The following is a 72,089-nucleotide window of genomic DNA, read 5'->3' as shown; positions in this document are numbered from 1 at the left end:
TTTAAGAATCACTGAGCTGAGCTTCCTCATCTGGAAAATGGGGACAAGGATGATGAGTATAATAACTAATAATCATAAACCAGGCATTGTGCAAAGGCTTTACATGCATTATTCACTTAATCTTCAGAAATTAAGGTGGTATTAATTATAATTATTACAAGTATAATCCCCCTTTACAGTGAAGAAATTGCAGTTCTGCGAGGAGTTAACTTACCCAACGTTACCCTTCATGCTATTGTAAGAATACCTGCCTAAACAAGGTATTGAAAGGGTTGACGTTAATGTATATAGACACATCAATTAATGCTATTGTCATTACTTTTGATGCTATTGCAGGTGAGCGTGATACTGACTTTGTTGCTTTTCTGTCTTCCCAGATGTTGGGAGTTCAGGGATCTAATAAGCACAGATCATCAACCCATTTATTGGCAAGTCTAAATCATAGTCTTGAGGACATTTTTGAGCACCTAATAACAAAACTGATATACCTTTTAAATACTGAATCATTAAAATATCTGTTGAGGATGAAAGAGAAATCAAGAAAAAAGGGCAAAGGGATTCAGTTCTACCTGAAGTGGTCCCCCTGGCTTATGTTTTTAAAAATTCACATGACAAAATGTAAGGTACACACTGTTCTTACATGTTTCACTTAGATTTTCTAAGTTAAAATAATGTATCATATGCTAACTTTTGACTATTCAAACTGCACTTTTGCTTCATTCTTATCTTTTAACTCATTTTTCATTGCAATGAAATAACTATGACAAATGTTTAAACCTCTGCCATTCTAAGATACCAATCAAATTAAAAAAATAGCAAACATTGGGCGTACACCTGGAGACTCTCCTAAATAAAATACAATTATTATTACATTTCATCACTTCCTTCCCTATTGCCAACTAATATCCCCGTGTCTGAAAGGGTCATTTTCATGCTACACATCTATTTATAATAGTGTGTTCACGATCTTCCTTCCTCCGGCACATTGTCTGTGACCTTGACTTGTTTCTGGGCAGATAAAATAGTGCCATAAACATATGTTTATGAAGCTTCAGACATCTTGTAAGAGATTTTGTAGTTATGAAAAGCAGTAAAGAATGACAAGGACAGTTTATACTATAATACTGCCTGTCAGGAGAAAAATGTCACCCTTACCATAAAGTACCCAGAGGCATAGTTATGAGGTGGCAAAGGGAGTGAATTCCCAGGCACAGTCACGGGAGGGCTGAGGTCAAACGGAGCAGCAGTGGGAAGCGCCTTCTCTCCCCACGGCCGAGTGGAGCCCCGTCCACTCCAGAGCGTCCATGTGATAATCGCATGTCCAAAATGTGGAGCACCAGGGAACGCCCAGGATCGCGGCATTCTTGAAGAGGTGCCAGCAAGAATTTGTGAGGAAATGAGAGATTTTTATGTTTCTGACTTTTCCTAATAGCATCATTATGAAAACTGAAATAATGAATCCTCCTGGGCATCTACTAAGAACATTAAAGGAACTGAAACTTCACAGTTCCCCCATGTTCCTTACCTATAAACATAGACCCATGCAGTCCCCACAGAGCTCCAAATAACTCCTGCCTGAAGGTCTCCTTCCTGTTCACGTGTTTCTCCATAAGATTTGCTAGGATCTCTTTCCTTTTATCTTAACTTTCATCCTTGTGATTCCTGTCTGTCAAGGACAGGAGGTACAAATAAATGGGGCTCCCGATGCCTGCTCAGTTAACCTTGCCCTCCCCCCACTGAAAAGGTCTCCTTTCCCAGGACCAAAAAACAAGTCCCTGTGACCCAGCACTATGTGCTGCTGCAGGGCCCTCTCCATGCAATGGGAGGTTCAGTGTATCCCTAGGCATCCTTCCAGCTCAAACATTCTGCAAGGCTGTAGATGAGAAGAGTCTCAGGAGCAGCCCCAAAGGGCCCTCGTCCTAGTCGTGGGCCCCTTCACGTAGCAACGGGCCTGGCCCGGGCAGCAGCAAGGCCTGGGGCCCGGAGCTTGCCCTCAGCCCTCCTTGGGGCTAACAGTGGCTCCAGAGATGGAGCAGCTTTTTCCCAGGTAATTTTTCTCACCTTACAGAAAAATCATATCTTCCTCACTTTCACTCTCAGTATCATTCACCTGTCAGCACCAACTCCGATCCCAGCTTCTCCACTGTCAATGACCTCTCTGGGCCTCAGTTTCCTCCTCTATAAAAGAAGCTTAGTAGTAATACTGATGGCTGTTGCGAGGACTATAATTAATTAATGTACGGAAGGTGCTTAGAATAGTCCCTGAAACATAGTAGATACCAGGTAACTGCTAACCATCGTGTGTATTATCATTACTGTTAGTAATAGTAGTATTCTCTGTCACCAACACAAGGGATCCCAACACTATTATCTTTTCTTCCTTTATACCAAGTTTGGAGTGACTAGCTCAGATCCGCACTGTAAGAGTCTGTGCTAGGGGTTGGGCTTAACAAAGCCTACTGCCAGTGCTCTGGGACTTTGCCAGAAGGTTGGCATTTTCTCTTGATAGGAGGCACTGTATGGAAAGTGTCCTTGACACCTCTATTGTGTTAATAACTACCAAATGTGACTTAGAATCATAAACGTGTTGGTGACTTGATCCCATGGATTGATGTCATGATTGAAATAGTCAAGGTCATACACAGTGAGATAAAGGCAAACAGCACCAGCACACCAGTCCTGAATCTTCTCCGACTCTTCTGTCATGTGGATGTTGTCAGCATTGCAGAGTCCTACAGAGTGCCTGGATTTGATGAATTAATTCTTCTCTGATAACATTTGTATTTTGAATAACACCCCAGTTTACAGATTGAATCGGGGTGACAACAGTAAATGGCAGAAAAATAACAGTCTAAAAAAATTCCCAAACCAACCCTCTTCCCTCATAAAGAAGTCCAGAGCTGTGGCAAGTAGACTACCACGTCGTTCATCTCTTCCACCCCCTGGGATCCAGCAACGCTAAAAGGCTGTGGTTTTGAAATAATATTTTACCTAAGGTTTTAAAAAAATATAATAGGTCCAATCATTTAAATTCTTTGTGGCCCACAATATCTGACACCGTTACAAGCTCTAAAATGACGGTATAAATTACTGAAGGTTTTATTTTACGGAATTCTATAATTTCAACACATATTATAAACTAATTTATCCTTGTTCACCTCAAATCTAGAAGGACATCCTGGCACTAACGCAAGCAAATGTGGTTGGAATCACTGAAATAGACTGATTTACTTAACACTGTAAAGGAAATCTTCAGGGGGCTGGGGGGCAGATAGGTTCAGAAATGAGTAACTGGAAGATCAGAATAATATTATAACATACAATTTCCTTGGAAATTGATTATACCCTTACTTTGGTGTGTGTGGAGTGGAATAGTCAGAGGACAAAGTCTCCCCAGTGCTAGATTGGTCCAGGGGCAACTCTGTTCTCACCCTATCTTCTCCACCGGAGGGGTCCAGCCATGTGTGTGCGAGTGGGTGGTGAGGGAAGATTGTGTCTTACCACTACCTCAAGTCGGCACACCCAAAACCCAGGAGATTGTACAATCAGTTCAGGTTCATGATGTAATCCCTCCCATACAGTGATGCAATCCATCCTGTACAACATCCAAAGTATGGTGAGGAATTGAGAGTGGCATCCCCAGACTAGTTAACTCATTCCTAGGTACTAACTAGCTGAGTGGGGGCTCAATCTCAGGCTTTCAGGAGCCACATACATCCATGCCAACAGTGGTCAGTGAGTGACTTACTCCCTGCCATTCTCTTCCATACTTTCTCTCCTCTTGTCTCTAGTTCCTCTCTCCCTGAAGTTTCCACTCATCGGGGGTCCTGGCCACCAGAATGCATTTTTTTACTTACACTCATCATCTTCCCCACATGGTTCTTCTGCTAGATAGGGAAGATTCAGATGTCTGTGGGTGGAGGAGGTAGGGGAAGAGTTCCTCACAATGATCTGGTCTCTGGGGGACACCACCTTAGATTGCAAAGGTTAATCTCTGGCTAGTATAGTTGTCCTACCTTATCAATCTAAAAGAGGGTCAGCCTCTTTCCCAGCTAGGAGTTATATTTCAAAAAGCTGCCTTCAATTTCTATACTACTCTAGATAAAGCAGCTGCCCCAGCCTCCTCTGTTCTATTAATTAGATCTACTTTATTCTTGGCATTGAACAGTGGGTAAAATTTGTATTAACTTTTTTACATACTAATTGTCTCTCCCCCTTACCCCCCTGACAACCACACTAGAATGTAAGTTCTCCTAGGATAGTCCCAGTTGTGTATCCAGTTCCTATGAAGGTGCCTGTCATAAGGAAATCAAGTTCCAAACCTGCATTTCCAAATGCGTACTGGTGTATCACGTGGGCATCTCAATTACAGCTTGGACAAAACTGAATTCTGGAAAGATGTTCCCAGAAAACCCACTCTTCCTCCCATATTTTCTGCCATCTAGAAAATTCAGTCCTCATTGAATTAACTTCTCCCTGATTCCCCTGTCTCCAATTCCCCACATTCCTATTCTCCTCCACCATTCCCCCTTCCTTCCCCTATGCCCATCTCACCTCCCCACATCTAAACAGCTTCCAACTCACTCCAATCTTCTCCTCGATCATCCTCTTTCCCACCTGTAAGGGTTACCTCTCCTGTGAAGCCTTTTCCTTGCCACTAAAATTAATAGCTTTGATTTCTGTGCTTCATGTCTTTGGGCTCCTCAGTGCTTTTAGGTCCTTTTAGGGTTTCACACTTTTTTGAGATCTGTTAAAAATCATGGGCCCAAGAAAATCCATAAGTACTCAAACTTTTATATAAAATGTCAGCACTCTATATTTTAAAACCTTTACTGTAACATGCATAATGATTATTATGTTATGCTTACATACCTACCTGTCTCCCTCACTAGAATGTAAAAAGTCCTAAGACAAGTTTGTATCATGTGTTTTTAAACCCCGTTATGTGTATCATTGTGCTTAGTACATACAGGCACTAAAAAAACATCAACTGACTGTCTACTGAGATATTTAGGTGTCAGGTTAACACAGCATCTTCCAAACATCAGTCATTTGAATAATACCCTCACAATTTTTGCCATATCTGCTGCAACCTGTCCTTTTATTTACTTACCATTTGTGTAGACAGTATGTAAAATCTTTACCGAAGATTCCTCCCATCCCTGAACACATGTGCCATTCACCTCCCAAAAAGATGTGGAGTCTATTTCTCTCCCCTTGAATCTGGACTTGTCCTGTCACTTGCTGTGACCAATAAAATGTGGCAGAAGTGATGCTTTGTGACTTCCAGATCTAGGCCCTAACAGACTTTGCAGTTTTCTTTTTTTACTCTCTTGGGATCCAGCCATGATGGTTTAACAACAACAAAACCTACGCCAGACTACTGAGCGATGAGAGACCACGGCGGGAGAGACACTTAGCCAGCTGCAGCCACTCTGGCCACCCAAGCTGGGTTGCCAAGTAGATGAATATCTTAGCTCATTCATGCTGCTGTAACAAAATATCTTAGATTGAGTAATTTGTTAATAACAAGAGAAATTTATTTCTCACAGTTCTGAAGGCTGGGAAGCCCAAGATCAAGGTGCCAGCAGATTCCGTGCCTGGTGAGGGCTTGCTCTGCTTCATAGATGGTGATTCTTGCGGCATCCTCACATGCAGGAGGGCAAACAGCTCAAACCTCTTTTATAAGGACACTAATACCACTCATGAAGACAGAGTCTTCATGAACTAATCAACTCCTAAAGATTCCACCTCTTGATATTATCACATGGGGTCTTAGGTTCCAAAATACGAATTTTGGAGGTTACCAACATTCAGACCACAGCAACAAGTAAAATTACCTTGGTCCTGTCAGCCCTGGCCAAACTCTCAAGGCACAGGAAAGACCCCAGCAGACATCACGTAGGGAAGCAGAATTGCCTGGCTGAGCCCAGCCAACCCACAGAATCCTAGTAAATCGTTGTTTTCTAAGCCACTGTGTTTGGGGGATATTTGTTACACAGCAATAGGTAACCAATGTGCTGCTTTTCTGTAAGTCAATTGTTTATTTTTTACTTGAGTCTATGTTAGAAGAAAATTTTTGTTCCCTCCATGAATAGGAAATTATTATCACTAGTCAGAAAACTAAACACAATGAAAGAAGAAACAAAGCAACGTTATTCATTTCTAGCCAGATACTGCTGCCTGCAGAAGCCTTTCTCTTAGTTCCAAAGGAAGATCTCCAAATGTCAGAGAGGTATTAACCACATACCAGAACTAAACTGGTACTCTCTCCTTGGGTACAAGCTGAGCTGAAAGAAAATGGAACAGAAATAACGTGCTCACTCTGAAATTTAATAGTATTTAATGCTGTCTATCACCAAAAATCATTATCTTGTATAATAATACAGGAAGTAAACAGCTGTGGCAAAAATTGTGAGGGTGGTACTCAAATAACTGACATTTGGAAGATCCTGCCTTAAACCAACACCTGAACACTGAGGCTACCAACATTTTTACTACCTTCTATGCATCAGTCACAATGTTAAATAGAAAGGGGTTTGGATAAAAGACAAAACATAATGCAATCCTGTCCTAGAAGTGCTTATATTCTAGTGAAGGAGACAAGAATATAAATAAAAAGTTATAACACATTAACCACGGTAAATGTAACTGTACAAGGTTTGAAACACAAAGCCCATGGAGTCAGATACCAAATCCCTGATATTCTGTTCAAAAGTTTGAGGATACACAGATATTTCTGAGCCTGTAACTTTCATCACATTCTCAAACGATTCCATTGGAACACATACCAGAACTTAGGAGACAATACATTGATTAATGTATAGTATTGTTCTTGGATTATTTCTTTTTTAATTAATTTTTTTATATATTTTTAGAGACAAGGCCTTGCTCTGGCACAATCATAGTGCACTGAAGCCTCAAACTCCTGGGCTCAAGCGATCCTCCTGCCTTAGACTCTACTAGCTGGGACTATAGGTGTGTACCACCACATCTGGCTAATTTTTCTTATTTTTTATATAGACATGGTCTTGCTATGTTGCCCAGGCTTGTCTCAAACTCCTGCCCTCAAGCGATCCTCCTGCCTCCTCCTCCCAAAGTGCTGGGATTACAAGCACAAGCCACTGTGGCCAGCGTTATTTCTCTCTCAAGACTTTTCTAGATTTCCTGAACATTCTTTTTCAGTTTTTCACTTTGGAATCACAACTCTGGCCTCTTCTTTCCTCTTTATGGTTTTATAATTTTCTCACATAGCTATATGAAAGTTCTCTTACATTCCCTGATAGCCAAACTCTCCTAAATATCTCTACCACATTTTAACCTCTTTGAAGCTAGAGAAATGTCATCTAGCTTCCTGCCTTCTATTATCAATAAACATCTGTTAAATGAAGAAAAAAACCTTCCGGAATTCATACAGGAAGTTTTTCTGCTGTCTAGGACTGATTAAAAATGTTTTCCATTGCTCAGACCGAACACTGAATGTGTATTTCATCTGAAATAATGAAATATTTGGAAAAAGGCACCAAGTTCTCCCTGCAATGTGTTCTATGTGTATATTCATAAATGTCTGTCTGGACTGGCATTTTATGCCTATGCCTGTTTAGGTCAATGCTGAATATTTTAAATGGCATGGGGACTGTGTTTATTTACATACTGCATAAAGCAGCCATTGCGGTATTATTCACACATGGGGCCCCTGGGCCTCTCCTGAGCATGCAAGTGCTGCTGTTGACATTTATGCTCTTCTCAGTGTTTCTCCTTTTATCCTGTGCCTCCAACATAGCAATTTTATTTCTCTCTGGAACTTAAATTCAGTGAAAAATACAGGCCTCTAAAATTTGAGTACTTGCATCAGAATTTTTTTTTTTTTATTTTTTAGCTATGCTGTGAACTGAATGAGCTGAAGCCTCCTCTGTTCAAAGTTCTTGAAGTTTCAACATTTAAATTTATTCTAAAATAGTTTTTGCATGAAAAACCAAGAAAGGGAGGATTGTGGTTTGTACCTTGGCATGGGATTTTATATGAGTGGGATAGAAACAGAGTGGTGTTGAAGCTGTCTGCAGGATTTACTGGCACTGACTGGGGCAGGAGTGGCCCAGGATCCAAACAAGCCCATAATTCATATGACTAATTCTAGCTTTTGCCTAATCCTCCACCCCACCCCCACCCCACCCCACACACAATCAACATATATGGAAATGTTAATAAAGTCATCATCTCGTTCTTTTCCAAATGACTGACTCTCCTCACACCCATGCCTGAGCACTTCCAGAAAGGAAGGGGGCCTCGGGGATGAGTGAGAACCCCTGCAAAACTTTCTGGAAGGTGATAGAACTAAACATCTCTCATTTTGAGGTATTTTCTAGTAGGTGTGCTTCTGAGCCATGGGAGCATCAGTGTGACAGCTCTGAAAATATTTTATGTATACACACTCAAACACTCTAAAACTTCATTTTTTCTAAATACTTTTTAACCTAAACTTTAGTTTTTAAGGCATGTTTAAGTATCATCTAAATATCCTCCCTGGTTAAATAAGTCCTATTTCAATACTTGAAATACTCTTTTCATCCATCTATACCTCTGGATCTTTTTAATAACACCTCATTATAATTAGGAATTCAGACCAATGAACCATGACATGACATGATAGTCTACAAAGACTTAATACACACTATGTATGTGTAATAGAAAACATCTGCCACTTGGAATGTACAGCTCACCTAAGATAAAGTAGTAGATTTTGAGAAAAATGCATCAGAATAGAGTAACTGCCCAACGCATGCCAAAGCTACCTCCAGTGGCCCACGTAATGATTGTAGTAACAGCCCATGGAGTAGCAGGGAGAGTTGTTTTCAGGCAAAACTTCACACCTTTAATCTGAGAGCTCCTTCCAAAAGAAAACAAAGCAGTTGTGTGTGTGCCACACATGTGTGTTTTCCTGTTTTGAGGGTAGAAAATTCTAGAAGTAGATGGTAGATGGTGCCTGAGATACCAACATAGACAACTGAAGAAGGTGGAGTGGATATGGAGAGGGTTAGACTAGAGATCCTAGAATGACCTTCTTCCAAGTTCAAAGTCTCTGATTAGGGGCAATTGAATGAGCACATAAACCCTGCTTCTTCCCAGATCTACAGAGCAAAAGGGGAAAATGGAGTGTTAACTGGAAGGTAGTCGGAGGATGCAGGGAGGAAAGTGCCATCAGAGTGCAGTCCCTCAAAGGCTGTGGCAAGAGGAGGAGGCTCCCTTATGCTCTAAGCCCCTACTTGAGCATATGGGGCTCATATGCTCATACTTGAGCATAATGGGGCAACAAGGCCATCTGCATCTTGCACATACCTGGAGCTTCCCTCCATCTGGTAAAGGCACCCCTGCACACCTGAATGGACTGTGCATTCACACAGTCATCCCCAAGGTAGGGGGGGTTCCAGTGTAGACAAGATCAGGAGAAACACACTGAATTTCAGAGGCTTTGGAAGTAAAATGTCCCTTCCCTGCCTCCTTGGTCCAACCTGGTAACAGTATGGAAAAACTCAGAAACAGTCATAACATCTGGGTTCAGTTCCCTGTTCTATCATTTATCAGTGTGTGGCCTTATGTTAATGATCAAACCGGTTTGAGCCCAAGGTTTCTTTCTTTTTTTTTTTTTTTATTTCATCTTATTATTATGGGGGATACAGAATTTCAGGTTACATACGTTGCCCATGTACCACCTGTCCCCCCAAGTCAGAGCTCCAGGCGTGTCTGTTCCCCAGATAGTGCGCGTTGCACCCATCAGGTAGGTATATATCCCTCCCTTCCCCACCCCCCCTTCCCGAGTCAGCACCTTCAAGCGTGACCATTCCCCAAACAGTGCGCAATGCACTCATTATGTAGGCATACCCCCATCCCCTCCCCCCACCCCCCACCTCAGTCTGATATCCGATTGGTATCGTTCCCAGATGTGTATTTAGGTGATGATCAGGGAAACCAATTTTCTGGTGAGTACATGTGATGCTTGTTTTTCCATTCTTGGGATACTTCACTTAATATAATGGGCTCCAACTCTCTCCAGGAGAACCATAGAGATGTCGTATCTTCATTATTTCTTATAGCTGAGTAATATTCCACGGTATACATATACCACAGCTTACTAATCCAATCATGTATTGATGGGCATTTGGGTTGTTTCCACATCTTTGCTATTGTGAATTGTGCTGCTATAAACATTCGGGTACATGTGTCTTTGTTATAGAATGACCTTTTTTCCTTTGGGTATATGCCCAGTAATGGGATTGCTGGGTCAAATGGCAGGTCTACTTGAATCTGTTTAAGATACCTCCATAATGCTTTCCACAGGGGTTGCACTAGTTTGCAGTCCCACCAGCAGTGTATGAGTGTTCCTGTCTCTCCACATCCACGCCAACATGTGTTGTTTTGGGATTTTTTGATAAAGGCCATTCTCACTGGGGTTAAGTGATATCTCATTGTGGTTTTGATTTGCATTTCTCTGATGATTAGGGATGTTGAGCATTTTTTCATATGTTTGTTAGCCATTCTTATATCTTCTTTTGAGAAATTTCTATTCATGTCATTTGCCCACTTTTTGATAGGGTTGTTTGATTTTTTCTTGCTGATTTTCCTGAGTTCTAAATAGATTCTTGTTATCAGTCCTTTATCTGATGTGTAGTATGCAAAAATTTTTTCCCATTCTGTAGGTGGTCTGTTTATTCTCGTGACTGTTTCTTTGGCTGTGCAGAAGCTTTTTAATTTAATCAGGTCCCATTCATTTATTTTTGTTGCTGCTGTGATTGCCTTAGGGGTCTTCTTCATAAATTCTTTGCCTAGGCCAATGTCTGTAAGAGTCTTTCCTACATTTTCTTCTAAAATTCTAATTGTATCACACCTAAGGTTTAAGTCTGTTATACACCGTGATTTGATTTTTGTGAGAGGTGAAAGCTGTGGGTCCTGTTTCAGTCTTCTACAAGTGGCTAACCAATTCTCCCAGCAGCATTTATTGAATAGGGATTCTTGTCCCCAGAGTATATTCTTTCCTGCTTTGCCAAAAATTAGGTGTCTATATGAGGATGGTTCTATATTTGGATTTTCTGTTGGGTTCCACTGGTCTGTGTCCCTGTACTTGTGCCAGTACCAGGCTGTTTTAAGAACCACAGCCTTGTAGTATAGTTTGAGGGCTGGCAAATTAATACCTCCCATTTTGTTTTTATTGCTTAAAATTGAATGCAATGCTTACTTTACCAAAAGAAAGTGGTGAGGACAAGAACAGGACTGGGAAGAGTGCGTGTCTCTCGCCCCCACAGGGGCAAGGCAGAGGGTTGGCCTTTCCCACAGTGCTCCGGTGCACAGGGCACAAGAACGGCAGTCTGCACCTTCACTCGTCAGATGTACTGCCAGTGAGAGGCCAGCTGAACCACCTGGCTCACTGCCTGAGCTCCTGTGCTTCCACCCAGGTACGTGTCTCTGTGCCCAAACACCCAACCTCTCTCCTACAGCCATGGCTGGACAGCTCAGGCTCCTAAGACCCAGCCTGCTACTTGTTGCCCCAGCAATCAAGCACTCACTCTTGCATCATCAAGTTGTTATTTTCTACTGGACCATTCCCAACACACAAATGTGCTATCATAATTTATTCCATTTAAAAGGAAAAAAAATCTATCTTGGTCCCTCCTCCAGCTATCACTCCATTTCTCTTCCTTTTTAGAGTAAAACTCCTCTAAAGAGTAGCCTCTACTCTGCCTCTAGTCCAGCTCCTCCCACTCCTTCTGGAATCCTTTTCAAACAGCTTTCACCCTCATGACTTCATCAAAATAGTTCTTGTGGAAGCCACCACTGACCTCCACAGAGCTACATCTGAGAGTCAGTTCTTGCCTTCCTCTTCCTCACCCTGTCAGCAGCACTCGGCACACTTGATCACTCCCTCTTTCTTAAAATACTTGATTCACGTCAGACTGTTCACAACCTGAGAATGGTGTCCCATCTCACTCGGAAAAAAAGCCAAAGCCTTAGAATGGCTTAAAAGGCTTTCTTTGATTCTTCTTCTAGGAATGCTCTTCCTCCAGATAACCACAGCACTCTCTCAACTCTATGAACTCAAATATTACCTTATCAGTCTGTGGGTCTTTCCTCGACATCCAATATAAAGTAACTACCTCCCTAGGTTCCTGTGTCCCTTACCAAGAGCTTCATACTATAATCTACATTATGAGATTACAGGTTACTTGTTTTATATAAGCTGGGTTTGTTCAGTGCCATATCCCCAGCACCTATCTGGCACATAGTAGGGATTTAGGTATTTATGGAGTGATCGAGTGAACCCTAAGCCCTGGGAACTGAACAGAGACTGTGCACATAACCAGCCTTCAATGTTTGGTCCAGAGAGGCAGACTTTGTCAGAATGCAAGTGGAGCTGGGGACATGCTGTACACCCTGTTTATACTGGGCTGGAAAGACCTATCCTTGTTCAAGGGTGAGGGAGAACAAAACCAACATGATACCTCTGAAAAGGTTCCACAGTACCAAAGAAATTTTTTTTTTTTTTTTTTTTTTTTTTTTGAGACAGAGTCTCACTCTGTTGCCCAGGCTAGAGTGAGTGCTGTGGCGTCAGCCTAGCTCACAGCAACTTCAAACTCCTGAGCTCAAGCGATCCTCCTGTCTCAGCCTCTCAAGTAGCTGGGACTACAGGCATGCACCACAATGCCCGGCTAATTTTTTCTATATATTTTAGCTGTCCATATAATTTCTTTCTATTTTTAGTAGAGACGGGGTCTCGCTCTTGCTCAGGCTGGTCTCGAACTCCTGAGCTCAAACTATCCGCCCACCTCGGCCTCCCAGAGTGCTAGGATTACAGGCGTGAGCCACCACGCCCAGCCCAAGAAATTTTTGAATAACATTTGTTTGGTGTCCTAAACAGAGATGTATGAAAACACAATCTCTATGAAATAAGATGAAGGAAATTCAAGAATGAATAGGCTAGGTTCTACTGCAGTCCCCAACCCCAGGACCATGGGCTGGTACCAGTCTGTGGCCTATTAGGAAAACACGGCCCTTCATCACTGCCTGAGCTCCGCCTCCCCACCCCACCTCCCCACCTCCCAACCCCATGCCGTCTGTGGAAAAACTGTCTTCCATGAAACCGGTCCTTGGTGCCAAAAAGGTTGGGGACCACTGTAAGATCAAAGGAGGAAGAACACAAAGCCACTGGAATAAGAAAAAAAAAAATGCAAAGAAACACAACATGCCATAGCAGAATTAAAGTACTCCTTTAAAACAATAAAGATCACAGTTAGTACTACAGAAAATCAATTATGATGCAGATAGATAACTTGAGTAGCTCCTCTACAATGTAGCATACATATGAAAGAAATGCATAAGCAAGACTAAAAGAAATGTTCCAATATATTAACAATGTTAGCCCGTGATTTTTCTCTTGTTCCTATATATTTTTTCTACTTTTAAACTCTTAGTAATATATATGAATGATAATAATACGGAAAAAAGGAAAGTAAAAACTTTAAATATATATCTTAAACTGGGTGTTCATAGTCTTTTTTTTCCCCCCCAGAGGACAGGAAATAGTCCATTGTTCCCCTACAGCCCAGCAATGCTACTCCTCCCCTCAGCAATCAACTACCTAATTCAGAAGTTTCCACAAAACTTACTCTATCAGAAATAATTGCAGGATTTGGCTTTTTTAATATGACTAGATCTAAGGAAGTTCCCAAAATGTTGGGTAAAATTAGGAGCACTGAGAAACAAGCATGAAACCAAGAACACCGTTTTCTTCACATTTCTCTACCTTGCACAGTGATGGGGGCACAATCATTTTGTTTAAATGCTTGTTAGGATGGAGAGTGTCAATGTCCACCTAAAAGTATACATTTAGAGTAAGGGATACAAAAATGTTCTTAGGCTACTGAGCCTACAGTTCTGATGGGAAATCTGCCTCACGATGCTACAGCCCTAATGTGGTGGCCTTGGCTGCTTTGGGCATGCTTCCAAGACTGCAGTTAGGGATTTTAAACCTCAATTGGCTCTGCTAGTATGCAATATTATTTCTTTCCCTCCTCCCCCAAATTTGCAAGCTCATTTCTTCTTAAATTCTCCATGACATGATGCATGAATGCATTTTATTTCCTCAATGGAAATGTAGATGCTGTATAGCTGTGAGACTTGAAATCACCAGGTGGTACTTGGAAGCAGGAACTAAGATGTTGTTACCAGGGTAACCACACATTCTACCAGCTACGGGAAGAGCTGCCATGTTTTCTATGCTCTAGGGAATATATGTTATTTTAAAAATGGCTTAGTGCATAGGAATATTTACTATTTAAAAAGAATACCCATTTCTTCACAAACCAGTGAAATATTTTTTGATTACTCATATGCCTGAAAAAGACATTTAATCTTTTCAGGGCATTAGGTCTCATCTTTCTTTGCCAACAGAATTGTAAAGATCCAGCAATAACTAATATTTTATGTGACCCACAATATAGTGATACATTTCATTTTACACATTAGTTAGATTCACTTTAAATATGCAATTAGAGCTTACTATTTAAAGAAGATTCATTTTGAATTCTGTAAGGAAATACACTTACAGAATGTATTCAATTCATTGGTTATGAAAATCCTTATTTCTGTTTGCAGTAGAATTTGAGATACAAAGGCTAATCATCTGAGATCCCCAAAGTTCCACTGGAGTTAGGGTGGTTTGGGATCACACTGGCATGAAAGAAGCAGTCTCACAACACCCAGAACAAAGCAAAAAGAAGCCTATGACACCAATACCTTTCTTTCCATCTTTCCTTCCTTCCTTCCTTTCTTCCTACCTTCCTTCCTTCCTTCTTTTAACATCTATTTGCTGAGCTCTTACTTGGCCCTAGGAACTGTGGCAGATGCTGTGAGAGTTTCTGTAGGGATTAGACCCAGCAATAGAGGTGCAGGTAATGTGATAGGCTCAAAATCTATGTACTAGATTTTATTTAATTGTCTTGCAAAGTGGTAGTACCAGTGAAATTCTCCCATGAGCAGTGTGTAAGATTTCTCTTTGCTCTACTTCTTCTCTAATACTTGGTCTCTGGTGGATGTAAAATCCCACTTTCTGATGGTTTTAATTTTGCATTTCCCTGATCACTATGTTCACATAGTTATTGGCCATTCAGTTTTCTTTTCTGTCCACTGCTTGTTCATATATCCTTTACCCATTTTTCTACTGGGTTGTCTTTTTTCCATTGATTTATAAGGATTCTTTATATACCTCGTGTATACAAAATTTTATATGTTTAAACCTCTTTCTCACTCACTTGTCTTTTCACTTGTTTAGGTGTCTTTTAATTACAGAAATTTCTAAATTTAACATAGTCAAGTTTATTTATGTTTTTCTATATACTTTATATTTTTTGTACATTAAGAAATCCTTCCATGTCCCAAAGTCAGAAAATATTTCCTTATAGATGTTTAAAAATTTTTCTTTTCACATTTAGGCCTTCAGTCTACCTGTGATTGATTTTTGTGTGTGGTGTGATATAGGTATATAATTTTATTTTTTCCTGTATGAATAATCAGTTATACCAGAATCCTTACTGAGTAATCAAACTCTTCCCCTGTATTGCCTCTCACATATGTGTGTATATATATCAGGTTTCCATATAGGTATGTCTGTTTCCTAACTGTTCCTTTTCTTCTACCAGGAAGGCATATGTCTATGCCTTTGTCATCACTGCCCTGCCTTGATGACTATGGCTTCTTAAGTCTTGACATCTATTAAGGTAAAAAATCTCTACCTTGTTCTTCCTCAAAATTATCTCAACTATTTTTGGCCCTTTGCTCTTCTGTGTAAAATTTAGACTAGGTTTATTGAACTGCTACTATTATCATGTCTCTTTTATGCTATAGATTATGCAGCTGGATTTTTACACACAAAGGTTAATCAGAAAATACATAATCTGTTCACTGGGAGCTTAGCTGCTAAGTTGCATACACAAATAAATTCCAAAAATGCCATATCCTCAAATCATATCCAAAAAATGACTGCTGTATGACTTTGGCTGATTATGAATATTGACAGACTTTGGGTATTTCCTTGGTAAGAGACTTGTCCATTGCATTCTGCCTTGTATAATCCCACCATCAGCAATCAGTGGTTAATAATTCTTACCCCTCCTGATCAGTGTCAGTAGCTGACAGCAGCTTTGAAAGTTTCTGAAGACACAGGAGGAAGCCCACCACTGGCTGGCTGGCTGGTGAGATTAAAAAATGTCCTGCCTCATCTACACTGTTCCCCTGGTACCTCCAAGCTGTCTGCCCCTCAGAGCCCTCAACATTAACCACACTTTTGGGATATGATAGGAATTACATTAGTCTTTGCACATCTTCAGGCCTGTCACTGCCATAATAGCAAAGGTAGGATTCTTGCAGAGCTAGGACAATGTTATATGGATCTTCATATTCCTCTCATAGGTCTACTACATAACAGCATTCAGAAATAACCTTTCAAAATTACAACAATTTAGAGCCACAATAGCTATTTCTATCTTCATCAAATTCTAGGTATAAATTTTGAACATATTTTATGTATCTAACATAAAGTGCAGGGTACTTTGCATATATTATTTCAGATGATACACAACATAGATAATATAATCTCAAATTTACAGGTGAGGAGACTGAAAATCGGAGAAGTTATGTGGATTGCCTAAGAAAGGCATAGTAACTAGCAATAATGGTAGGGTGAAGATTCAATTCCAGATCTTTTCAGATTCCAATGTCCTTGCTCCTTCTATAATACCACTTCAGACTATGTCAACACCTTTCCAGTTTAAAACAATAAACATAATGTGACTATTTATTGCATTTATGGATTCTGCATTTAGGGATACTTTACAGCCATTTGCCCATATGGTGAACAATTCAGTCATTTCTTGGAAATGTATTAAATGCCTATGATATGCTAGGCACTATTCTTAAAGGTGCCTCAAAATTAAGCTGAGTGTCAACACACCCTGAAAAAAAGTTAGAAAAAGTGCTCTTCTGTGTAAAATTTGTATGAACATATGATAAGCAAAACAAAACAAAAATTTAAGGTTTTCTGACTGATTACTTTGAAAGGCTGCAGATATGCTAACTACTGTTAATTTTACTTAAGCATTGTTAATTCTTTTTTTTTTTTTTTTTTTGTCTAGCCTGAGTTGAAAACGCTAAGAAGTTTTAACTATTTCAAAAGATTCTCTAAATAAGTTGGGAAAAATTCACAGGTACCTACTAACGTAGATATTTTCCAATTTAAGCCACACCACGGGTACTATGCTACACATAATTAAGCAAACAAAGGATGTTTAAAAATTTGGGTATTGGCTAATCCCGTGGAAGGGGAAGGGGTAAGTCTTTTTTTTAATCAATAAGAGGTAAAATGTCTGGTTCTCTTCCTATATCCTTTGGGTAGCACAGTGTAAGGATCTCTGAGCTTTAGTTTTCTAGTTTGTAAAAACGGAGTAAATCATAATAGTTATCTCAACAGATCATGATGATTAAATGTGTAATCCATTTGAAAAGTGTTTTAAAGACAGCAATGTGTTGAGTGCATGTTACTTATTATTAGATAAAATTTTGATAATCAAAACAACTAGAGCTATATGTTTCTAGAGCTATTTGTATACCACGAATGAGCTAAAAAGCAGAGTTCCTACTCATTTCAGATTGGAAAAGACTCAGGGACGGATACAGAAATGGAAATGAAAGATTTCTAAGCAAAAAGAAATAAGAACAGAACAACAGAAGTTATTTGAAGTCTCCCTAAGAATGAGAATAAATATACTTCAGGCAATAAAACTTCTTAGTGCCTTCTTACAGGTGGCATTCTCTTTGTAGGGACCAGTAGAGTTATTATTTAATACTTGATCTGCATCTTCCAAAGTTTAGGACCACTGAAACTATAACAGAAGAATCAGGGGAGGTAATGTCAGGGAATCAAGACTTTTTTGCTGTGTTTGGTTGAAGTCCAAATTTTAATGTGATTTTAATCTATTGCATGTCCAATGAGGAATTTAACTGTGATAATACCAAAAAGAAATATCGGACGAGAAACAAGAGAAGCCAAAACCCACAAATCTCATGAGGCCACTACTGACATGATTCTATATCAATAGACTCTGATTGGTTTTCAGCCAGGGCCTTTTCCCAGCACTCTGTCTTTCAGTTATTGCTTGCAAACCATTGGAAATAAAATGTATCATCTTAAACTGTAAGAGCATGTCCAAAAAAAGTAGCAATGGCATTGCAGAAATATGATTTATAGCCAAAAGGATCTGATATTCTGGTGCCTTTCTCCTTGTTTTTAGACTCCTCTAAAATTCAGCAGGACTTTAACCCTAAATTAAGTGGCTTAATAAAACCTCTGATAAAAAACATTCTTGGACTGTCAGCAAGATGTTTGTGGATTATCCTAAGTACTAATTTGCAATCAACCATTGGATTCAATGACAAAAAAATACCAAACCATCTCTTTCCCTGATCCAACTATTTAAGTAAACTAAGACTGAATAGAATGAACAATATATCTCCTGAGCTAAAGCTTAGGACATAAAATTCAAAGACTTGTCTTCACCACTACCACATTCAATGAGCAGTTGGCGTACTGCACCAAGTCCTGGTGGAAAGGGCAGTGAGGAATGAAATCGATACTGCACTTCACTTATCAAGCCCTGCACCCTGGGATGGAGCTGTGTCAGCTGGAACAAGAGACATTCTAAGTGAAAGGCTCTATAAGGCCAAAAGGCTGTAATAGCGCAAGGCTAATTGTCACAAAAACTGTTGTATAGACTAGTGGGCCCAGCTTGGCTGGCTTAGTAGTGACTCTCTCAATGACTTAGGAAAATCACAACTTTTTAATTTCCTCCAAAGAAGGCCCTTCACATTGTTAAACCACAAATGCTTGTCAATCCACACATAGACTATAGTCCACCTCCTGGTGATGGGTGACACCAAGGGTCCTTATCTCCAATTGGAAATAATATAAACCAATTGTTATGGAATAAGGCCCAGGCCTGAGTCTTTAATCAATGGCATGCATACTCTGCTATACTCTCCTCACCTTCTTGTCCTCCAGCTTTAGCCCCAGTTGGATGGAAGCACTGGAAGACTTTTCACAACAGAGGATTAATCCCTAAGATAATTTTTCTTTCAACTTTAACTAGTTATATGCTGCTTAAGTTGTCACTGGATGTCAGCATCCCTGACATGGCAAAGACAAATTTGAGATTTTTTTTGTTTATTTAAGCTAACATTTGCATGGTGCTTAACTCACGCCAGGCATGGTTCTAAGTGCTTTCTTTACAAGCGCAGACTTGTTAAATCTTCACAAGTTATTACTCATCTTACATTTGTGAAACTGAAGCACACAACTAGTAATAAGCAGAACCAGAAATCAAGCTAAGCAGTCTGGATCCAGAGTCCATCATATATAGACCGCTTTGCTATAGGTGCTACCCCAGTTGCAAAAAAATATATCCCTCTGAAGAATATGTTTTCCAACATTCCCCTCCAATGACTAATGCCTGAGGTTACAGCCTTTGACAAATAAATGCTGTGGTCCTTGAAGCCAGATATAATACCTAAATTTTTAAAAATCTATTTTAGTATCATAGCAAAAGATCATACTTGGATGCAATATTCTCAATTAAATTAAGTAAAGACCAGCTATGAAGGTCTCCATTGTATTCATCAGAAAACATTGCTGCAGACAAATCTGAAATATTTGAAAGCAAAATGAAATGCTCACCCTCAGTTCCCCACCTTCCAGAGCCAAGTGATGCAAAAATCTCATACTCTTAATAATAATCTGAATTATCAGAGAAGGCATTCATCACCTTTTCTCTTCAACTCTTTTTCAAAAATTTTATGTTTACCTTACAAAGCATATGAAGTGAAAAATTTCAAATCTTGTTTTTCTAAAAAAGGGGGGGCAGCTAGGACTTACCCAAGAAGTCTACTCTTTAGAATCACAATGATTATCATTGCAGCTTGATCAATTAGAGGAAGGAAACTGTAGTATTACTTTGTAGATACATGTTCTCCTAACTTTCCTAAATGAAATTTCCAGGACAAAGGAACTTAATGATCATTAAACCAGTGCTCCAAATGAACTTCATTGATGAATGAATCTTTATCAAAGGGGTGTATATGTGTGTGTGGTGTGTGTGTGCATGTGTGCGAGACGGCAAGAACAAGAGAGAATCCATGTGTGTATGTATATTTATGTTTTATATGGTTAAAATAAGTATCCTCTAAATTTAAACATGCTATGAATTATATTCAACTTAGAATCAACTTTATGAAGTAACTAGAAATGACTAATTAACTTCTGGCTTCCCCAAATTTCCGAAAGTAGATTTTAGCCTAATGGGTTAAAAACATAAGTACTAGGTACTTGCTGAGAGCACATCTGGAATCACTTTATTCTAGAACTGTTGTATAATGAGGTGCTAACATAGCCAACTATGGCTCGCCCCCCACTGAATTGTGTGTGTGTGTCCTGGACTTAACCCTCTTGCAGTAGCAAGTTCAAATTCCAGAACAGCTTGTCCAGGGATCATGTTGGCAGGAATGTGCTTGTCTTGGAAACCTATGTACCAAAATATGCTCATCCTTAAGAAAGGCAGATCCTGCAGATAACAGGGACTGACCAATCCGTGTTCTCACTTGTCACAGCACTGCTGGTTCTCATATTCTTACCCTCTTCCCAATATCAAGCCCATATTCTCTTCATCACTGCTTGTGAAACAAAAGGCAATAAGCGGGAAGTTGTAATAAATCCTAACAAAACAGCAAACAGACTAAGACTTTTTGGGAGAGGCTATTTGGGAAGGAGAGGGGCAATTTCACAAGGACATTGAGGAAGAATGTGAATTTACCACAAATTTTATGGTTGTCAATTCACAAGTTTTCCAGTGGGAATAGATTTCTCTAATGGATGAACAATTAGATTTAACAATTTCCATGATATGACATGAGTGGAATGAAGGAGCCCCAGGTTTACCCCCAGTCCTACCACTAACTAGCAGTTCAACTAGCAATAAGTCATTTTCTTTTCTAGCCTCAGATGCATCCATTCATAATATAGAAGTTTAGCCAGATAATCTCTAAAATCCCTTCCAATTTAGAATCTATCTTATGACTCAAAGTTTTTTACTGAACCTCAAATATATACACGAGGTCTGTTTGGAAAGTATCCAGCCATTGTTAATATAATGAGAATGGTTTGTGCGACATCGATGTAACCTGGCAGCCGAGGAGTGGACTGTAATGCACATGTGTGAATGGTGACCTCAGTGTACCAGTCAGTGGGGCACTAGACGCTGTTGAGTGAGCACGTGCACAGCGTGGCCATCACATTCAAAATGACTGAGCAAGTAGAGCAACAAATCTGCAACAAATTTTGCATTAAGCTTGAACATTCCTCCCTGGAAACTATTTGGATGATTCAGAAGGCTTTCAGGGACGAGTGCCCCACAAATAAAAGCATGGCACAAATGCTTCAAAGATGGTCGAGAATTTGTTGAAAGTGATCCACGTTCTGGAAGGCCTACAACAAGCAGAACACCTGAGAATATGGAACATGTATGATTTAGGTTAAGAGACGGTGGGAGAACTGGGTGAGGTCCCTAAGTGTCTACTTTGAAGGGGACTGAGGAGCCATTGTCCTATAAGCAATGTTTCTTGTATCTTTTTCAATCAATGTCTCTATTTTTCATATCACATGGCTGGATACTTTCCGGACAGTCCTTGTATTTGTGTGTATGCATATGCAGAGAGAGAGAGACTGAATCCAGACAACCTGTTGAGGATAAAACTAGGCATGAAAATCCAGATGCTGCCCTATAGTCTTCAGAAAGGATTCTTCTGTTATCATTTCTCCCTCATAAGGCCACATGGGGCGATCACTGAGACAGGCCTTGAGTTCCCACCACCATACCCGCTAGTCTCTCTCATTTCCTTTCTCCTTTACCACTGTCACGCCAAAAGTAGTATAGTGCAGACATTTGCAAAACTATAAAACGATGTCATTCTTTCATTCTTCATTCTTTGATGCAATTCTCAAACTTTTTTATTTTGAGAAATATAGCTATTTTCATTTTAAAATGTGACTTAAGTTAGCATATTATGAGATTAGTGTTATTTTTTAAATTATCTTCTTAGATTTCTCAGTCTTAACTGGTAACATGGTAGATATCAATAGCTATCACCCACCTACACAAAACTCTTTGTGGTCCTCAACAATTTTTAAGAGTGCAGGTGGGGTTCTGAGACCATAAAGTTCGGGAACTGCTAGGGTAGTGGTTAAGGGAACAGATTCCAGAGCCAGCTGCCTGAATTCAAACCTCACTTCTATCACTTAGGAGTTGTGTGACATTGGGTACAGTCGCTCAGTCACACAGTCGTTCTGTGCCTCAGTTGGGGACAATAAGGATAATGGTACTCACCTCATAGGGTCACCATGAGGCTTAAATGAGCTGATACATGTACCATGCTTAGAACCATCCATGTCATCCATCATTCTCTGGTGTTCTTCACCCACTTGACTACCCTCTCTCTCTCCTTCTCTCTCTCTGTATGTTTCTGCTTGGTTTGCATTGATTTGGTCTGTTCTAACTACTGCTGCCTCTGTCTTAAACCAGCCTGTAGCTGTGATGGGCTGTGATGGGCTGTGACAGGCATTGCCGCTTCAGGGGCTAATGGCAAAGCAGTCCCGGCTCCCCCATAACCACAACCACCACTTTCCTATCCCTGCACTGCAGCACCCAGCTGTACTTTGACTATGCCCTTCACAGACGCTCCATCAGCAAAAAAAAAACTGGAAAACCAAAGTAACGCTAAGTTTTTCAAAAACACGCTACGTCAGATGAATTAGAATATAAAGTAGAAATTTTAGCCTTAGGAGTAATCAATGAAACAGAAGAAGGAAGCAGAGAGAAAATGCAAGCAATGACATCCATTCCTTAAAGGAAAAGGTGACATTTGCCCAACTCCTTCCAAGTTGAACTATGTTCTTTGACAGCCTTCCATCTCCTTTTTCAACTCTCTCTCTCTCTCTCTCTGATCTCCCAGAGAACCCTTTCCCCCACCTAGCAAAGAACCTCAGGCCATCAACCTGCTTTAAAAATTTGACGGGCCAGATTCCCATCATGTGCACATAACCGATGGCCATTTAATCTTCCAGGGGACTCTTGGAGTTTTATAAATATTTATAGTCATAATTCCTTGCATTTATATTAGTTACTAAAACTAGTGGTCTAATCTACATATTCACGTAAATTTTTCTTTAATTCTTGACACTCAGCATGTTGTTATTCCTATTTTACAGTTTAGGAAACTGAGGCTCAGAGAAGCTAGCACACTTGCCCAAAGTCACAAAACTTTGAACTGACAGAACTGAAACTGGAGCACAAATGAAATTGGAAAATTTTAAAAGACTGGAGGAGTGGTGAGAATGCACAGCAGGGAGGGCGGGGCATGGTGAGGGGAGGTGGAACTAGACTATTTTTGTCAGGGGGTTACCATTTAAGCAAATCTGCCCTACTGCGGAAATAACCCCCAACAACTCCCCCAGAGTTTTTTACAGCCTCTTTATTGCCTCCACAACCTAAGCTATGCATTTCCTATGAATTCCAACACTTATTTTTATTTTTCTTTTATATACTAATTTGTTTATACAACAGTTTATACTGTTCTAAGGAGGGTTTTAAAGAAGGTATATCCAGTATGTTTTATATTTAACCTTAAGGCTGCTTCTGAATAAAGTGTTTGTAAATTGAGAACTATCTGTATTGCATACGTGATGTCATTAAATATATATTTGGTCTGTCCAAAACTATCTGGCATTTGTCCTTTACCAACATCACTGAGTATTTTAGTTTCTCAATCATGCGAGCTTAAAAAAGCACAGCCAAATCTAATGAATGTCAAACTTGTGCAGTGACTCAAGTTGATTACAGTACTTCTAAACGTTAAAAAAATTAAGATAAAGGATCAATGGGGGTGAGTATTCACTTTAAAGGAACAAAAAGAGGATTCCTTTTGAAACTTTTGAAACATCAGTGCTCCTGAATATGTTTAAAGGTGCATTGATTTAAACATAACTGTTAAGAAATTTTTTTTCTTTCTTTTTTTCTTTCTTTATAGCCCCGGGAGGAACCTGGGGCCACAAGTGCATTTGAAGTGTCGATGATCAATGTGTCCTGCAAGAAATTTTTATCCTATATGAAATAATAGACACTTGAATATGAATGTGATGTTCTTTTTATGTAAGGAGCTACTGCTATGCAATCTGCAATATTTGTTAGTAATAGTGATACGTTTAAGCTAATAAAACTATACCCTTTTACCTGTTTCTTATAACCTATCAGCTCTGTCCAATAGTACTTTTTGCAATAATGGAAATATCTATGTGAGGCCATGTGACTGGCCAAATATCTATGAAATATCTACTGAGGCCATGTGACTGGCCTCAGTTGTCCACTAGTCACATGTAGCTACTGAGCACTTAAAATGTATCTAATGCTATTGAAGAACTTAATTTTTAATTTTATATAATTTTAATTCACTTAAATAGCCACATGACTAATGGTTACATATTAGACAGAGCAGCTATAAGGTCTCTTTCAGCAATAAGAAAAAATCCTATGATTCTATCATTCTAAAGACCACAAATTGTGAGGCTAGGAGTAAAGCTATACAAAATTAAACCTCTGACCATTAATTGGATGCTGAAATAAAGTTAGCTAACTGGAGGTTGTTTTTGTTCTTACTTAATAAACATCAAAAACTATTATGTGCAAAACACTGTCAGACGGTGGGGTCCCACAGACTCAAATAAAATATATACTGTATCCCTGACCTCTTGCAGTTTGTATCTAGTTGTAAAGAGATATATATACAAAGAATACAAGGAAATGCCAGAAAGGAGGGAATTGGGGGGTAGGGAAGAGTTGTTCAGCATGGACCAAGACTGAACAGAGACTAGTTCTTGATGGGTACATTGGTCTCACAGTTTCTGTTAAATCCCAGTTCAGTACATACTAATAAGACAAGGCTGACCAATCCGGTAAACTCATCCCATTAACAAGTATTGTTTAACTCCATAACTCCCATAACTCTAGGACTAACAATGGTACTGAGCCCTGTGTACACACTGTGGAGCAGGACAGAATGCCTGCCCTGGAGGGAGCTTACTCTCCCCGGAAGCACAGGTAGGTGAACAAGCCATGAGAATATAGTGTGGCCGGCACCACCACAGGGGTAGACCCTGGGCTCCACACAAACACACAGAAGAGGCTTCAAACCCAGTCTTGGCTGGTCAGGGAAAGTTTCAAGTGCAGAAAAAAGGTTCCAGAAAGAAAACAAAAACAAAAGAAAACCAGTAGTTTCCTGTTATTGAATCTATCCAATATTTATGCTTCTTTTGGAAATTTCCTTTTCATTTGGCATTATGTCATTGACTCTTTCAAGGGTGTTCACTTCTTGAGTACATTTCAATCAATATATATTTATCAAACATTGACGATTGAAAAGCCTCATCGTCATTTTCCTGGAGGGTTCACCATGTGCTAGGGGCTAAAAGGTGTATGAAGACAAACATTTCTCCTGAGAAAAATAAGTTCCTAGGTCAAAGATTTCAATAATCTTCCACGTAAGAAAAATGTAAAACTACCTTGGAATGCATGATTTCTTCATTAAGAGTGCCTTTTTTAAATTGTGTGTGGGTTTCTACCCAAACTACATTTAAACATTTCTCCAAAATAAACTTCAGGGTGGCTAAATAAATAAAACCAAAGAAAAAAACCCCACCAAGATGTAAGCTTCTATTTCAATACAATTAAACTTATTAATAGGGAATTCCAATAGCACATAGCCTGGGATTTACCTGACAGTCTGGGTTCAAATTCCAGCTTCTCTACTTACAGGCTGAATGGCCTTGGGCAAGTTATCTAGCTTCTCCATGCCTCAATGTCCTCATCCAAAAGATGGATCACGGGATAAGAATAAGTATTTTTTTTGGGGGGGTGGGGGTCAGGGTCTCACTCTATCACCCAGAATGGATTTCAGTGGCACAACCACATTTCACTGCAACCTCCAACTCCCAGACTCAAACAATCCTCCTGGCTTAGCCTCCCTAGTAGCTAAGACTACAAGCTTGTGCCACCATGTGCCTAACTTTTTTTTTTCTTTTTTTTTTAGAGACTGGCCTCAGTTGTCCCAGCTGTTTTCCAACTCCTGGCCTCAAGAGATCCTCCTGCTGTGCCTTGGCCTCCCAAAGTGCTGCGGATTACAGACATGAGCCTCCAAGCCTACCCTAAGCACTATATGAGGATTAGCTATTCTTAGCAATTACAATAATTCTAATTACAGAAACCGATAAGGAAACAATAAACACAGTTCTCACAGTTCTGAAGGAAAAGTTAAAACAAATGTGGAAAATAAGAGGCCTCCAGCAACTTCAGCAGCTTTCTCCACTCTGTCCTTTGCTTCAAGGTGCCAAGAGAGAGGGAAAAAGACCCCAGGAGAGGGTGTGAGGAAACCTGAACAGAGCAAGCCCACAAACAAACGCTGTCTTCCCAGGAAAGGCAGTTGGTACACACAGATCTTAACTTTCTGATTCAGGCTAGTATTTTTTTCATTTGTTTACAAAACTTTGATGAGATGACTTGACAGGGAAAGTTCACAATTACTAGAAAGAACCTAAAAGGACATGAGAGATGAAACGGTTGCAGTATTTTTGTAATAAATGTTTCCTTATAAGAGTAGAGTCATGGGCGGGGTGTCTGTGTAATGTCTACTCAACATAGCGGAAGGATAAGAGGAAATCTTTGGTATGCCGATTTCCAAAAGTCTCAATGGGGAACCATCTGGAACCAGCTGCACGCCAAATCCCACATTCACTGAAGCCTCATTAACTTCCTTGTGGATCTGGTGCTGTAATCAGACAACTACTACTGCCTTCGGGAATTCCAGGACACAGATAGTGGGCCAGGGCTGCACCCCTTCGTCCCTCCCTCGGGTGCACGCTTTCCACAGCTGCAGTTCTCCACGTCAGGAGCCACATACACAAGCCCGGACAGATGCCAACAGGGCGTGATCGTTGCCCTGACTGCAGCCTCCCAAGCAGGGCATCCCTACACTGGCCAGCGCGTTAGCGAACACATGGCCAGGACTGGAGGCCCCTGTGCGGCTTTCCTCAAAGCACCCCAGGATCAGCCCTGACGTCTTAGGGCTCTCTAGGTTTTCCACGACGCAGGCGAGCATGGCTGGCGCGCACCTGGCTGCCTGCCAGCTTGCCCAGGCGAGACGGGAGGGGGGACCCTGTGGGGCCCAGCTACCTGCTCGTGCCTCTGCACCTCCGCGTCTCCCCTCACGCCTCCTCCTCCTCCTCCTCCTCGCTGCGTACCCTCTCCCCTGTCGCCCATACCTCCCCCCCTTCCCTCCCTCCTGGCCCCTCCTTTCCTTCCTCCTTCCTCACCCTCCCCTACCTCTTCCCTCCCCGCCGCCTCCCGCCTCCCTCCTCCCTCCGCCTCAGAGTGCCCGCGCGCTGCTCGGGAGGCGGCGCCTGATGAATCACCATCACTTGGGCCCCAGGCGCGCAGGGGCGGGCTGCGCCGCGGCGGCCCTGGCGCTCTGAGCCTTAGTGGAAAATTTCCGGAGACCTACTGAGGCTGCGCGGTAGAGGCCCCGCCCGCCGCTTCCCCCCACCCTCCTCCCCTGCCCTTCCCCCCGCCTTCCGGCCGGGCGGCCAGACACTGCAGAGGTTCCTTTCTCCCGCGGGAGCTGCGGTGCGCTCACCGCCCCCCCCGCCCGCTGCAGCCCCCAAGGCTGGCGCCGCGCGCCCTGGGGCCGCCAGCCCTCGCTTCCTTCGCGCCCCTCCTCGCAGCGCGGAGCCACGGCGCGGCCTTGCCCCCGACCTTGCGTGTGGCCGGCTGGCATCCTGAGAGGCGAGGAGCGGCGTCCTGGCGCCTCCGCCTTCGCCTCTGGGGCGCCGTGCCCCCACCCCAGCCCGGCCACCTCAGATCCGCATTGTGCGGCGGGTCCCCCCACACCTTCAGGGTGGAATGTAGGACAAAGGGAGAAGACGGCCCAGATGGGCGTCTTGTCTCCTCACTTGAGAGTTAATGCGTCGTCGTTTAAACAAAGCACCTACATGGCCCAATTGTATTTCACCCACCCCCGCTTGACCACCAGGAAAATACACAAACTGTTTTCCCTGTCCTGTAACATTCCCCACTTAGTTTTCCTAACCACGAACAAAATTTATTCCTGAGACAGCAACTTTGAGGAGTTTGTTGACCTCATCTATGTAAGGGTGACAAATGGCTACACAACGAAATTATTTCACTCAAAAGGGGTGTGTTGTGTGCGTGGTCCACTTCAAAAAAAGCACACACATTTAACTGTTTCAGCAACTGGTTGTTTCGGGTGGGAATCGCTGAATGGGGAAGGAGGTTGAAAAGTGGAAGGCCAGGTGTCCCAAGGAGAGGCTGTTTGGCACCTGATGCAGTCGTCTTAATCAGACACAAAGTGCCAAAGATTTCAGCCAGAACAGTGAGAGCTTTACTTAAGTAAAGACTTCAGAACCAAGCCCATATATGTAATGCTTTCCATCTAAGAACCAGAATTAGAATTGCAAGTATGGTAATTTCAATAAATTCTTATTTTAATATTTTAGCCCTGGGCAAAGAAAGATCTGAAAACTGACTGAAGGCCAGGAATGTAGGTCCATTGTGGCCTATGAGTGGGGCAGAACACTTTCATTTGGTCGCTGTTATTTCTCTTTAGACTAGAAGATGGACTTTTTAAATCATCCTATTGGAAAACTGTAAGAGTCTGAAATTTTTAATTATTCAAAACGATGGCGCATAGTATACTATTCAATAAAACATATAAATCTTTTCTTTACTAAGAATACACACACCTTTTCTCACTTAATTCTTGATTCTTGCTATAACCTTGGCACATTCTGGATAACCTGTAAGCATGTATATGAGAACTCACATCTGTGATTTTGCTTTCGCAATTCACTTTCCAAGCCACTTATTGCTAATTAGCACGTGTCAGTTTACCTAGTGAAAGAACCATTGTCAATAAATCCTTCATTTTTCTGCTGCTATTTTCTTCATTCATTAGTATATAATACTACACCTAGCAAAAAGGACCATTCCAGGGTCACACAAAAAGGCCAACAGGTAAGAATCACAAAAAGGTCATTGGTCAGCCATTCCTTCCCTTCTTTTATTTGGGGAGGAGATGAGAGAAACAGAGTACTGATAATAGTTCCCTGGAAAGTTCCTTACTGTTGACAGAATTGACTATGTTTATATTAAAATATCTGTAAAACTATCTAAACATTTCTAAATATAATTTTAAGGTTGAGTTTCTGTGGGAACCATAATTTTTTTTCTTTCTGAAAAATGAGACATGTGTTTACAAAACACTGATGCTTGCAAATATATGGATTCACAATATAATGTATTTTTTAGGCATTACTATTAATATGCTACCCAATCATGGCCAGTAGGAGCTAAGACATCAACAATAGCACTTCCAGGAAATGTTAGCTCTCATGATGAAATTGACTCACAGAAGTAACATTCCTCATTTTTCAATGGATGTGGTCCTGTCTGCCTATGACCCCCTGAAACCACTGCAGCCAACATGTGACCACTGAAGGTCACATGTTGCTAGTCAAGGGGACTAGCATCTCCTTGAAGATGTCAGAGTGAAAAGATGATGAGCTCTTAGTCTTGGAGGTGATTATCAAGGCCAAGAATTAACCCCAGAACTGCCCTATCTACAGAGTTCCTATTATGCGAGATAGTAATTGTGATTATTTAAGCTACTTTTAATTGTATATTGTGTTTATTACAATAGAAAGTTTCCTGCTGCTGACAACCTTTCTGTGGTAGCCAGTCTCCAGGATGGCCCTCAATGATTTGCAACTTTATGTACACTTCTATATTGAATCAGGGCTTGCCTGTGACTAATAGAATATGGCATAAGTGATACAGTGTGACTTCCAAGTCTAGTTCACAAAGGCATTGCAGCTTCTGCCTTGGTCTTTTGGATCACTTGCTCTGGTACAAACCTGCTGCCATGTCATGAATGTGCTCAGTCAGGCTTGTGGAGATGCCTTCTTGGAGAGGAACCTGGCCAGCACCAACTTGCCAACATGTGAATGAGTCACCTTGGAAGCAGATCTTCCAGCCCCAGTCAAGCCATCAGATGACTATAGTACCCTGACAGATGACTGCAACCTTATAAAAGACTCCAAGCCAGAACACCCAACTGAGCTGCTCTTAAATTCCTGATTCCTAGGAACTTTGAGAGATAAATTATTGTTGTTTTCAGACACTAAGTTCTGAAATAATTTGTTACACAGCAATTGGTATCTAATAGAGTACCCTTCAACACCAGAAAAACATGCCAAAGTCAGCAAAGTGCTTAAGGAGTCAATACTGTTGCTTTAGGCTTGGGAGCTAGCTTACAAAGATTAAAAACAACCTTTCATTTATTGAGCACCTTCTAAATATTATCCCAAGAATAAAATATGCAAAATGACAAGAAGGAAAAAAAAGTTAAGAGAAGAATTTGCTAAGGGATTTGGGGAGATTAATACCAAGAAAATATGGAACACAACAACATGGATGAACCTGGAGGTCATTATGCCAAGTGAAATAAGTCAGGCACAGAAAGACACATACCATACAATCTCATTTATATGTAGACTCTAAAACAGTGGAACTCGTAGAAGTAGAGAGTAGAATGGTGGTTACCAGGGGTTGTAGGAGAGAGGCAGAGGGTTGGGGAGATGTTGGTCAAAGGATACAAAATTTCAGTTTGGAGGGACAAGTTCAAGAGATCTATTGTGCAACATGGTGACTATAGTTAATAACAATGTATTGTATTTTGAAAATTGCTAAGAGAGTAGATTTTAAGTGTTCTCACCACAAAAAAATGAGTATGTGAGGTAATACATATGGTGATTAGCTCTATTTAAGCATTCCACAGTGAATACATATTTCAAAACATCATGCTGTACATGATAAATATATATAATTTTTATTGTTATAGGTAGTTTAAAAAATGCAATTCAGTTTAATTCAAAAGAAAATATAGAAGTCATTAGAATAAGGGAAAGGGTGTGGTTTGAAGGGAGATGGAAAGGAGGAAAAGTAATTTCACTCTCTCTCTCCATAATGCCAGTGTTCTTACTTGAGTTTTGAATAACACTGTCCTGGAACAAGGGAGTCAGGCTGTGTACATAGCAAAGGATCATTTAATTAGGGGAAACAAAGCCATTAGAAAGCAAGTCTTGAAATTCATCATTATGCTTGTGGCTTACAGAAGACTAGGTCTGAGAAAAAAGTGTCCTTTTCCACCATCAAGCCATTACAACAAATATTTATTCAGAGTTTATTTTGTGCCAGGCACTAAGTGATAAAGTTAAATGCATTAATTCAACAAACACTTATTGAACTCTTTCTATGTATCAGGCACTGTTCTAGGCACTGAAGATTTATTTGGCTCATTAATGATGAGCCAAACAAAAGTCTTTTCCTCAGTGAATTAACATTCCAGACAGGGATTTGGAAGGGAAGATCATAAGAAAAGGTGAGATCATAAGAAAATAAATAATGTTTTCATATTATGAAAAAATACAATAAAAAGTAAAAGAAGACAATGGGGGAATGGAATTTGAGTGTAAGGGTCTACTTTTAGTGAAACAGTCAAAGAAGATTTTTTTGAGGCAGTGATGTTTAAGGGGGACCTAAATGATGAGATGGCAGCCACACAAAGATCCAGTAGTCCCTTATCAACTGGGGAGACGTTCCAAGACCCTTGGAGGATGCCTGAAACTGCGGATATTACCAAACCGTATATATACTATGTTTCTTCAAGCTGATAACCAAGAATGCTGCTAAGTGACTAATGAGTGGAGAATGGACTGTGAGCACCAAGCATGGAAACCCAGACATGAGTCAGGCTGTGATCTAGGACATAGGTGACAGGAATGCTAGGGCCAAAATAGTGTAGACAGTGAGAAGTGGCAGAATTCTGAACATTTGGAGGCAGACGCATAGAGACTTGCTGATGGACTGGATATTTGAGGAAAAGGAGGATTTAAGATAGCCCCTTGGTTTGGGGCCTGATATAAATGCTGGTGTTTTTCTAAATTGGAAAGATTTAGAAGAGGAACAATTGTAATAGGGAAATCAAGAGTTCTATTTTAGCCAGTAAAGGATAAATGCCCCTTAGACTTATTAGACAATAGGTTTCTCCCAGTTCTAGAGAAACTGAAAGCTATCTACTTCTGCATTTATTCATTCAGCACAAATGTGTTGTCAGGCACTGTTCTAGGTGCTGGAGCTAGCAGTGACCAAAACAGATTCAATCCCTGCCCTTGTGGGCTTACTCTAACAAAAGAGGTAAACAATAAACAAGTAAATAAATACACATATTTAATGTAATTTCAGGTGGTGATCAGTACTATAAAGAGAATAAACGTATTTAACTCATCCATATACGCAAAAAGTACCTTCTCTTTACAAAAAAGGTAAAAAGTCTAGGCTGGGTGTCTAGTGATTAGCCAGCAACTAATCACTAAAAGACACTAACATAAAATCTAGTACAAAGATGACACAAAAAGAAGTGTCACAAAAAGATATTTATAAAGCACTAAGATGAAAGTAGAGTGAGATCACTTTCAAATGGGATCATCAAACAAAGAAGAGCTAATGTTGTGATATCTAAGTTGGGCCTCAAAGGAGACAGAATTTAGCTATATAGTAATGGCAGAGAAAAGTAGGTAGGAAGAACATTCCAAGTAGTAAGAATGGTTTAAATGGAAAATGGTTTACACTGAGAACACTGAGACATGCATTTTGGCAAAAGCATTGCATATATGAAGGGAAATGTATTAGTTATCTATTGCTAAGTAATAAACTGTGCCAAAACTTAGTGGCTTAAAATGATAAACATTTATTATCACTTATCTCTGTGGGTCAGGAATCAGGCTGGGCTTACCTGGTCCTCTTGCAAAGGTATTAGCTGGGATTACAGTCATTTCACGGTTCAACCAGGCAGGATTTGCTTCCAAGCTTACTCATGTGACTATTGGCAGCCTCCGGTCCAGCCAGGTTGTTGCCAGAGATATCAGTTCCTTGGGCCTCTACACAGGACAGTTCGTAACATGGCAGCTGGTTGCCCCCAAAGCAAATGAGGGAGAGTGTGAGCAACAGAGAAGATGGAAGCCACAGTCTTTTTGTAACCTAATCTCAGAAAGGATGTGCCATCACCTTTGCCAAATAGAATTGCATCACTAGGCCTAGCCCGTATTCAAGGAGAGGGGGTTACAAATAGGCATGAATACTAGGAGGTGGGAAGTATTGGGGATCATCTCAGAAGCTGCTTTCCACAAGGAATAATGGGAGATAAGAGTGGAAATACAGGCCGGGCGCGGTGGCTCACGCCTGTAATCCTAGCACTCTGGGAGGCCGAGGTGGGCGGATCGTTTGAGCTCAGGAGTTCGAGACCAGCCTGAGCAAGAGCGAGACCCCACCTCTACTAAAAATAGAAAGAAATTATATGGACAGCTAAAAATATATATAGAAAAAATTAGCTGGGCATGGTGGCGCATGCCTGTAGTCCCAGCTACTCGGGAGGCTGAGACAGGAGGATCGCTTGAGCTCAGGAGTTTGAGGTTGCTGTGAGCTAGGCTGACGCCACGGCACTCACTCTAGCCTGGGCAACAGAGTGAGACTCTGTCTCAAAAAAAAAAAAAAAAAAAAAAAAAAAAGAAAAAATTAGCTGGGCATGGTGGCGCATGCCTGTAGTCCCAGCTACTCGGGAGGCTGTGACAGGAGGATCGCTTGAGCTCAGGAGTTTGAGGTTGCTGTGAGCTAGGCTGACGCCACGGCACTCACTGTAGCCTGGGCAACAGAGTGAGACTCTGCCTCAAAAAAAAGAGTGGAAATACAGGCTGTGCCAGACCAAAGAAAGCCCTGGAAGCCTACCTGAGAATTAAACTATTTCATTGGGAATGGAAGGTTGGGAGAAGCAAATTTAATGTTTAATGTTTAATGTTTAAGCCCACTTTTGGCAAATTGAAGTGTTGGAGAAATAGACTTGTGAGGGTCATCCTAAAGACCAGCTGTTTAAGGAGTTGAGAGGGTTAACTACTTACAGCCTGAAGGAAACAAAACCACTCATTTTATCAGGAAATAATGGTCAAACAATTGTACAGAAGATAGTTATCTACCCTCACTAAAAACTTCTAACAACCTAAGTTGACAATGCATTCCTAAAATTCCAGACTTGACAACTGATATTGGTGACTGTTTTTCTGTGGGATAGGCTATAAGGTTTGCTTTCAGTAGCTTTTAAATTCTTTGACTCCTCCCACCCCACAGCAAGAAATACATTTCACATCACAACTCAGAATACACACATATTTATAGATAATCAAAATAAAAGATTTACAGAATAATACTTAGTATTACTATATGTGGCATACTGAGTTTTTTGTGTGTGTGCTATTCTGTTCTATTGCATTAAAGAAAATAAAAAGCTGGTAGTATTTCAGTGAATTCATCACTATCCACCACTTGGTCCCATTTTGCAGTTTGAAAAATGCTGCTCTTCTAGAACATTAGATTAGCAATCAAACAGTCATAGCACTCTAACCAACAGACATTTGGTGAAACAGTTTCCCAGAAATTGGGTGAGGACACCATATCCCACAAATTCTAGCCCAAAGCAAAATTAACAATAGCCCAAAGCACATCAGGTCTCAGTTGGAAGCCACTTGAGTTAGCAGATGTGCTGCAGATTGGCCCTTGAAAAGAAGAATTAAAAAGTCAATAGAAAAATGGAATTTTAAACCCCTCTCCTCCTTTTCTGTCATTTACTGTTCAAGTTCTGATCATAAAGAGATCAGATCAAAATTACATCCTCCCAACACAGACACACACACACACACCCCCCCCCCTCAATTTTACAGGTATTGTGCTTTTCCTAAATATATGTTGCAATACAAACCACCAGAAAGTCCGGAGGACAAAAGATCCAGTTGCCACTGCAACCGGACAGCCATAACTACCAACCCTGAGGGCTTCCTTAGCACCTCTTACTGGGCAGAAGAATGGCTGGAGATACATCTGGAATGAAAAGGTGGTTTTAAGACCTTTTGATTTTTATCAGCTGAAACCCGATATAAAGAAACTTCCTGGAACTCTTCTCTAACCCACCACTAGGAAGATTGTTCCGACAAGAAGAGTTGATTGGTGTTACTTGGCAATGTCTGTGAAAAGAAGATAACCAAGTTTTTTCCGCCCTATTTGTGAGTCAACTTCCAAACCTGCCCTCGGGGAGTGCACAATCTCCTTGGGTAGCCAATATTACAGAAAGACTTAAACAATTTCGAGAGCAAGACAGCACAGGTTTTTGAAGATCCTGCACCATATGGTCTAGAAAATAGTACCTGCAAAAAGAAGTCTGAGAAGGGAGAGATTAAGGCCTACGGAGCGAGGCTTTCCTGAGGCTCAATGACTAAGCCTTGAGTGATGGTGGCATTTGAGCAGGGTGAGGGGAGATTGGGCACGAAAGCAAGAAAGACTATTGTTTAACTGAGACTGGTCTGACGAGAGTAGAAGGTTTGGGGTGGAGAACACAGGAGTGTAAAGGGGAAATCGGGCCCTCCCTTGTCAATCACGAACAATGGTGCAGGCGAGGGCAGCTGAAGCTTCACGTGCCACGGAAATAAGCAGTTGTACAGATTTCCTCGGGAAAACATTGAAAGCAAAAATTGTGATCACACCCAACCCTTTCCTCTATGCCCTGCCCAATCTCTCCCACGTCCCCAAAAGGAAGAGAGCAGTAGGTCAAACTCGTTTGTTTATTCATTCATTCCACTAACATTTTTTCCCCCTAAGGGGTCTTTGTTTCCGGCAAGGGAAGGACTCTTGCTTTTCCCGCAGCACCAAGTATTCCACAGCAAAGGGGCCCCCTAGTTGCATGGCTCAGCAAGACCACATCTTGCTGAAGGAAAGGGCCAGGCTCGGTAGAAAGCATCTCAGGCCAGCATTCCAAGAAAGGCAGCGCCTGTGCTGAGGGGTGGTGGTGGAATAAGTGAAACAATGTGTCAGCGAAGGGAAAACTGGGGACTGCTAAACGGCCTCAGAAGCGCCAGGCCCCCAAGCGGGGCCTCCTTTCAAGGGATCTGGCTTGCTGGACAACATGTGGCTTTTCCCCTAGTAGGGTTTTCCACGTCCTTACAAAAACGATATCCCGAAACGGAGCTGCCAACCGACCTAATCTGGCTAGTTTTGAAGAGTGAAAGCTGGTCTAGGTGGAGAAGAAAGAACGAGAACAGAAACCGACCATCAGGACAACGTTGCTGCCTTGGCCCACGTTGGCGAGCTAAAACCCCAACGTAAATCACAAAAACAACAATCAGGAAAGGGTTTGGTGGGCGGCATGTGTCCCCAAAGAGCCTTGATGTGTCCCCAAAAAGCAAGAACTGCTGGTAACTCGTACGAAAGAAAATTCGAGAGAGATGGCTCCTTAAAGACAATCGCATGTGTTGGGCACCAGTTGGGGCCGAAATTAATATGTACAGGGAAGTGTCCGGGGGGGTCGTTCAAGACTGTCCGGGAAGCTGCAGCGAGTGGGGTTTGGCTCAGCTGGAGGGTGGGGGGCGCCCGCGGGCGGGGCTGGGCCACCGAGTCGGCTGCGGGGTGGGGGGGAGGGCCGCGGGCCGCCGGGCCTTTGCGGGGGGAGGGAGAGGAGGGGGGAGGGGGCGGGGCCTCGCGCTGGGCGGGCGGGGGGCGGAGCCCAGGTGGTGTTGATACACAAAGGGAAGGCACCCTGGCGCCTGGCCCCGCCCACTGACGCGCCCGCCCGGGTGCCGCTATAACCCGCCGCTCGCGGAGCTGCTCCAGAGCCTCGGAACGTTGCCGCACCGGAGCGCCTCTCCCGCACCGCTACTAGCAGCCCGACCGCGCGTTCCCTTACACTCGCACCTCTCCCTTGACACGGCGGACGCCGGAGGATTGGGGCGGCAATTTGCCATTTCCTTTTTTAATTAAAATTATATTTCTTGCCTATTGTTGGATTTGGGGTTTTTTTGGTTTGTTTTTTACGATTTTTATTTGACTGATAAAGAACCACTGAAGACGTGTGCGTGAGGTTTCCCGGATACAGGAGCGGAGACCACCGAGGTAACGCGTGCGGGGGACGTCTGTGCAAAGGGCGCGGGGCCCGGGTGGCAGTGGGGGAGGGGCGCTCGGGAGGGGCCGCAGCGAGAAGGCAGCTGCGGGGGCCGTTTCCTTTCGGGGCGGGCGTTTTGTTGGCCGGACCAGCCTTCAACCCTGGCTGGCTAGCCGACCCTGGCTAACCACAAGGGGGTCGCCGCCCACGGGGAAGGGGCGGGCGGGGGAACGCGGGGCGAGGGCCGCGTGCCCGCCCGGTGCGGAGCCGCATCTTCCTGTTAGGGGGAGGGGAACCAGCCCCGGTCCGCGGCTCTGCTGCGGCAAGTCTTATGACTGATTTGCATTAATAAAAAAATTATTAAGTTCTGGGGACTAGGAGTCTGGGGGAGGCAGAAGTGGGCTTGGGCTCTTGCTATAGCAGAGGCCAAGATTAGGGAAGAAGGGTCGGGAACGTTTGACAACTGAGGATCGATATTGCATCAGTTTCCTTTCCCGGTATAGGAGGGGCGGGCCAGGCCAGGCACTTGCGGGCCAAATGCCGTGGACGGGTGTGCTCCAGGGCACGGGCGTGCGTGTGTAAACAAACCCTCGCCGCCGGGCGGGCTTTCGCCCCTTTTCGAGAGAACAGGGGTAGTGTCAGCACTTTACCCGTCCTTCGGGGAGTGCTTTCTGCCTCAGAGGCATTTGCCCCTCTGGGGGCCCGGGGCAGTGCGGGGTTACGCGGCACTGCTGTTCCCCACGCTAGAAACGGGGGCCGTGCGCCCTGCGTGCCCATGCACGGTCAGAGCGGCTGCGGGAAAGCAAAACAGAGCCCCCTCGCCCCCTCCGCCCAGGCTCGGGACAATGGAGAGGGTGAAATACTAAAACCACTGGAGAAGGGGCCGCGGTGGGATCATCTTTGTTCTCGGCGGCTCCGCCGTCTGTACTTTTCCGCCCCTCGGCGCGCCCCCGCCCCTCGCGCGCGGCTGGTACTTTTCCACTCGCCTGGCCGGGGATGAATCAGCCGCGCTGCGCCGCCCGGCGGCGTCACGTGACCGCGGCGGGCGGGCGCTGCAGTCCTGACGCGCCGCCTCTACCTTCGCAGGCGGCCGCGCGGGTCGGTGCACCGCCAAGGACAAAAGGAGCCCGGCGCTGTGAGCTACTCCCGTTTCCACCCAGTGCTCAGCATGAAGAAATCCGAAATGGGAAGGTTCAATATTTCTCCGGATGAGGACAGCAGCAGCTACAGTTCCAACAGCGACTTCAACTACTCCTACCCCACCAAGCAAGCTGCTCTGAAAAGGTGGGAGAAGTTGTGCACTTTTTAAAAAAAGGCTTGTGCGGAGTCGGGGGCCGGGAAGGGGGGGTGGGGACGGTTACCTAGGACTCTGCTTTTGTTACTTTAATTTACTGTAGCGTTTGGAGAGAGTGTGTAATCTCTAAAAGAGTATCCGGTTGTCTTGTAATGACAGTATCGTGTGAAAGTCGACTCCTAGCTGATGTTTATACATTTCAGTAAAGGTGTAACAGAATTACTGTGGGGGAGTGCTATTATATATGAAAGCAACCAATTTACAATTACATATGGACATATTTTTTGCAGCCATTATGCAGATGTAGATCCTGAGAACCAGAACTTTTTACTTGAATCGAATTTGGGGAAGAAGAAGTATGAAACAGACTTTGTAAGTTGAAAATAATAATTTGTGTATCTGTGGCTTTATGGAGTAAAAGAATAGTTTTACTTTTAGATTTCAAATCTGACTTGCCCAAAGCTGGTTTTCTCCATTTAATTATTGTTATATGTTTGGTTATCGTTTTCCCTCTATGTAGCATCCAGGTACTACTTCCTTTGGAATGTCAGTATTTAATCTGAGCAATGCGATTGTGGGCAGTGGAATCCTTGGGCTTTCTTATGCCATGGCTAATACTGGAATTGCTCTTTTTATGTAAGTATGTGTAAGTAGTGAGTCTGCCATGCAGGGCAGTTAATATGATGATAAAACATATTTTGGCTCCAGGAACTGAAGTTACAATTTAAGTAGTTGACTTAAAAAAATCATTTGCTTAAAAATAAAAGTACAAGAAACCGCAAAATCTCTTTATTCTACTACATGCTGCACAATATCAAGAAAGCCAATTAGATAGAAAAAAATAGGGTAACACTTAAAACTGACAAGTTAAGCCAGAAATCTTTTAAGTCAATGGGAACAGTGAAAACAAAGTTGTAACAGATGGTGGTTATTTAAAAAGAACTATTGATTAATCCAGGATACCTATAAATTTTTCTTCTGGCAAAATCAGAAGCTAAAAATGTCAATAAGCATAGTGCCTCCAAATCGGTTTGGTAAATTGACGAAGTCTCTCCAAGGACCTGTGGCCCCTTACATAAGGAAAAGAAAATTCTTATAAATATATAAGGTGTGGTGGTATTTACCTAGCTTGGAACATAAGCTTAAGTGAGTCATAATTTTCTAGACACTGAAAAGCAATCCATATTTGGGCTTTTTTTTAATGTTTGGGTTTTTTTTCACATCTGTGTGATTGCCACATGCTGTGGCAAAAAAAAAAAAAAAAGGAATATTTTAATAAATACCTAAAACACCCCCTAATTGCACAGTTAGAATTAGTTACTCCTGTGCTTTCCAGCATAAATACTTGAATAGGATTTTCGAGGTACAAAAGAAGCCTTTAGAGCAGTGATTGTTAACATTATGGGGTCAGTGACCCTTGGAAAATATGATGGAAAAATATGTCTTATGACCTTATTTTCAGGAAAAATGCACAAAACAAAAATACATGCAGGTTTGAGCATGTATTTTTCAGGGATGTTTCTGTCATAGCCATTCAGTTTAAGCACCTGTGGACTCCTAGCTAGGGCAGTATCTAGGTAGGATAGTGTAATTTAATACCTTCATCGCGCAGATGAAGAAACCACACATACATAGCATGGAATTGTCCCTTTGTGACAGATGCATTTTAGTTAGCTGACTGGTGCCTTCTACTCAAGTTATTTTTCTCCAGCACGATAGAATGTTCATGAAAAGAAAAGCAGACCTTTGCAAAGCTCTGCTTTGTGAAATTCCACACTGAGGTTAAGCCTGGCTTTGAGTAGTAGAAGCTAGGATTCAGTCTGGCTTGTTTCATTAGAATGAGGATTTTTGACACCTCTTACTGCACAATATCAAGAAAGCCAATTAGATAGAAAAAAATAGGATAACACTTAAAAATCCCTGAAGAACCAGGGATTTACATAGAAAGAATCCTAGAATTTCAAAGTTTTTAGTGGGGAACTCAAATGGCATCACTGTTAAATGTTTGAAACCCTTCCTAGCTCTTAGTATAAAAACTGGAGCTAGTTTTAATTAAAATAAAGCCAATGTGGTTATAGTGCAGAATTCAAATGAGATAAAATGGTACCTTTTGTTTCATAAGTGAAAACAAAATTCTGATATTACCCTTGTACTCTTGGAATTACTTATACTGTAATAGGTGCTTATGTTTTTGATTGTTTTAATAAATGGCTGAACAATATAAAGATTGCTAAAGAGAGTTTTTATTCATCAGTATTTTCATTATATTTAGAGGTATAAAGGTAAATGGGCCACAAGACACATGGCTGCCACAGTTCACTTCACTCTGTGGCTAACCTTTTTAAGTAGATTCAATCTTGAGATTGAAAGTGACCTCAAAGGTTATAAAGTCCATTTATCCCTTGTCATTTCAGCGTAAGACATGGGAATACTTAATTTGGTTTAATTGTTCTTAATTAAACCAACAACTTTTTTCCCAATTAGAGAGGAGGCTGATACTTCACCTCAAGCTAGACCCCATAAAACTTCCGGCATTAGAATGATAGCTTAATGTCACTCACTCAATTTAACTAATAGACCTCAGTTTCTTTGCCAGCACCTTTCTTGGTACTGTATGTAATTGGCCCATACACAATCAAAGTACATGTGACTGTCACCTTGTTTGCTGGATTTTCTGTGAGTTTCCCTGGTTCTTTTATTCCAGGGGATAAAAGTACTATCTCTCTTGACTGTCCTGGGTAGAAGGAAAGTGAAGCTGGAAGAAAGGGGGAGAGAGAGAGAGGGCTTGAGAGAGAGAACCCCTACCCTAAGGGAAAACTAAATGACTTTAGGTTCCCTTTAGTCCCTTTCTGTTGTTCTAATTTTGTTTTTTTGTGCTCAGTCCAAGAGAAGAGGTTAAGGGAGGAGAAAGACAGTTGTGCTAATGGCCTACTTGTTCTAGCACAGGCATTGTTTAACTTGTGACAATGCTGGGCCTGTGTTCCTCACCACGGGGCGCAATGTAGTATATCATCACAGTGGTTAGTTCTCTGATTTGTGCCTACTTATTAATAAAGCTTGTAGTGCCTGACACTTAAAAATGTTAGTATCGTTTCCCCCTTTCCATTCCTCTCCTTATCTGTACAATCCATGTGGTCTTAAGACCTTTCCTGAGCCTATCTTAGTCAAACTTCACAAGAACCTTGTGGGCTGGGTTTAGTGGCGGGTACTACCAACATTTTATAGATAATGGAAACTATTAAAGAGAGAAGTGGCAAGCATACAGCTAATTCTGTTGCCACTATCAAAATACAAGTCTCATAACTCCACCACTAGGTTGCTGGGCTTCCTAGCATCTCATGCTGTGTTTGGCTCAGTGGGTATGTTCTTGCTCATAACTAATTATCACGTGAGACAATGCAAGTTTTCAGTGCCAGGTGAGAGACAATGTTGACACTCCAGCTAGCAGGAGAGAAAATGACAGTTCTTGGGGGCATTTTGGCATAAATAGGACAAGTTCCATATATAATGTTATTTAAACAACCAAAAAGTGTTGTCTTTGAGTAGAACTGTGCTGGTTTATAACCCTGTGCCTTTTTCCTTCTCTCATCAGAATTCTCTTGACATTTGTGTCAATATTTTCCCTGTATTCTGTTCATCTCCTTTTGAAGACTGCCAATGAAGGAGGTATGTTAACATTCTTGATTTTTCTAAAACATTTTATACCTATTATGATTTTCTTCCTCTTATAAAATACTTGCTTCATGCTCCTGTGTTCTTCAATTGTAGGGTCTTTATTATATGAACAATTGGGACATAAGGCATTTGGATTGGTTGGAAAGCTTGCGGCCTCTGGATCAATTACAATGCAGAACATTGGAGGTAAGAATTTTTTAAAAGACAGTTTGGGTAGACTTATTGCTTATTTTGTAGCACAGAGTGGTGACACGTGAGTTTTAGTGTCACATGCCACATTTTGCACTTGTAATGGTATAATTTTGTTTTCCTCCAGCTATGTCAAGCTACCTCTTCATAGTGAAATATGAGTTACCTTTGGTGATCAAGGCATTAATGAACATTGAAGATACAAATGGGTAGGTGCTAAGTAAGGTTACTCATAAGAAACAATTATAGTATAAAATGGTTAGCTAAATTTTATCAAGGTTGGATACAAAATGATTACCAGTAAATTATCCATAACTATGTCTGTTGAAACTGACCAAGAAGTCCCCCATAAACTGATTTAAACTTTTGAGAACGAAAGGCCAAAAGAGACTAGCTAGCCGCATAACTCTGGATATCTCATTTCTAACCTGTGTGTGTAATCAGGTTTTCTAGAACTTTCTTTTTCTCTTCATATTCACACTTAAGAAGAAATTAATAGGTATTTAATATATAACCAACCTAAATTACAGCTGAATCTTTGCATTACATTAAAAATCAATCCCTTTCCGACTTTTGTAAGTTTGAAATTTTTGAAACTTAATCTGTTTAATGCAGAACATAGGTTGAGCATCCTTAATCCAAAATGCTTCAAAATCTGAAACTTTTTGAGTGCCAACATGATGCCACAAGTGGAAAATTACACACCTGACCTCATGTGATAAGTGCACAAAATTATTAAAAATCTTGTATAAAATTACCTTCAGGCCATGTGTTTAAGGTATATGTAAAACATTTGTTTGAATGAATTTTGTGTTTAGACTTAGGGTCCCGCCCCTAAGATATCTTTTTATGTATATGTAAATATTCTAAAATCTGAAACACTTCCGGTCCCAAGCATTTTGAATGAGAGATATTCAACCTGTGCCAAAAAATGTATGGCCATGTTGTAGAAACCTTATTCTTCTAGCACAGTTATTCATCCCAGTGGACTAACAGGTTTTATCTAAAACAAACACGGGGTTTACTTCCCAACTTGCATGCAGTTCATTACCTCAAAATAGAGAGGTGTCGTTATCTCTGGCATGGCTTCAGAAATTTAATTTAATAAGCTGATCTTTAAGTATTAGTTTTCTGTGGACTCTTGGTTGCCGAAGTGAATAGAATATAATTTACAGGGCAGTTAGTATTTGAAAATAGTAATTTAAAAGAGGGTCTAATTCATGATTATCTAAAAAGGAAAAGGCAGTGCTAGAACTCTCAGAGAACATACATAATATTTTCTGTTAAGTTCAAAAGGGATCTGTTGACTATTTTTGGAGTAAAGCTGGTTCAAAGAGTCATAACGTTCTGTGGAAACCTGGAATAATAAGTCCTGGTTTAGGGGATTGAGGTTTTGTATTTTTTGCCTATGCATTTTATCTAAGGATGAAAAAAATTTCCTTATTGAAATGTTTAGTAAATATATTTGCTAACAAATGTCTGGGAAAAAAAACCTTCTTTTAAAATTTCCTTGTTTCCAGGATCAGAAATTGCATGCTAAAGCTATAACAGAGTTGGTGTACAATTTTTCTAAAAGTGCTTAAAGATAAGATTACTGGCTTTACAAAGCAGCTTTGTTCTCTATGTTAGTATCAACCCTTTAAGAAGCATTTTGTGTTATGAATCAGCTGGCAGCCTTCCCAGAGCGAACAGTGGGACAAAAGTTACACTGTTTCATACCCCATTTCTAACCTGAGTGAATATTCATCTAGCACATAAAGTTGAAAAGTTATTCCTGTCTTGAACAAGGGATATTTCCCAAATATGTCTTTTTTGGTTTGTTTTCATATTTCTATAAAATGAGTCCTGCTGGAACATGCATATATTATTCTGAGCATAATTGGTGATTGGTTTTCACCATGTTTCTCTTTTCTTTAATTCAGATTGTGGTATCTGAATGGTGACTATTTGGTCCTGTTGGTGTCACTGGTGCTCATTCTTCCTTTGTCGATGCTGCGAAATTTAGGTGAGCAAACCCATCTCTAAAGAGAATTGAAATGAGCTTTTCACCAGCTAGTTGGTTTTCTCTTAATGGAAATTAATGAGAGATAAGAAGCCCTAAAAACATAGCTTTACAAGTTGCAACTTGCAGGACCCTATAGTTCTTTCAAAATCCTAGCAGGATTGCTCCGAAGGAGCCAGAATATTTCATTGACATAATATCTTGTGCTTTGTGAGTAATACTACAAATGATGGTTTTTATTATTTTGGTTATAACAAGTATATTTAAATTATTTTGTATCTTAGTGTTTAAGAATTAGAAATTTAATACTGCACCCACACTGTAGTGCCTAAACTCTTCCTAGCAGAATTGAGTGAGTTACTCAGTGGAGAAAATATATTTGCCCTAAACCCGTTTTATTAAACTAATACCGATATTTCACTCCTTTTAGGATATTTGGGATATACCAGTGGCCTTTCCTTATTGTGTATGATGTTCTTTCTGATTGTGGTAGGTATTTTTGTTTTTTTTTTTTTTTAGAAAATGATTTTTGTGATCCCTGTCATGTTATTCAGTTTTAACAAATGCAAAATAATATATTTTCAGGTGATTTGCAAGAAATTTCAGATTCCTTGTCCTGTAGAAGCTGCTTTGATAATTAATGAAACAATAAACAGCACCTTAACACAGCCAATATCTTTTCCATCTGATTTGGCATTTAACATGACTGAAGATGATTCTTGCAGACCACGCTATTTTATTTTCAACTCACAGGTAACTAAATATGTTTATTTTCTCAAAGGAAGCTTTTTGGGAAGAAAAGAGGGCAACCATTCACTGGAAATTTTAAAATAACTCCCAAGAGTGAAGGGAGGAGGAATTATAAGTGTTTTTTAGAAAGCATGTAATTAGTGAATTTTTGACGACTGTGAAAAAGTTTTGGTTCTATCTTAAAGTAGATTGAGAAATGAAGTAATCATATGGTATTGATAATCGACACATTCAGAAGTTAGGATATTGATGATACTTCAACAGATTAGAAAAATGGGAGCTATTTATGCAAGGGAAACTATTTTAGACTTTGATCCTAAGATTTTATGTACAATATAAGCTGTTGAACTGTGACAGCACATGAATTTGTTACATCGGGATGTTAAATAGATCCTCACTTTTTTCCAGACTGTCTATGCTGTGCCAATTCTGACCTTTTCATTTGTCTGTCATCCTGCTATTCTTCCCATCTATGAAGAGCTGAAAGGGTGAGTACTTTATTTTTATATAGATTTGTTGGGGAAATTTTAGAGTACTGCTATAACTATTGCTAAAATACATATTGGAATTTTCTTTTGAATTTACATAGCCGCAGCCGTCGAAGAATGATGAATGTGTCCAAGATTTCATTTTTTGCTATGTTTCTCATGTATCTGCTTGCTGCCCTCTTTGGATACCTGACATTTTACGGTAAATAATACCTAGTTTATCCCCAAAAAATAAAAAAACTGCTTTTCTATATAGAGTTGCGTAACTTTAAAAATTTGGTCTGTTTTGATATAATTCATATTTGTGATGAGAAATTAAAATTAGAGCTTAGAATTCCCTGCATTGTATTTGATCAGTAACTTCCAGAATCCAGGTTCAAAAACATGTACCATTAGTCATCTGATGGCATATGTAGATGATGTCCTTGCCTCTCAATTCATCTTGCCTGTCCCCTCTCTCATCACTTTCACACTGTATTACACACACACAAACTGTAAGCCAAACCATGGGATTTAGCTGTTGAGCTCCTGTTGTTTTTAATGGGAGTCATGTGGCTAAATCTCTATGTGGTATTTAGAAAAATTTTCCTTCAATGTTATTTTAATTGCATTAACCATAATTCCAAACTAATCTTATTAGCCTTTTAGTTTAGAATCATTTTGTGAGTAACTAATAACTGTGGCGCAAATTTCACTGAAAAATTTTCTACTTGATCGCCAGAGAAAACACACTTAAAGCTTTTTTGGTCTTTCCCCTTAGAACATGTTGAGTCAGAATTGCTTCATACCTACTCTGCTGTCGTGGGAACTGATATTCTTCTTCTCATTGTCCGTCTGGCTGTGCTAGTGGCTGTCACTCTGACAGTACCAGTAGTTATTTTCCCGGTAAGTAATCACCTGCCCTGCTTTCAGTAGAAATGGGTTTTTAAATGTAAAGATTTGTGAGATTTTCATCATCTAGGGAAAGGGAAATACCAATAGAGCAAAACCAAGTTGGTGATGGTTTTGAAGGGGCTTTTTAAAAATGTTTATTTTCAAAACATCCTGGGGGATTTTTGTGTAATTGAAGATACAGAATGATATGTGTGTTCAGATGTTCAGAAAATTGCAGCAGAGGATTTTACTTTAGAAATAGTTGGTGTTTTAGATCTAGTCCCTGTTACTTGGGCCTTCTTTTCATTAATTAAAGCAGGATTTTAAAAATTTATCATTTTATTTTTTTGTGCAGATCCGGAGTTCTATAACTCACTTGTTGTGTGCCTCAAAAGATTTCAGTTGGTGGCGTCATAGTCTCATTACGGTGGCTATCTTGGCATTTACCAATATGCTTGTCATCTTTGTCCCAACTATTAGGGATATCTTTGGTTTCATTGGTAAGTTTTAGAAAGTATCAAAGTTGATTCAAATACCAAGAATTTTAAGGTTTGAAAAAATTAATGACAAGTGATTCATTGAATTCTCAAGAAATGGTAAATGTTCTTTTCCAGGTGCATCTGCAGCCGCTATGTTGATTTTTATTCTTCCATCTGCCTTCTATATCAAGTTAGTGAAGAAAGAACCTATGAAATCTGTACAAAAGATTGGGGTGAGTGAAAGATTATGACTAGTAATATCAAAAATTCTCCCAGCTAATTTTAATTTTAGCCTTTTAGCTGTCTCTTGATGTAGTTTTGCTGTTAAGTTCCTAGTAAACATACTTCCCAGATGAAAGATTGGGGTGGGGAGGTGAAAGATAGCTTGTCATCTAAATAAATACTCAAGTTAATTACAAGAAAGTTATAAGATACTTTGGAGATGGGAATATAGATGATGAGCAGAGAAAGATGCTGACCCAACTTTCAACATTTATTCAGCCAGTGTTTCTTGGGCTGCCTACTGTGTGACAGGCACTAAAATGGGTATTGAGTATATAAAAGAGACAAAGATGGGCTGTTTAGTCGAATGAGGATATCTTCAAAGCAAAGCCGCAGAGGGCAGAGGGCCTTCACTCCATCGTGTTCACTGTTATGTACTTATTCTAAAGTATAGTAACAGCTGATTACAAAGAGTATGATGTGCTAACCACAAATGATATGATTCTGGTACCAGAATCCTGGTGGTGATACTTAGGAAAAAGACTGCTTTTCAGTCATTATTTTCCACCACCGTTTTGGTCTGATTAAAGAAGTAGAATTGTTTATAAACCAACAACTGTCATCTTGGTTTACTCAAAATTACATAGTGGCAGTAATTGAAGGGTAGGATTAGGAGTAAACTTACTCAGTGTCTCTTAGAAAGAGTTCTGGCTTTGACTCAGGCTGCATTTTAGGATGACTTGGGTTTGATTATGTGACTTAATCTGTGCTCTAAAAATTTGTTAAAAAAAAAAAAAAACAGTCCAGCTCTCTATGAAATACTTTATTCACCAAGAAAATTCCCTTTTCATTTGAGACAAAGGAATGAATGAAAGGGTGTGAAAGTTCAGAAGGCTTCCAAAGTACAGTTATTTTGCACTATCAAGCTAACTTGATTGCTTAAAACAGTTTATATTTAGCAAGGTGTAATTTTAGTTCTGTAGAACGTTATATAATAGAGGTAACTTCAGTAATTATGAGCCATTTCAAAAAGTAGAAAGAGGGATGTTCAGCATGTATGTTGTGTTGCTCGCTGACCGGTCTTCTCTGTGTTTGTTGCAGGCACTGTTCTTCCTGTTGAGTGGCATAGTGGTGATGATCGGAAGCATGGCCTTGATTGTTTTGGATTGGGTACACAATGCCTCTCCAGGCGGCCATTAACCTGCACCACTCACTCAGTCCATCTGATGCCAGTGTTGAGTCAACTCAACTACTATGAAATTTCACCTGTTTTCAGTTTCACTTCCTTTTGAAGTGCAGATTCCTCGCTGGTTCTTCTGAGTGCAGAATAAGTGAACTCTTTTTTTTTAAATTTTTTTTTAAGAAACTTATATCTGTATGTTAGAAATGGATATGAACAACAAAACCACGAGTCTCGGGTTAAGGGAAGTGACAATTTTATTCCATTCCAGAGAATGGACGAACTCTTAACTTTTATGAAGCCACATGTTTGGCTGTATCATTGTTTAACTTGGATATTTTATGATTTTACTTGAATGTGCCTAATGGAACCATTCGATGTGAAAAACAATTCTTCTTAATTTACAGCAAAGTATTGAAATAACCATTGAGAAAAACACTATTATTTTTTGTACCAAAAATACTTAAAGACCTCAGAAGCACTATTTTACTTTTAAGAAATTGCTTTTTTTGAACTTTATTCAGAAACAGTTGTCAATAAGTTCCGTAAAACAATTTCATTGGTATTTAAAAATGAATATTAGTATTATGAAATGATTTGCCTTTTTGTAGGCATAATAAGCCAAATACTTTTTTACCCAAAATAATTTTTAGAGAAAACGATGTAATGAAAAATTGTACCGTGAATTAGGAGCATAGTTTTTTCATTTAAACTTCACCATAACTTAAAGGGTAATTGATTGTTGCTATACCAAATCAGATGAACTTGATTCATCACTTTTCTTCTCTGTCCCCAAATAATTTGGTTCATTCAGACTGAAATGTTTATGTCTTCAACTTACTAGAATGGGAGCTAATGCAGATATTTCTGTGGGAAATAAAATAACTAATTTTGAGGTACCAAATAGTGCAATTGGGTAAAACAGGGTTTATTCAGTTGCATCTGTCTCCAGAGTTGTATTGACAACTCAGGATCTTTTTTTGGGCCAGCCCTTTTTTGGACATTGCTTCCAGCAGTGGAAAATGGGCATTTGATGGCAACAGGCCAAAACTATTCTATCCAGAGAGTACAACTTTTCAAAATGCTCATCTACTGGAAGTGTGAATTACTTGACAGTCTATGGCTTAGTTGTGTTCATGTTTGTCTACAGTAGAGGTCTAATCCACAAGTTACACCGATGTTTGGTATATATAAGTTCTCTTTGTATAGGCCACTGGGTTTCTTGTGCAGGAAGTTTTTAAAAAAACTCACTTGCACTGGATTGTCATCTCATTCTTGTACAACGTAGAATTATTTGTTTACATCCAACAGATGGTTAGCTTGGGAAAACAGTGCAACCTGAGTGTAAGTAGTTGTTTTGGTCCAACTGCATGTCAACCCTTCCATTTCAATCCCATTTAGAAATGAAAACATTACTTTGAAACTTGGCTTTAAGAGCACATTTATCGTACGTTACAGTGTATGGTGAATATATTATTAAATAATGTGGTACTTTGCTCATCAGGCATAATGTCTAAGATCTAATATACATAATTCCATTAAGTGGTTGAGGGGAAGCAAATAATGGAATCATCAGTTGGTCATCTGGCTCTAAGGTTGTCTCTTAAACTAAACATTGTTAGTTTCAGGTAAGGGCCGGATATGTGGCAGACATGGTTTTTGTTACACATTCTTGTATTATATGTGACTAAATTTACAGACAAGATACATACGTAATTAAAGACCCTTATGGAACTGGAAGACGTCCCGTAGTGCTACATTGAGTGAAACCAATGGTCCATTGTTGTTTCTACGAAGATGAAATAGTTGGGGACCATCTAGAAATAGAAAGGCAGTGAGAAGACAGATTCTACAGCACTGCTTTCATTTATTGGGCTTTGGGCACTTCATTTGAATCCAGAACCTCACCTCTAGTTCTGACCAAGAATCGGCACTTACTTCTGCTTGAGTTCCTGGAAAGAGTTGGCTGACTTTGTACCTAAGACCTGCCAGGGAATACCAAGTAAAGACTTGTTGGCCACAGACTTTTTTTTTTTTTTTTTTGGTATCGGAGAAAATACTGTGGCAACCAGGAAGGAATGGGGAAAAAAAAAAAAGAATCCTCTTCTCACAGCAAGTCAATATGGGGAAGCTCCTTCAACCCTCGTGTGTTTGAGGTTCACAATCAACTGCCGAAGGGTAAATTCCAGTGCATGATTTTCTTGGAGCTGCCTTGTCTGCCTTGAGGTTCCTGAACAGTGAATTCCCATTAATGAGCAGTCTTCAGTATTAAAACCACTGTCTTGTCACCTCACTTTGCATTACTGTCTTCCGTGGATGTTTCAGTTATAACTGTAATGTTATTTATAGAACAGCATTAATCCATTAAAGCTAACCTATTTTTCAATATTTATGATAATCTATGTACATATATTGTCTGTCCATATGTATTTGTAAATATAGTGTATATAATGTCAGGTTTGGGTCTTGGGTTCAAGTGTATATATTCCTGTAAGTTTCTTAACTGCATTTTGATGAATTCACATTATGTATCTATAAAAATTGTCTCAAAAGTACCTACCTGTACAGAGAATTGAATATTAAAAAAAATGACCAATTATGTGTACAAACAGTAAAAACAAAATATTTGTTTAACTTGTACTTGCAATAAACTGAACATCAAATTTTTTCATGAAAACTTGGTGCAAGTTTAGATCTCTTATTTAAATTTTAAATAAGGTCTAAATTTTCAAAATGCAGTAGTTACCAAAATGTGATCTAGTGTAATGAAATCAAATGTGATCTAATGTAATGAAAGACCTTTAAGAACCTGGGTGTGTTAACTTTGTGTATATAGTGTAAATATCCCCACTGTACTGTTAGAGGCCAACAATTCTAGTATGGCTTGTTGGCAAAGAGTGCTACACCGTTTCAATGAAACAATGTATGTTTGTTTTAACTGAACTAAAATAAATACATGCTTAATCCTGAGTAGCATTGTTTTCTTTGAGGTAATGGGGTAAGCAGTATCTAAAGTAAGTTTGTATTATAAGTATAGTACCTTGCAGTTAGGTATCCATATGTTAGTGATTATAATGATCAAGGAAAAAAATGGTCAGAAAAAAGTTTGTTTTACTTGAAGTTCCTGAAGATTCTAAGTACAAAAGTGAGAAGGAATGAAAAGTCTTGGGGAGTTGGGAGAAGACGCTTAAAGGCATCTAAAGGACCCAGACTCGGCCCTTCTGATGTAAATAAATAGACCAATAGTCATCAGAATCAACTAGACAGCTTTTTTAAAATGTAGCTTTCTAAAACATGTGCCTCCATACATAGTCTGATGGCCTAGGTCTGGCTGGAGTGCAGCCCAAGGTCTAGTTTTTGTTGTTTCCAAAAGCTACTCAGGTGATTCTGATGCACAGTTACAATTAAGAGCATGAAATAGGTCTGGAAAAAAGTTGGATTAGTTCAGCCTTGGTGAACAACTCATCGCAGGAAATGAGGAGAGGAATTAATGGACAAGCTGATGCATGTGTACCATGTAACAGCATGGTTTACCTGAGTAACACTTGGAGTGGGGAGGGTTACTGAGAGACACAGGATAGTTCAGGTGTGGCCTACTGATAGCCTGCAAAGGTTGGGGCTGTTCAAGTGAAATAACCAAAGCTGAAACAAAAAGAAGGAAAGATACCTCAGGACAGCAGGTGTGCTCTGCAGTGTTTCCACAGGCATGAAATTTCTCCAAGGAACTAATAGGCTGTTGCCAAAAATGGTCACATGAGAGAGAATTATTTGTGATTAGGAGATGCAGAATTTGCAACAAGTCTAAATTGAAGAACGAAGGATTGTTGTGTAATTTTCAGGTATTCGCTGACAAGCTTTAATTGAACATCTACCGTGTGTAACTAACATGTCCATGGGAAAGAGGGTGGGGTTCTGTATCAGGTTCTAACAGAATCCATATACTTTGAATTAAACTATTTAAAAAATTAATGGGAATGCCTATTAATCTAAAATTACAAATATATTTGGTGGGTAGGTTCACTCAAGATACAAAAAATATAGTATGCTAACCAGGCAGCTATCTAGTCCCAAAAGATTTCCATTGAGCCTGAGGAATATTCTAGAAACATTTCTAAATAAAAAAACAGAGCTATTTGTCTTGACTTGGAAATTTACCTGGAGAGTTGGCTTAAGTTTCTAGCAATAAAGTATCCATTTAAATTAGTGTAAACAAAAATGGCAGATGGATATAACTTATATAAGAAGGAGCTTGGAATGCCTCAGAGAATCAAAAATTAAGCAGGCTTCCAAAAATCAAAAACTAGATTTGTTCTAGAGATCTCAATGACAGAAGTGTATGAAACTTAACAATAGAGTTGTGCAACTAGATTCTGAGCTTCCAATTTCTCCAGCTTGATTTCTCAAGATAAACTAATTGGTCAGTAATAGGTCAAGCATCCACCCTGACCTACTCAAATGCAGTTGGGTGGGCAGGGTGACACAGTACAAACACAGATGCCAGGACCCACCCCTGTGGTTGAGAGAGTTCTCAGAGGAGGGCTACTATGGTCATGAGCTGGAAATAGGGTCACCAACTGTCCCGTAGCACTGAAAGTCGTACATCCTGGGAAACACTTTTGTCTCAGGAAAACTGGGATGCTTGGTAACCCTAACTAGGAAGGTACCCCAAAAATGTCTAATAAGCCCTGAGATATTGATAAACTCGTTTTCTTTGGATTTCCTTTTTCCGGACTTCCGTGCAGGACACCAACCTTCTTCTGTGACTTTGCCCCAACACGGTGGATTATAGCTTCTTCGCACAATGATTTTTCTAACTTCACCCCACAATAGTTACAAGCTTCATAGAAACAGACATCTGTCTTTTCATTAATTTATCTCCAACACTCAATAGCAAATAGTACATAGGTACTCAATATAATTGTACATAGGTATTCAATATAATTTTTGAATGAATAAATATGCCCCTTATTTCATATAGTTTAGTTGAAGTGAGGCTCAAACTTTTAAGTAAGAATTTACTAAATGCTTGCAAGAGAAATATGGCATGTACCATGAAATGAGACATTTTGACTTAAAAGATACAGTGTCCTTACCTACAAACACAGGACTAAAACAGGAAGGCTTTCCTGGCCAGCCCATAATCTGCCCTCCAGGTGGCAGAAGCCATCTTTAACCTCTACTGCGTAAGTGATTTTGTGGTGGCAAAATCCCGTTTTCAAATTGTAGCCAGATTTGGTTGTCCCTCACATACTGCAAGAAGTAAGCAAGTCTGGTTGCTTACTCCTTATATCTTCAAGGGAACCTTGGCCAACTCCTGGGAATGTGGCTCTTGTAATGTTCTTTATGTTAGTGGCTGTTGATTTTGTTATATTCACCTGGAGCAATGGACCATGCTGTACTGGTTTGTCAGGTTGCTTTGCACAAACACTAAGATTAATGGTGTGCACTTGGTTTTATTGTTGGGGTCCTGATTTTTGGTGGCCATGGATGGTTGCACAGCAGGGTATGCCTATGTAACCAACCCCCACCCCATAAAAGCCTTGGACCCTGAGACTCATTTGAGCTTCTCTGGGCAGAACCATTCCACACATGTCCCTATAGTTCACTGCCAGAAGTGAGCACTCCTGTGTGGCCTTGGACAAGGAAGCTCTTGTCCTCTTGTGCTGGACCTCTCTAGACTCCACTGTTGCATATCCTTTTCTGAGCTTCTGTTCTGTATCCCTTTCTGTAATAAATCTTAGCAGTAGGTATTACCTGTTATTGAGCCTTGGGAGTCCTGGTGAATCAGCAAATGAAACGTGTGTTCTCTTTTTTTCTCTACACCATTCAGTTTATAAATCTCAGTGTCTCTTGGCTTCTTCAGGAAGAATCTATTCTCAGTGAAAGCCCCAAAGCATTATTAAGCAACTTTTACTATGTAATGCTGGGGCTCAGGAGAGTTAAATAGTAAAAGAGAGTTTTACATGGCACACCCTACTGCATGCAACTTTATAAAATCCCATTTAACATATTTTCTCCCGAGTACCTCTGGCTGTGTTGTGAACCAGAGATTCTCTCTGTCTGCCCTTCCTCCCATACCATACACAGCCTGTCCCCTTTTCTCATGAGTAGTTCAACTCTGCCTTCAAACCTTCCTATTCTTAGAAAAACAAAAGCCTTGAAGTTATCAGGACATACCTTCCTGAGATGACAGTTTACTGGCCATCTATTTTTATTTCCATTCTGCTCTTGAAGATCTCACTCCTACTCCCACCCTTTCTAAATGACTTCCCTAAGTATTCTTTCTAACTGTTTACAGTACTTTCCCCGAAAGCAGTTCTGGTAACTGAAATTTTTTCATCTGATTATACTAAAAATATCTGCAGTAGAGCCCAATCTACAAAGTAGATAAAAGCGGAGCTGAGCTGGTTGAAACAGGGTCATGGGTGAGGTCTAGAGCCTGAGAGTTCAGCCTCCCAACCTTCTTCCACCTGGTTCATCCCTCCATTCATCCACAATAGCCCATGTGGTGCTGCTTTAACCTGGGGCCCTACAGAACATGGTTTGAAAAACATGGCTCTAAATTCTTTCAGGAGAACAAGACCCCAAGATGACAAGATTCCTGCCAGCCTGAAGCTCAGCTGTTGACTGAGTCCCCATTTCCTGAGAACAGCCTCTGTCCTTCTTGACAGAATGGCAGTCTTAGCCTCCTATCTACAACCCAATCATCTTTATCTCAGTACAACCCAATAACCTCAAGATTGACACAAGGGTCACACGAAGGCTAGGTCTCCTTGAATGTGAATATATTGCTGATACTCAAATCCTCCAGGTATCTATCTCTAAGGCCGAGCAGGTAAAGAAATCAAAGTGAATAATCCATCTCCTGTTCCCTAGTCAACAACAATGCCATTACTGAGAATTGCCTTTGGATTGCTGAAAGAAATCATAGTCTTTTTAAATAAGAAAGAAAAGACACCCTAAAGAAGAATGTGTTGACCTTAGGTTAGAAATAGTTCTGAAGTTCTTTAATTGTATTTGACAGGTGATCCCAAACCAATTCTCTGAATTATCTGTTTCTCGGGGATTTGCAGGATTATTCATGGATCCTAAATGTATAACTTAAACTTTCAAAGTTATGATATATTCTTACCAAAAATGTAGCAAAATCACACACCAATAAAGAGAGATATCCAGTCAATAATGCAATGCAAGGAACCAAAAATATTGAGGATGCCTATTATAAGGATACAATTCCAACAAGCAACTATTTATTTTTCTTAAGGGAAAATGTGCCCCTTAAGTTTTGGTAAATGATACATTTTCTTCCAGTGCCTCCAATTTATTATGTCTTATCATGAAATCATGTTATGTTCCAAGCCAAAAATAAGCTGTATTTCTTTTTTATTTCCTTTCATTTTCTTTGTATTTCCCTTTAAAGTGACTAAAAGTCTCAAGAGACGTGGAACTCATGGTTCACAACCCTTCTGCTTCAGATAGAGGAATTGTATTTTTAAACTGATCCCTAAATAGAAAGATCCAAAGAAGGAAATATGCAGAATATGAAAATCTCTTCTCAAAACTCATGAGAGCCTCATAAATTTGGAAACATTCTTCTCTTATAAACTGCTCCCAAAAAAAAGGTTTAGTATTTACGGCCTGTATTGAAGGCAACGAAGCGAGAGAATATTTCTTCTTTCTTGTTGGGGAGAGACTAGAGAATTATATTTTAAACAAGCATTCTTTCTTCTTTAAAAAACCACATACAAATGATGATACACCTAAAAGGCTGTGGTTCCCAACAAGTGATCACAGATTTGGCTGTAATATGTATGGCAGAAGAGTTAATAATCAACCATGCCAGTGATTGCTCCATACTGTCACTATGCCATACTGTTTCTGGAAAGTTCTCCCAGTCTCGGGGAAAGGGAATGACCTTGTAGTTGTGCAGAGATGGGTTCAAGTTCTGGTTTGCCATTACCAGCTGTGTGTTCTCCAGCAAGTTTCTTAACCTGTCTTTACCTCAGTTGGCTCACTTTTAACATAACAAATTTTTTTTGACATAAAATTTAACATAACTCACATGATTTAGTGCTTACCATGTGCTGGGTACTGCACTGAGGGCAATCACTACAATCTCCTGAGACAGGTACTTTTATAAATCCACATTTTCCCAAAGAAGAAAGGAAGCCTCATAGGTTAAGCCTCAAGTAACTTGCCTAGAAAGGGGAAGGCGGAGACTCAACACCCACTCCTGATCCCTTGCCATTATTGCATTCACTTTAAAACTAAGCATAAATATTAAACATACATTTTCAGGGGTGTTTTGGATATTAAATGAAGTAACCAAGAAAGTACCTTTCACTGTGTAGTTCACACAATGGAATATTATACAGCACTGAAAAAATGAATGAACCACAGTTATTACTGCAATAAAAACTTGAACTAAGAAAAGCAAGCAAGTCCCAGAATATCACATACACTAGCATCATATCCTTTTTATAAAGTTCAATATCACATATACCTAGCATGATATCCTTTTTATAAAGTTCAAAACAACTAAAATGAAATAGTGTCTTTATTAGCACATATATATTTGATACAGCAATTAAAGAAGGAAGCAAGGGAATGATATACATAACCAAGATAGTGGTTCATTTGGGGAGAAGGGGTGAGGGGGAGAACAAATAGGCAAGTGCAAGTTACTGTCAATGTTCTAACTCTGGTGTTCATACAGGAAAGATGGAGAAACTGATAGACAGACAAAAGAGGACCCATATGGACGAATGATGGCTTTGCCAGGAATGAGACTGATTACCCCTCTTATGTACTTCTGAAGTTCATAAAAAAGTGACTTTTACACAGTCTGAACAGTAGGAAATTGCCAATTTTCTATGTTTTTTTTAACCTACAAAACTGGTAATTGCATATAGTTTGATCTAATACATATCAATAAATATTAGTATCTTTTATTCACCCCTTCTTTAGCTTGCTTGGTATGATGAGGTGCCTACATAATCCCACAGCACCCTGAACTCGTCGGCTTTCCCCGGCCTGGGCTGTGAGTCAGACAGGTGATTTCCAATCCCAGTTATTGGCCTCTGTGTCCCAAGGACTCTATCAAAGTGACAGGTTCATCTAGGATGCTGAATAACTGTTTAATCAATGATCCTCAACATCTCAATGTAGTTCAATGGAAGAAAAAAAAGATTACATTTGGGTACAGAATAGGTCAGGAGACTAGGCACAGAGAGGTACGTTAGAAAAGATCTCAGGCCCAAATGGTTGACTCCTTCTGGTGCTGTCCCTTGTAATAAGAGGGCACGTCAGAGGCAACTACTGTCAGCAGTCTCTTGTGAATTCTTTCAGAGATACTCAGGTTCATGCTCAATTTTATATTATTTGCTGTGCTGCAATGCAACATGCTACTCGGTTTCCCTCCAGACTTGTGCAGCAATCCAGCCCCTTCGACTGCCTCATGCTGGTGATGCTTGCTGAAGTTAAAGGAAAGGCCTGTGTTCCAGTTTGACATAGGGCTGAGAGATGGCACAGTCAGGAGAAAAGACCCAAGGAAGGTCAAGAATTCGGGAGGAACAGAAAAATAAAGCAAAAAAGAGACTATAAAAAGGAAAAAACCTTGGAAATGTGCAGAAATCTTGGGGAAGACAGTATTTATGGTAAGAGCTCAAGCTATTTTGACTTGCATACTAAAAGACAGAAAGATCCCAGAAGCCTGAAAACTTGAGGAAGCTCATTCAACCAATATTTGGGTTAAAAGGACCTACAAATGATGTATCAGGATTAAATGAGATTGTGTGAAGCATTTAGCTAAGCCCTGAAACATGGCAAGCCTTCAATAAGTTACAGTTGTTGTCGTTATTATTGATTGATTGCTTAGTATTTGCCAGAAGCTGGGAATACAAAGATACAGTGTCTTTAAAAAACTCAAATGCAGGGCCGGGCGTGGTGGCTCACGCCTGTAATCCTAGCACTCTGGGAGGCTGAGGCGGGAGGATGGTTTGAGCTCAGGAGTTCGAGACCAGCCTGAGCAAGAGCAAGACCCTGTCTCTACTAAAAATAGAAAGAAATTAGCTGGACAACTAAAAATATATAGAAAAAATTAGCCAGGCATGGTGGCACATGCCTGTAGTCCCAGCTACTCAGGAGGCTGAGGCAGAAGGATCACTTGAGCCCAGGAGTTTGAGGTTGCTGTGAGCTAGGCTGATGCCACGGCACTCTAACCAGGGCAAAAGTGTGAGACTCTGTCTCAAAAAAAATAAAAAAAAACTCAAATGCTGGTGAGGCTAACAGATAAGTGGACCATCAATTATCAAGCTGGGCAATTTGTGAAAACTGCAATAGAGGGACACTTAGGGTCTAAGGGAGTATGAAAGAAGGGTAGCCAACTCAGCAAGAGAGGCTGGGGAGGTAGCCCACAGATGTGTTTGAGCTGATAATCTGATGTGCTATGTATCCTTTTCCAAGAACAACCCAAATACATTAAACTTCACATATACTTTTATAAGTGGATTGCAAACTGCAAAATCCTGTGCTACTAATAAAACACATCTTGCTGCATTACTTGGAACATCATCAAAAGGGTTTTTAAAAGGAGGCTGACAAGAATGGATTCATATTTAGAAAGATCTCTGGAGCAGCCTATATTACATGCTCAATAAATATTTATTGAATAAAAAGTATGAATTAATCTCCATAAGTAAGTGATAAATAATTAAATCAATGCTTCATGCCCTGTCTTCACATTCAAAATTATGATGTACACATGAATTCTATAGGCATTGGTGCAAATGGAGAGAGCATTTCTGGACTGCCCAAAGCCGATCATATGGAAGAACAAGGAATCAAAGATTAATGAATCAAAGGTTAATGAGGTTTTTTTTGTATGCATATGAATAATTTTATGTGTATGAATGCCCTACTCTCTACTAGTTCTACTTAGAGGGAAGCCTGGATGACTTTGCTGTGGAACAAAATGAAAGAAAAAAACAACCTCTCTTGGAAAGGCTTAATTATTGATCTCTAGGTAATAATATATGGTACCGCTGGCAGCAAATGCTTTGCTTACCTAAGGCATTTGATCTTGTTATGTGTATCAAGACAGAATAAATTATGCTGTAGTAACAAAACATCCCAAATCTCAGTGGCTTGACACAACTACAGTTTCTTTCTCCTTCATATTATCTGTCCAACATGTGTCAGTAGGGTGGACCTTGGCCTACTGAAGCTCCATCTCAGCACATGCTTGGCACCTTAGCAGAAGAGAATAAGGTGAATTGTACTCTGGTTCTTAAAACTTCTGCTGGGAAGTACATGCATCTGTTCCGTCCGTATTTCATTGGTCAAAGTAAGTCACATCATTTTCTACCAGGTGGCAGAGCATGTGGCTAGAAGCAGGGAGAATCAGAATGTCTGTTGAAAATCTCTGATGACATCACAGTCCACACTTCAGTCATCAAATATTTGGTTCCCTCTCCCACCTGCATTCAAAATACATTCATCCCGAGGGAGATAACCCAAAGGTCTTCTCTGAAGCATCAAACTCAAAGTCAAGCACCTATGGGAGATATGTGGTGGTTTCTGCATCTGGGGGTGATACCTCACTGTGTCTACATAAGGTCTGGATGTGACACCTTTTGTTCCAAATCCTGTGAACTAAAAAGACAAGTTATCCGTTCCTGATATACTATACACTGGTGGATCACAGGTGGGCTATGCCCTAAAGACTTCCATTAGGAATTCAGGGTCTGTCACAATTCTAAAGCTCTGCTGGGCAACCTTAGGAGGATTTCCTACCTTGAGATGGGGTAAGTTCCTTCATTAGGCTCCAATTCTGCCCCCCTTGAAGGGATTCCTCAATCTACATACCTCCATGGCCCTTGAATGAACCCTCTATAGGATTCTTCTTTTTCAGATATCCTTTTTAGCCTCATCAGAAGTGGGAATTAGTGCATGTGTCTTCCTTAGGGCTTAGGAAGATTTCTTTGCCCACTTCCTACTCATAGAAGGTTGGGGCCAAGGCTTGATTTAAATTCTGAGCAGTCAGTTTCTCTTTTTCTAGGCTAGTGTTCCCTTTAGCAGTTTAACTGTCTCAAAACTCCAATATTCTCATCTGATTCCAGTCAGTTCCATGTGCCAATAGCCACACCCACAGTTCTTTTCCAGGCATATTTCTTTTTTTTATTCAAGCTTATATTTGAGATATAATTTGTAAACCGTACAATCCATCCATTTAAAGATTACAATTCACTGATTTTTAGCATTGTCATGCACCCTATATGACATTTCAGCCAACAACAGACCACATACTTGATGGTGGTCCTATAAGATTATAATGAAGTTATAAAATTCCTGTCTCCTAGTGACATTGTAGCTGTCATAATGTTCTAACACAACATGTTATTCACATGTTTGTGGGATGCTGGTGTAAAGAAACCTACTGTCCTGCCAGTCATATAAAAATCTAGCATGTGCACTTATGTACAGCACATACTTGATAATGATAATAAACCAGTGACTATGTTACTGGTTTGTGTATTTACTATACTCTACTTTTTAATCATTATTTTAGACTGTACTTCTACTTATTAAAAAAAGTAAGTTAACTGTACAACAACCTCAGGCAGGTCCTTTAGGAGGTGTTCCAGAAAAAGGCATTGTTATCATAGGAGATGACAGCTTCATGCCTGTGACTGCCCCTGAAGACCCTCCAGTGGGACAAAATGTGGAGGTGGAAGACAGTGATATTGATGATTCTGACCCTACGTAGGCCTAGGCTAATATGTTTTTGTTTTCCTTTTTAACAAAAAAAGTTCAAAAAGTAAAACAAAAATAAAAATTTTAAAAATAGAAAAAATATTATAGAATAAAAATATAATGATATAAAGAAAGAAAATATTTTTGTATAGCTCTACGATGTGTTTGTGCTTTAAGCTAAGTGTTATCATAAAAGAATCAAAAAGTTAAAAAAAATTAAAAAGTTTATAACGTAAAAAAGTTACAGTAAGTTCATTTATTATTGAAGAAAGAAAAATTTTTTATAAATACAGTGTAGTCCAAGTGTGCAATGTTTATAAAATCTACAGTAGTGTATGGTAATGAGCTAGGCCTTCACATTCACTCACCACTCACTCATGGACTCACCCAGAGCAATTTTCAGTCCTGCAAGTTCCATTCATGGTAAGTGCCCTATATAGGTGCACCATTTTTTATCTTTTATATTGTATTTTTACTGTACATTTTCTATGTTTAGATACACAGATACTTAGCATTGTGTTCCAGTTGCTTACAGTATTCAGTACAGTGACATGCTGTACAGGTTTGTAGCCTAGGAGCCATAGGCTACACCATACAGTCTAGGTGTGCAGCAGGCTATGCCCTCTAGGTTTGTGTAAGTGCACTCTACGACGTTCCCACAATGATGAAATCACCTAAGGACGCATTTCTCAGAATGTATCCCCATCGCTAAGCAATGGATGACTGTATATTCAGAGTTGTGCAACCATCACCACTAATTACAGAACACTTTTCTCACCCCACAGAGAAACCCTATACCCATCAGCAGTCACTCTCCATTCCTCCTCGCCTTTGCCCATCCCACCCCTTTCTATCCCAGCCCCTGGCAACCGCCAATCTACTTTTTGTCTCTATGGATTTTCCTATTTTTGACATTTCATATAAATTGAATCATATAATACTGTCTATGGCCTTTGTGACTGGCTTCTTTAACTTGGCATAATATTGTTAGTGTCCATTCATATTGTAGCATACATCTGTACTTATTTTTTCCCATTTGTTTTTTATTTGTATATATTCATGGGGTATAAGTGCAATTTTGCCGCATCAATATATTTCATTGTGGCCTTCAGTGCATATACATCACTGGAGAAACACACATTTGTACTTAATTTTTTTTTTTGCTGCCAAATAATATTCCATTGTATAGATATACCACATTTTACTTATCCATCAGTTGATGAACAATTTGGGTTCTTTTTGTATGAACATATATTTTCATTTCTCTTTAGTCATACTCTTTTTTTTTTTCTTTGAAGTAGGGTTTCACTCGGTCACCCAGGCTAGAGTGCAGTGGCATCATCCATAGCTCACTGCAACCTCAAACTCCTGGGTTCAAATGATCCTCCTGTCTCAGCCTCCCGAGTAGCTGGGACTACAGGCATGCTCCACCACACTCAGGTAATTTTTCCATTTTTTATAGAGAAGCGGTCTCGCTCTTGCTCAGGCTGGTCTCAAATTCCTGACCTCAAGCGATCTTCCTGCCCCTGCCTCCTAAAATGCTAGTATTACAGGCGTGAGCCACCACACCCAGGCTAATCATACTTCTTGAATTTACTATATTTCTTTGCTTTATTGTGCCTTTCTCTCTCTTCCCATTCCCTCTCTTAGTTGTAGTTACTTTGGGACTATCTTTGGTGAGAGGGCTACATCTTTAGTTTTTTTAACTTGAGCTATTTCAGCCAGTTAAAAAGATATAGCAGGTGCCATCTTAACCCATAGAGAGCTTTTAACAATATGTCTGATGGATGTACCTTGATTTGGTCCTTGCTTTGGGACTGAGTTGTTGTTGTTGCTGTTGTTGTTTTTTGTTTTTTGAGACAGAGTCTCACTCTGTCAGCCTGGCTAGAGTGCAGTGTCATCATCATAGCTCACCACAACCTTGAACTCCTGGCTGAGCTCAAGCAATTCGCCCACCTCAGCCTCCCAGGTGCTATGATTACAGGCATGAGCCGCTGCTCTCAGCCAGGGCTGAGTTTTAATCAGATTTTGTCATGGGAGCATTTTTTAATGCTACTTTTTAATGTTTGGGGCTCAGAAATGGTTGCCTTTTGCAACACCATAAATTCCCACATTTATGGAAAGTCTCTATTCCCTTACCTGTTTTTAAATTGGCCAATTCTTTTTTTTTTTCTGAGTTCATCTATTTCTTATATTATCCCACCAAATATAGTCATTAGCAGCCAACACAGGTTATTAACATTCTATTTTTCAACCTCTTCTTCTAAGGCTACAAATTATTAGGAATGTGCTATGTCTTCCAAGTGTTCCCAATATTTTGCCACTGCATAATATGGATATATATCCTTTCATCCTCCAATAATAATTTTCCACCACATGCTACCAGTCTCTAAGCCAGTACTTCATTTTGTGGAGATTCAATTAAAATAGAAATTTCTATGACATCCAAGATAGGCTTGGTTATGCTCTGATAAAACAAAACAAAAACAAATGAACAAAAAAACCTCAGAATCTCATCATCTTAACTTTACAAAAATGTAGTTGTTGCTTATGTTATGTGTCCACTGCAATTCATCAGAGTAGTGAGAAAGTAAAAATTAGTTTGGACTGTACAAATCTGCCCCACCATTCATCAGATTAGAATAAAAGACACAGATAAAGCCAGCTGCAAAGTTAACAGAAAACAATATTTTACCCCAAGGACACACTGCAGCTGTAACGTGTCATAACAATCCACTTCTTTAAGAGACTACTGCCTTCTTATTCACTGAGAAACTTTGTTTTCTAAAATTGGAGACCGTCAGAAATTTAAATGATTTGATTAAAATTGTTGCTTAAAATTATATCAGCAAGAAGGAAATAGTCCACTCCTCCTGAGGGATGAAAGTTACTCTAACACAGAGAAGCAATCTCCGTTTACAGCCCAGGTGCAGAGCTTCAGATAAGGGGTTTATTCTGCACACAACATTCCACATCTATCTTAACTTTCTTTTTTTCTGAAGAAAGAAGACCCTGGATCTAGTCTGCAGGTGGATGTGATGTGGATTCCTGTACACAGCCCTATTTGGCTTTGAGCCTACCAAAACACTGCTCCATTGGAATTTCACCTAAACTCTTCCCTTCACCCAAATTCTGTCTATTCTAGCTATCTTTCCCTTTGTTTAGTGAGCTGCCTCATGATTCCTCCAGTGTGTGTGTCTCCCTCATTGCAAGGGTCAACAAACCTGATTTTGCCTGACAAAGGTTCATATTTTCGTGGTCTTTGGTTGACGAGGGTGTTCAACTCATTATGAACTTTAGATGTCAGAAGTTCTATATTTCATATAATAAAATAATTACAGGTTCTTGTCAGGCCCTGCCTTGACCCTAAACTATCCTAGCTTTCTGAAGATGACTCCTTTCCTGGCAAAATGAAGCCAACTGATCTATGTAACACAAGCCCTCACTCACAAAAGCCATGGGATTTAGGAATAACAATGGCTAAAAGCTGAAATCTTAAATGCTTCAGGGCAACTTGGGTACCAGGCCATCCTTAAAAGTTCCACTGGTGCACAGCCAAGCTGTCCAAGGAGCCCTTTTCTGTCTCCGTTTCTCTAAGACACTACGACCCAGGATAAAGAGAGCCCTGCACTCTGTCCCAGATAGCTGCCATCTCTTAATAATATTTGAAGAACAAAATAGAAAGAAAGGAATTGTAAATATGTCATCCTTTCTCCATTCCCCCATACTTCAGTGTGGTTACCCCTAGACAAAAAAGAAGGAGTTCAAAAGTGGGTGCTGGGAGTTCACCTAAGAAGCCTTAGAGTTAGAGTCAGGGAGATACAAAGAGAAAGGGGTAGGGTATCAGCCACGGTCCCAGCAAGAACTGACAAGGGATAGTGAAGCATCTGGAACAGACAATAGGAGGGAGCGTTATCACCTCTTGGTCTGAAAGAGCAAAAGGAGAGAAACGTAGAGTCTAGTGGAAGCTGGAGATGTGGAAGAGGGATCACTGGACAGCAGCTATGGCTGTAGAGGAAAGAAGCTACAGCCTGGATCACAAGAAGGCAAGGGTTAGGTGGGGGTGGAGATGGAGAGCAGGGTGTGGAGATCAGAAGAATAAATATCCCAGCCTCTTTGCTTTTACCCTCCAATCAAACTTCTGGTACTTCTCATTGGCCAAACCCAGCTGGGCTCCAAAAGGTAAGAGAGCCCAAGAAATGGGTTGGTGAAGGTCAACCTCTAGAATCACGGTTTAGGGTGGAAAAGAGAATATAATGGGCTACGGTTGGGGTGAGGCGAATGGGGACTAATCAGCACAGGTGGGCTGAGGAAACAAGGGGAAAGGTGGACTTGGGCAAATACATGAGATAGGAGCTACTGTCCACAGCTGACTTTTACGTGGATGCAACCCCTGTGCTGTCTAGGTTGGTACTTCTCTGGTTCATCAGGTCATGAGTGGACTGATGCATTCTAAGACTTTCCTGGGGTAGAAGGCAAGCCTCGTTTCTTCTTCTGGCCCATAGTCTTCTCAGTGAATCGGATTCTAGAGCTGAACAACACATCATCAGGAGTCTAGCATCTTTTTTTTAATTGATATATAATTCACAAACCATAGATTCATTCTTTTAAAGTATAAAATTATGTGATTTTTAGCATATTCATAAGATCGTGCAACCATCACCAGTATCCAATTTTAGAACATTTTCATCATCTCTAAAAGAAACCCCATATCCTTAGCAGTCACTTCCCCTCCCTTCCTTTCCCCAGCTCTAGGCAATCACTAACCTAGTTTCTGTCTCTATGAATTTCTGTTTGGGAAATTTCATATAAATGAAATCATACAATATGTGGCCTTTTGTTATTGGCATCTTTCATTTAACATAATGTTTTCAAGGTCCATCCATGTTGCAGCATGTCTTCATATTTCATTCCTTTTTAAGACTGAATAATATTCCTTGAATGGATATACTACATTTTGTTCATCCATTCATTAGCTAATAAATATTTGGATTGTTTTCACTTTTTGGCTATTGTGAATAATGCTGCTGTGAACATTCATGCACAAGCTTTTGTGTGCCATATGCATTCAATTCTTTGGGATATATATTAATACCTAGGAGTGGAATTTCCAGGTCATGTGGTGACTCTACTTTTAACTTTTTGAGGAACTGCCAAAATTGTTTTCCAAAGTGGCTGCACCATTTTACATTTCCACCAGCAATATATGACAGTTCCAATTTCTTCATATCCTCACTAACACTTTTTATTGGTCATGTTTTTGATTACTAGAATCTTTTTTATAATGTACTTGAGTTTCTACAATTATTGAAGACCAGGCTCTGGAATATGCTAAGAATAGAGGTCTTGATGGAGTAAATGCATCCGACAAGGATTAGAGTCAGGGTACTTGCACATAGACTGGGCTTGGGAAGGTGATGAAGTTGATGACTTCTATACTTTGGGATGTATGCAGTGGCTATCTGTATTGGGAGGAGAGCCTAATACTGTCTCCCCTTTCGATATTCTCAGTTATTTATGCCTTATGTTATTTGAACTAGTGGAAGTTCTTTTAGAAGTTCTCATGATTTGCCCCTCGTTCTTCCAGATACTTCTTAGGTGCTGGAGAAATTGGGGTACTGGGAAGTTCAGGAAAGTCATAAGGGAAAAAGATCTGGAAGCCAACGTACAGTGGGAGAAGTAGTATCTTATTGGCAAATCCCATATTGGCTCAGTACTTAGGCTGGCCCAGCTATCTGTGGAATGTCTAGCAATGAAAAGAGCTACTCTGCCAGGCCCATGCTAACATGCTCCATCAGTCTGCAAGTGGGAGGTGATTATTGAAGAGCTTTGAAAAATTTCTTCAAAATTGCATGCAAATGGGATAATGGAGAGATGAAGTCCATGGAGAGAAAAAGGATGCCTTGACAAGCCAAGTAGAGGTAGTGAGAATCAGGGCTGCTGTATGGAAGAACAGTCCATCACTTTGGTGAACTACAGATGTTAGAAGGATATGGGAGTGGCACTGTGAAAAATGAAATCTATCATGGAGAGTCCCAGGGTATCAGAAGCCAGTACACCTATTCTTTAGTTCCTGACCAGATGGCATGGGGGCTTAGTCATTGGATGGATTATATCAAAAGTGGGGCCACCAAGAGTGACTTCAGACTAAGGCAGAAGTTTTCAAATGTGTCATGAAGACTTGTTGGGGGGATCCCTGGGTTCATATGTCTCTAGTCAGGAAGGACAGGCAGCTGTCCCTGGAAAGTAGGTCCCTTTTGCCCTTCACTTCCACTACAGCCCTCAGGCATTGGTGGGCATGGAATTGTTTGGTGACACCAGATGGAAAGAGGGCTGTCTGGACCCAGGAAGGAATTATTTCATTTGACTTTATGGATGTTGCCAAGGATTGACTCTGTCTCTCTATCTCTCTTAAATTAATTTTCATTTTATTCTGGAGGTCATGTTCTTGGAGGAGCTAGCAATGGATTAGCTCATTAAGTATTATATATAATTTCTGATAATAACTGATAATAATACTGGTTGGCAGGCTACGGAGATTTGTGCCATTTTTTCTGATCTGTTTTATAGATAATTTATTTTTCTTAATAAGTATAATTAAATGTGTGATCCAAAGAAGCTCTAAATATAATCACATGATATATATATTCTGTGTAAGAATTTTATAATAGATTATTAAGAAATGATGCCTAACCCCAAAATACCAGTTGCCATACCTGTAGGACTAAGAACATTGCAGAACTTAACGTCTGCATATTACTTCTGTCTATTCTTTTACTTTAGCATATTGATGACATTGTTCATTTTAATCCTTAAAGAGGATCATGTGGAAAAACAACCAAAAAACTCAAATTTGTTTTTAGAGTGGACTTTTATCACTGTCTGCCAGTTTCTCAATTTCTGGAAGAATGTGTTGCTTAAATCAATGGGGCACAGGAGAACAAGACTTATACACACTGGTAGAGAGCAGAGATAGAATTTAGAAAGGGCTTTGTTCGAACTTCATTAGTCATTCTCTTTAATTCTTCATGTCAAATGTGTAATGCTGTTTTGGCATCACGCTTAGTAATAAGAATTCTTCAACCTCTCCGGGAAGCTTTAAATGTTCAGAAAAGAAACATTGCCTCCGAAGCTTCAACTGGCAAATGTGAATAGAGTGCAAACATTTCCATAATCCTTCAAGAGGGTTTGAGCAAATTTGTCATTAATATTCGCCTGCTTTCCCTGGAAAACTCTGATTTCTAAGGTAAAGACGTTTTCAGAAAAAGTTGGCTCTATGCAAATAATCCTCAGGTTATTTATTAAAAGGCTATAACTCTTCTATGGTGAAATTATAGATAGATATGATGAAAAGAAAATTAAGATTGTTCTCTCAGAACCCAGTTGTGTTTTTCTTTTTCTTTTTTTTAATAGCTTCATTGAGATATGATCCACATACGATAACAATTCACACTTATAAAGTGTGTAATTCGTTGGGTTAAAGTCACAGAGTTAAATACACTAAATATAAACATATTCCACTTTGTTTATTTATTCATAATGTCCAGGTGATGGACATTTGGGTTGTTTCCACTTTTGGGATATTAAGAACAATGGTCCTGTGAACAATTCATGTACTAGTCTTTGGACATGTTTTCAATCTCAGTCATGCTTTAAATATACATTTGCATGGGTTGTTGACATGTGCTTTTTGCCTCTATGTGCCTTTTTCTGAGGAGAAAATACTTCATAGTCATTTACACTCTCATATTCTGTCTTTAAGCCTGGATGAGTAAGAGAGAAGGTAAGGGAGGGGAACGGGAGGTTGATCTGGAACCCCAAACACACTTTTTCTCATGCAGAATCAAGGGTGAGTTCACCAACATTGTCTTGCAATCGCACATTTCTTTTTATTCTGTGAAAAAAATATATAAGCAAGCAAACTAAGAATATATACACAGATATATACCTCTGGATACATACGTATGTGTGCATATATACACATGCACACATATAAATATACCTATAAATACATATGTTGTATATATGTATATGTGTATATATAGGCTTTATCCAGATGCAAATAAAACATAATTGAGAAAAAATTTTTTAAATGCAATATTAACTTTTTTTAAAGTAGTTCTTTTGAATATCTGATTTCCAGGTCTTTTAGAGAAAACCAGTTTCATACAACCAGGTCTTCAAAGGCTTTATTTTACCCTTGTTCTAAGAAGCCGTATGCTCACTGAGGACAGTAACTGTGACTATAGGGTAAACTCAAGTGAAAGAAGGACATTTTCTGCTTGCCTATATTCTAAGTTTAATTGATGAATAATTCCTTCTTTTATAAAATATATAAATTCCTATTTTGTTGATATTGTCTAGCAACCAATAAAACAATGCTCTGGGTGTCATTCTCACTTCCCATTGCAAAGTGAGCTGTCTGTATTATACTGATAAAGTCAGCTCAGCAGCCGGCAGAATGGGAAAGAGTGAATACTCTCACTGTTCCGTGGGGCTTCTCAGCATGGTGACATGCATTGGCTCTCGTAGCTGTCAGACACCATGCACTGTATCCTTACATATGCATTTTGTCTTTTTTTTTTTTTTTAAGGAACATGAACCAAAGTTTTTATTTGTTCACTTCTTGCACTTGAAGTACTCTTCGATGACATCCTTGGCCTGAGATTCTTTGCCATAGTCCTTAACTACTACACAACTGCAACCAACCACCTTGCAGGGTTTCCCTTCTCTGTCAATTTTACAAAGGCCTACCCATTCCCCTAGTTTCTTGTTGTCATCAACCTTAATTAGGTTGATTTGGTGTTCAGCACAAAGGGCCTCCATCAACTTGGCATACATGGGCTCATCACAGTTGGATGCATGCACACAAAGATGGGCTTGGAGCTTTGGCAGCTTCGCGAATTCCACGTGCAAGGCCATCGTGCATGAGGGCGGTCTTCAGCACCTCTTGTAAAGCACTATTAATGTCCATTACACCTCCAGCAGCAATGCCTTCCTCAGCCATGGCGGTGGGTTACGTATGCGTGAAGCCGAATCTTGAAAGCACACAAGCCTCCGCTTCCGCACGGCTCGGCGGCAGCAGGGAAAGAGCGCATTTTGTCTTTGGTCTTCACGAGAGACCGCAGAGTTACTTATGATCTTCATTTCACAGATGAGTAAACTGAGGCTTAGAGAGGTTGAATAACTTCATAAAGTCACTCGTGGAGCTCAGATTCAAACCCAGGTCTTTCTGACTTTTTCAGATCTAAGTCCAGAGCTTAAAACTCTATCCATTCCGTTACAGTACCTTTATAAAGTTATGAACCTAAATAAGGGCAAAAAACCTCCCTATAAAACAATTTGCCAAAGGTCCTCACCTATTTAGAACTCAACTATTTGGCAAGCTCCTTTCCATAAAATAGAGCTGGGAATCAGGAAGGAAACAAAAAGGATGCGTTTTGTGTGTAAGTAGTCAAAACAGATTTTACAAACTCTATGCACTAAAATTCACACACATTGCTCATAGGATAATTCCTCAGATTCTCTATCGGTCCCTTTTTAAAAAATTGTGATAAAATACACAAAACATAAAATTTACCATCTTAACCATTCAGTGTGCAATTAAGTACATTAATTACAGTGGTATTAAGTACATTTATATTGTTGTGCAACCATTGCCACCATCCATCTGGGAACTCCTTTCATCTTTCAAAACTGAAACTCTATACCCAATAAACAATCACTCCCCATTCTGTTCTTCCCCCAGCCCCCAACAACTACCATTCTACTTTCTGTCTCTATGATTTTGACTATTTTAAGTATCTCATAAAAGTGGAATCATGCAATATTTGTCTTTTTGTGATTGGCTTATTCCACTTAGCATAATATCCTCATGTTGATTGATTTCTCACATGTTGAATGACCCTTGCATTCCTACAATAAATACCACTTGGTCATGGTGTATAATCCTTTTAATATGCTACAGAATTCAGTTTGTCAGTATTTTGGAAGGCAGCTATGCTTACCACTGTATCACCAACAGCACCATTTGCCAATGGTTTGTTGAAGATTTTTGCATCTATGTTCATCAGTCTGTAGTTTTCTTGTAGTGTCTTTGGGTTTAACATCAGGGTAATACTGGTCTCAAAAATGCATTAGGAAGTGTTCCTTCCTCTTCAAATTTTGGAAAAGTTTGAGAAGTATTGGTGTTAGTTCTTTTTTAAATGTTTGGTAGAACTCACTAGTGAAGCCATCAAGCTCACGGCTTTTCTTTGGCAGAAAAATTTTTAATTAGTGATTGACTCTTCTTAGTACAGGTGGAACATCCTTAATCTGAAAATCCAAAATCCAAAATGCTCCAAAATTTGAAACTTTTTTAACACTGTCATGACACCATGTGTTGAAAATTCCAGACCTGACCTCATGCAACAGGCTGTAGTCAAAACTCAGTCAAAACTTTGTTTCCTACACAAAATTATTAAACATATTGTCCAAAATTACCTTCAGGCTATGTGTGGTGTACATGAAACATAAATTAATTTTGTGTTTAGACATAGATCCCATCCCAAAGATAGATTGTTATGTTTATGCAAATATTCCCAAATCCAAAATCCAAAATAATTCTTTCTGGTCCCAAGCATTTCGGATAAGGGATACTCAACTTGTAGTTATGAATGTATTCAGATTTTATATTTTTTAGTGGTTTAATCTTAGAAGGTTTTGTGTTTCTAGGAATTTTTCTATTTCATCCAGGTTAATCAATTTTTTGTCATACAATTGCTCATGCTCTTATGATTCTCTTTATTTCTGTAGAATTGATAGTAATGTCCCCACTTTCATTTCTGAACTGAGTAATTTAAATATTCTCTCTCTTTTTCTTAGTCCATCTAGAATGTGTCAATTTTGTTGACCTTTTCAAACAACTAACTTTTTGTTTTGTTGATTTTCTCTGTTTTTTTAC

At 40.0% G+C, this 72,089-nt stretch overlaps 1 protein-coding gene and 1 pseudogene across 2 annotated transcripts; one reads left to right on the top strand and one right to left on the bottom strand.

The window, feature by feature from the left end:
• Nucleotides 1–36,974: 36,974 nt before the first annotated feature.
• SLC38A2 (solute carrier family 38 member 2) lies at nucleotides 36,975–51,364 on the top strand. 2 transcript variants are annotated; one of them, XM_069491541.1, is made up of 16 exons: nucleotides 36,975–37,253; nucleotides 38,329–38,526; nucleotides 38,827–38,908; nucleotides 39,057–39,172; nucleotides 42,129–42,202; nucleotides 42,305–42,397; nucleotides 42,528–42,609; nucleotides 44,323–44,405; nucleotides 44,833–44,891; nucleotides 44,988–45,155; nucleotides 45,561–45,640; nucleotides 45,742–45,842; nucleotides 46,401–46,525; nucleotides 46,869–47,013; nucleotides 47,128–47,225; nucleotides 48,316–51,364. In XM_069491541.1, the coding sequence occupies exons 2-16, from the start codon at nucleotides 38,411–38,413 to the stop codon at nucleotides 48,412–48,414; spliced, it is 1,521 nt and encodes a 506-aa protein (XP_069347642.1). In that variant the 5' UTR covers nucleotides 36,975–37,253; nucleotides 38,329–38,410; the 3' UTR covers nucleotides 48,415–51,364. The 2 variants fall into 2 exon arrangements, with proteins under 2 accessions (XP_069347642.1, XP_069347643.1); XM_069491542.1 differs by lacking the exon at nucleotides 39,057–39,172.
• An 18,372-nt stretch (nucleotides 51,365–69,736) lies between these two features.
• LOC138396951 (small ribosomal subunit protein eS12-like) lies at nucleotides 69,737–70,210 on the bottom strand (annotated as a pseudogene).
• Nucleotides 70,211–72,089: the final 1,879 nt, after the last annotated feature.

This window comes from Eulemur rufifrons, chromosome 16, assembly GCF_041146395.1.
Source record: "Eulemur rufifrons isolate Redbay chromosome 16, OSU_ERuf_1, whole genome shotgun sequence".
Lineage (NCBI taxonomy): Eukaryota > Metazoa > Chordata > Mammalia > Primates > Lemuridae > Eulemur > Eulemur rufifrons.
The sequence above is the reverse complement of the archived record's forward strand: the minus strand, read 5'-3'. Positions and strand labels throughout refer to the sequence as shown.

Excerpts from the sequence above, each read along its gene's own strand:
- SLC38A2 (XM_069491541.1), top strand. The coding sequence starts at position 38,411 with ATGAAGAAATCCGAAATGGGAAGGTTCAATATTTCTCCGGATGAGGAC. Across the intron at positions 39,173-42,128 it reads ACTGGAATTGCTCTTTTTAT|AATTCTCTTGACATTTGTGT; the intron begins GTAAGTATGTGT and ends TTCTCTCATCAG. Across the intron at positions 45,843-46,400 it reads TGGATACCTGACATTTTACG|AACATGTTGAGTCAGAATTG; the intron begins GTAAATAATACC and ends CTTTCCCCTTAG.